This window comes from Berghia stephanieae, chromosome 13 (assembly GCF_034508935.2).
Source record: "Berghia stephanieae isolate SIO BIC M18660-M18661 chromosome 13, UCSD_Bste_1.3, whole genome shotgun sequence".
Classification (NCBI taxonomy): Eukaryota; Metazoa; Mollusca; class Gastropoda; order Nudibranchia; family Aeolidiidae; genus Berghia; species Berghia stephanieae.
In genome coordinates, this window is record NC_088372.1 from 4,009,838 (window position 1) to 4,067,337 (window position 57,500).

General features: G+C 38.6%; 1 protein-coding gene and 1 long non-coding RNA gene across 5 annotated transcripts; both read right to left on the reverse strand.

Moving 5' to 3' along the window:
• Window positions 1-12,812: 12,812 nt before the first annotated feature.
• Window positions 12,813-24,574, reverse strand: LOC144958542 (uncharacterized). 4 transcript variants are annotated; one of them, XR_013642455.1, is made up of 5 exons: window positions 21,532-24,574; window positions 20,366-20,483; window positions 18,498-18,629; window positions 18,063-18,151; window positions 12,813-16,992 (listed from the first exon to the last, which is right to left on the reverse strand). It is a non-coding gene; the product is annotated as an uncharacterized LOC144958542 (long non-coding RNA). The 4 variants fall into 4 exon arrangements; XR_013642454.1 differs by lacking the exon at window positions 20,366-20,483; XR_013642457.1 differs by lacking the exons at window positions 18,063-18,151; window positions 20,366-20,483 and having other exon boundaries at window positions 21,532-24,569.
• Window positions 24,575-24,607: 33 nt separating this feature from the next.
• On the reverse strand, window positions 24,608-52,309 carry LOC144958961 (putative amine oxidase [copper-containing]). The gene is made up of 14 exons (XM_078891260.1): window positions 51,786-52,309; window positions 50,472-50,790; window positions 49,446-49,584; window positions 48,456-48,612; window positions 46,063-46,126; window positions 44,671-44,885; window positions 40,813-40,963; window positions 38,744-38,893; window positions 37,083-37,184; window positions 35,784-36,030; window positions 34,563-34,741; window positions 32,714-32,868; window positions 31,182-31,389; window positions 24,608-26,823 (listed from the first exon to the last, which is right to left on the reverse strand). The coding sequence occupies exons 2-14, from the start codon at window positions 50,748-50,750 to the stop codon at window positions 26,506-26,508; spliced, it is 2,364 nt and encodes a 787-aa protein (XP_078747386.1). The 5' UTR covers window positions 50,751-50,790; window positions 51,786-52,309; the 3' UTR covers window positions 24,608-26,505.
• Between the last annotated feature and the right edge of the window lie 5,191 nt (window positions 52,310-57,500).

Genomic DNA, 57,500 nt, shown 5'->3' on the forward strand with positions numbered 1-57,500 from the left:
GGCTGATTTAAATTATTTGGGGGGGGGGGGGAATAGTATTTTAATTTTTTTAAAGCCCTGTTATTGTTATTTTTCACAAAATAAAGTAATAAAGTTAAGTAATTCGCGGTAGCGACAAATGTGTCGTCAGCTGATGCACAATCAACAAACACACAACCCCAAAGCATGTTTAGTTATAAAAATAAGAAATGAATTAAAATGTGCATTTCGTATGCTTACCTTGTAAACTGAGTATTCTGTGACTTGAAAAGAGTGAAGAATTACCAAAGTCCGTCAAAATCAACTTGTAATAATAGTTTCAAGTTTCAAGTTTCAAGTTTATTCAATATTAGGCTTTCGCCAATTTTCGCTTTCTGTAATAATAGTAATAATAATAATGTGATTGTGATAAGATGAAGTGTTCACTTTTTGACTTCCAGATAATTCATTGTATATTGCAGTTCTATCCGTATAAAATGTTATATTTTTAGTAATTACGCAAATTCTATTTTTAGTAAGAGTACAAATAAGCTCTGGCGTTATTTGCAGTGGTAGTACAAATAAGCGTAGCCTTCCAATTTTCTTCCTTTTTACTTGCTCCGAAATGAGCGAAATATGTCGCAAACGCAGTAAAACCCTTACAGACAATCAATACTTTTGTCTTACTTTTTCTTGTGCTTTCAGTTGTAAATATAGTTTTTTTGACTACCCCATGTATCTACCTCTTTACTGGTGCCGTTTGCAACTTTTTGTCTTTGGAATGAGATGAATTCCTCTTTATGGGGACCTGTGCTTGTGTTTGGATGAGACATAATACTCATGTGATCTCAAACTAACTACATTGATGATAGTGTGCTCTTGGAATCTCGATTTGTTCCGTTTTGAACCATTCCCTTGTCTTGCTTTTTCTTCCTCTTTACTGGCCCCGAAATGACAAACGTTTTGCAAACGCCGTACCACCCTTACAAAATCATACATTGCGATGGTCAATCGCCTGTGCCTCTTTAACTCGTTGCCTGACACTTCCTTAAAAACTTAAAATGACCTGGTATTACACGATTATCATAAGAGAGTTGTTAGTCGTGCTCAAGGAAACGAAACTTTGCCGTGAACCATGTGTGAGTTACTTGTGAGAGTCTGTTTCTGGGCCCGTTTTCATGAGCGTGGACTTGATTTATTTACTTACAAGTCTAGAAAATGACTAGCTAATATTAAGCCTAAGCGAAGCAAGTGACCAACAAAATCTGATTTCATGAACGCTTTCTAGTCTCGGACTAGCTAGTCTCTTGCCTAGAACTAGAAGTGGGCTTTGTCAGGACGGTGACCAATTCCGCGATTTTGTGCGGGTAACATCCGCTCTCCAGTACACGACGGCAGGTAATATACCCGTCTTCATACTTTCAACGCAAAAGATTTCCAAAGAGGAATTAGCAACACATCCGGTATAGATTGTATGCGCTTGGCTAAGAAGCTCACAACATTGCCATCCGGAAGAATAAGGGACCGACACACAGAACTATGTGTAACCATGAACATTTATAGTCTGGTTCATACACTTTAGTGAGAAGTACTCATAAACGTGGATGGCAAAAACAATAACAAAGACCTGAGTGACGTCAACTTCGTTCTATCGATAGATAATATTTATTTCATTATTTTCATATTTTAACTTACCTTTGTCAGATGAATCAAATCACGCGATATTGACATTCGACAGCTGGACTAAAATGATGGTTCCGATGAATCACATTATTTCAGTCAGTTACAATGCCAGCAGAATAACTTTTGTCTCCACTATACTTTCTAATCATTTATTTGGTTGTTCTTTGTCGCAAATCATTCGATTACGAATCTCCTGTCACTCACGACTCACTTAGCCGATTAGATTCATTTTTTTTTTTGGGGGGGGGGGTTAGTTTTTACTCACAAAAATGTCTACTTTCAACGATCTGCACTATTTTATAGTTTTTAAAGCTAGTGTGAATAGCAACAGGACACTTTTTGCCTCTGTCATTCGTAACCCATGTATTTTCCTTCCGAATCGAGGCTCTCTCATTTAAAAATAGCTGCTATCTTGTTGACGCTATGCCGTATCCTAGTTACACGTCTCAATCTACTGAGCTTGTGAAGTCCTGCCTCAACAAATGACTAAAACTTGACCAAGCATAGTCCGAAGGTGCTGTGACGAACGATTTTCTTTCTCTTATGCTTTCTTTATCATTCGTCAGCGTCTAATTCAAAACCACTTCAAATTTTAGTAGACAACAATATTTGCGAAGGGAAATTACACCTTGAGTTAAAACACTGAACATGGACAGTTTTATTATACAGTTAAGCTAATGTAAACATACACTCGTCAAAGCCATTGTATAACGGGACGCTATCTTACCACTCACTTCCAGCTTTTTGTGCTTATTCACCCGTTCAATAGCCTGTCGATTGACTGCATATCTCCTGCTAATAGTCCTTTCCAAACAAGACTTCAGGTGTGTTTATGCCCTCAGGTTCGCGTCTCGTTCAAGAGTAGCTAAAATTGCAATTAATATTCTAGCTCTCCGTTTTCTCCCTACCCAGTTGTTAATCAAAAGCATCTAAACGTCATTGGTTATCTAAATAGGAACATTCTTTCTGATTGGCTAGCCCCATAATTGTTGGCGTGGCCTTACTTTACAAAACCAAATTTATCTCAGAAGTGAGACACACACACCAATAATCCCAAGGAAGAAGAACCAATTCTTAAACTTCAAACTTGTAAAAAGTTCAACTATCTCTCGGTTGAAGGTAAATTATTATTGGTTAACTTATTCAAAGTGGAACGAGATATTACTGTGAATTCAATGCTTAACCTACCATTACTATTATAATTTGTGTATATTTTATTCTATGGATGTTCGTAAGTTGAAATACTTGTACAAAACTATATCTATAAGTAAATTATACTATAGTTAACATTTGTTTATGACCTATGCTATTATTTCATTTATATTCAATATATATATATGGCATGATGTCTGTACTCTACCGCCAATCCACGGCCACACATCATAATCACAATTATAAGTTAGAAACCATAAAATACAAGGGACATAACCCTGTTAAATTCTCATCATGTAAGATAGCTCAACTAGTCCGTTCCCTTAATGGAAAAATTGTGCAAATCGTGTAACCAGCATGAAATTTTCACACAAAATGCAGACTTTTATGAGGATTTCGAAAATAGGTGGCTCCAAGCTGAAAAATAGCTGGAACCAAGAGTTATTGCCCTTTAAAGGTGACAAAATGCATTTAAAAAAAAAAAAAATTTTCCTCAAAAATTTACAGTTTTATAAATATTTTATAACAATGTGGATATTTTGTTATTCTGTTGCGTACTCTGGACTCACAAATTATTTTTCCATTTGTATTTTATTGAAATATATAAGAAAATACGAAATTCAAATGGGATTTTTCAGGAAAGTAAAAAAAATATATATCTCCTTCCTAGAAACTGTTTAAATAGTTTAGAATCTGACATATATTTGAAATGCCACGCATTTCAAAAACATTTTTAATCTTCACATCCTCTAAAACAAGCAATATTAATTTGATTAAAAAAACAAACAATAATAGACAATTCAACTGCCTATGCAAGTACCCCTTCTCCTCCCGACACACACGTACAATCACTCTCAAACATAAGAGTTATATGTATTTCTATCATATAGCAAATAACCCGTTTAAATTTATATATATTGTACAATACATATTTATTCAATGAAGAATTGAACCATTTAAAACATTTTTTCTGTGTACATATTTAACAGCAGCATTATTATAGATTTACATCCCTTTTTAATTACATAGTTTGTTGAAAACATACAATTGAAAAACGTGTTTAAAGTCAATCATTGTCTCTAGAACATTGACCATTGCAGGCACATAACAGATTACATGGAAGAGATGCCTTAACACAATTGCATCTTTTGGAGCATCCTTTTGATGAACAGTTACATTTAATCAGATTTTGTGAGGCATGTGTAAGGTCAGTCAAAGTGGACCACTTTGGCATCCCATCTTCTTTCCAACCAAAATCTGATTTGGAAGGAAGACTAGGGTCTTTAGCAAGAGAGCGTTTCCATACATAACCAGCTTGGTAAACTGCTCGATTTAAATGCTGTTTGAGAGCTTCACAAGTTGGTGGCATATTGTCTGGAAGGCGTGACTTTTTTGTAAAAAGTTCACGCCGGCATTCATTGACAGCAGATAAGTTGGTTGCTCTGTCAAACAACAGACAAATCTCTGGATGATGTTGAAATGGCTGGCTATATGTTCCTTAGAGGGTTGATTAGCAAGAGCTTTAAATGAGTCTGTAACATCATCAAATGCGGCCCAAACTGAACATGCTATTTTCTTTCCTTTCCCTGCAAATGAGCTGACACTGTCACACCCCGTAAAGGCATGGAAGAAGGATATAGCCAGAGATTTTTCAGGACCCAGGGGTTCAACAATTGAGTGGATAGGTATCAGACTTCTATGTTTTCCTGTACCATAGTTGACAAACAACTTTTCCATTCCCAATGCAGCAAACTGTGATATCAGAATGATAACCACATCTGTTCGTGTAACCCCAGAATTGAAGTGACACTCGCTTCCATTTCTAAAAAATGCCATTCACAATTTTCACTAATTTGTGTGGTACACTATTGACAATGCTATCATGATCTATATTGAGGGGTGATATGAATGTATGATTTCTTATTTCAGCTCTTATAATATCAACTGCTTTTTTGTATTGCAAGATCATCATTTGAATCTAAATCGGCAATAGCTGCTTGTGAAATAATATTCCCCTCTTTGAAAGTAAGCAAGACTTCCCGCCCATCCCTGTATTCCATTAAAGAAGGAACTCTCGATAGTAAATTTTCTTTGAATTTAGTTTTATGTACATATACATCCGACAAATTTATGGCATTTAATTTTGACAAAAGTAAATTGTAGAGATCATTCAGCTTAAACACAACATTTGTGTCTGTGCGAGCTTGTTGTTGATCAATAAAATTGACAATATCCTGTGTGCATTTCACAGGTTGGTTAATATTGAATTTCAATGCTATTGGCAATCTACCTGAGTCATGAAACAGTTTGATATCCTCAGAAATTGCAACATAAGTGTCTTCAATACAATCTAACTTGGTTGCTTTTTAGGGTTTGTGAGAAGAGAATTTTCAATGGTTTCTTGACAAAACAGGCACTTCGACCAGTAAATTTCAGGGGAAGCTTGATCGAGTCTTGGAACTTTGTTCAGATTTTTACAGTCGACAATGGATGTCTGCCGCTTCTTTCCTCCTGCCATATCAGGGCATTCTAGGAAGGAAAGAAAAATAAAACAAAACCCCATGACATACTCAAGAGACGATATTTATAGTTATTTCCTACAAAGTGTGAATTACGTAGTTTATCAAGTTACAGAAAATGTTACCATCTTAAGGCGATATAGGGTAGCTTGAGAGCTGACAGAATGAACAAGTTTGTGTGCGTGCGAGTGTGTGTGTGTGTGTATGCGTGTGAGTGTGTATTTGTGTGTGTGTTTGCTTGAGAAAGGTTAAACACATATTAGTTGACGGGGCTTGGATATCTCAGTGGTAAGATTCTCTGCAAAACAAAAAATAACAAAACAACAACAACAACAACAACACACACACAACGAACACATACTTGTTAGAATGGAACTTTAGTCCTTGCAATCTTGACTATTCAACAAATCAAACTAGCATTCCAATTTGACGAGGTCCCCAGGCATGATGCTTATTAATTTGAAGGAAACAAAGGACTGTGAGGCTGGCAAGTAGAAATATAACAAACAAGTCAATACACTATTTTAAAAAAAGCATGAATAAGCAAAAGGTAAAACAATGTGTGTGAATATTAGCGTGTATTTGCAGAATTATGTGTGGAGATGTTCTTTTTTTGATCAACTGAGTTAATAATAAATTATTTATCTTTTTTTTCTCGGGCAGCAGTATTGATAAACATCGTTATTCTATCATCAATCATCGACAGGCTAATCTATATCGAATCGAATCTAAAAGGGTCTAAATTTAGTACTGACATAACGCATGCAACTTATATTATATTAAGATAGAAAAATATGTTCAGATCCAAGCATGGGCCATAATCTTCCTCTATCTATTGCATTATTGTGTGTGTAGAATGATATTACTGTGACTCAGCTTTGATCTGACCCAATTCTTTTTTCACAACTCAATTCTTTTGTCATACATTGCGCGATACTTATCGCACTAGCATGCGCATAAAGTAAAATAACATCACGATGATATAAGACATTTATAATAGTTGAAAAAGATTGTTCCTTGCCTTTTCCACGAATATCGATTGCACAAAATAAAATTGTAGTTTGTTGACATCGTTCAAAAGACAAAACTCATTCTCTCAGTTATTTTTTAGACAACACATGATGCCATTGTCGGTAGATGGAGCTGTCGTTATCTCGAAGGGAGAGGCGGTGACAGATGACAATACCGCATTTCGATTTAGCATTATTGTACTGTACACACTGGTTGAAAGAAACCTCTTTAACTGCTTAAATTATTTTTTTTTTAGTCATTTGTTGTTGTTTTTTTTTTCGTTTACAGGCGCTAAGACATCCTAGTACATACTTAGTAAAGGATAGGTGTCCTAATGACTCATCCTTTTGTTGCACGGGCAAAAAAGGACAATTTTTATTGGGGTTTTTGTCTGCGGTCAGAAGACAAAAAATTGTTTTAAAATAATTAAAAGCTAGATTTTTGGTAAATAATAATGGAAAACATTGAAACAAAAATATTTCCACGATAAAAAACTAATCAAGATGTTCTTAATGGGTGAGAATGTTTGTTTTTTATACTTTTGTAATCGAGCGCCAAAACGTCACTAGACGTTTTCACTAGACTTTACGACGAATTTTAAGGTCTTTTCATTAAAAATGGTATTTGGAGCCACCTATTTTTCGAATCTTCGTTATTTTCTGCACCAATTTGTATACTTAGTTTCCTGGTTACAAAAAGTGCACAAAACGCACGGAACTTGCCGCTAAGAAAACGGACTAAACTGTCAGTTGATGTTTGATACAAATGCAATAACTAACCATTACCATGGAGTTACTGCTTCGCCTTGCCTTGGTCGGCAAATAAAAGCTATTATGATGTGTCGCTCAAGGACGACCCGGTGGCGAAAGATAAACAAGATTTGACTCTAAGACCTTTTTGTTTAAACTCTTAATTGGAGGTCCTTGCCCAGTCCGTGCATAATCCCTGTCTAGCATCCCTACCTCTCAGTCCTTGCTTAGCACCCAATCCCTGCCTCCCAGCCATTGCTTAGCACCCAATCCCTGATGTCAGTCATCGCCGACACAAGAATCTTACTGTCAGCCATTAGCCACAACACACTGTTGTGAAGTCAAGAAAACCCTGGAACCAGGAGCCAACCTTTATTTGGATTTATTCTTATACGAGAAGAAGAAGAATTAAGCCGTCACGGTCGTAAGGAAAGAAAACTTCCGCTGAGAGTAGTCAATAATCTTTTCAATCGAAGAAAATCTTTATTTCGCATTTATTACTCCCGTTGACTTTTAACGGGATACAAAGAAAGCGTAGGAACGGAGATTGTCAACCGGGAAAATATGTGTGTGTATGTGTGTGTGTGTGTGTGTGTGTGTGTGTGTGTGTGTGTGTGTCGGTAGCAAAATAGAGAGACTCGACCCGGTCCGACAAACGCTGTGTGTTGAGTTGATTACTGACTACGCGTGTGTTCGACGACTCAAGACGCGACAAGACCTGTGGCGATTCAGTGAGGAATCGGCAACTGACAGTACGCGTGGGCAGCATATTAGGCAGTAGGCAGTGAATACGTGTGGGCCCTTAACTGTGAAGTGCTGACATTAAATAAAAATATTTGTGTTAGTGCATGACATAATCAGTTGGGAGGTGAAAAGTTTGGATTTGTATTTTTTTTTTTTTTTCATTTTCAGAAAGAACATGCTCCCCATAACATTTTAATCTTTATTTGAAGTAAATCGGGTGATTTTTCTTGAAGTTATGGTCAGATGTATGGGAAAGGTGTGACGAACGATTTTCTTTCACTGCGTACTTTCTTTATCATTCGTCAGCGTCTCTTTCAAAACCACTTCAAATCCTAGTAGACAACAATCTTTGCAAAACAGAAGCGTAATACCTAGGCGGTCGACCAACTAGAGAGCCTGTGAATGATCGAAGACGCTTTACTCACAATTCTACACGAATAGATGGTGGCGGTAGATTAACCCTCTAGTGTTCAGATTATTTTTGGATGAGGAGAGGAGTTCCCTACATGGCCATGTCAATCATGTAGACATCCTTTGATGATATAAACATCTACCCTTTGATGTATGCAGTCGCATTTTCGTTTTCTACGGTCACTCATGGCAGCAGCCTCTTATGGTTTTCACACTACTATGTTATGACGATCGACCCAATCAGCAAAGTCCGGTCCGCATTCGTGCACCGTCGCAAACCCGCCGGGTAGCATCGTCACAACACACCGTTCGACTAGATGCTCTGCCGTCTCAGGTTCTTGCCCACAGCGGGTGCATGTTGGACAGGTAGAAAGACCCCACCGATGAAGCGCACTTGCCGTTAGGCAGCTCCTCGACCGAAGCCGATTCGCAGCCACCCAGTGTCTCCTCTTACTGGTATCAAATCCTGGCAACTTCTCACCAAGCTTAGAGTTAGAGGAGTGTACGTCCCCGCCCCCACGAGGGATTGAATTCGTCCAAACCGACTTCCATCTCGTATGTGCAGCTCTGTCCGTAGTCAGGGATTCTGCGTACAAGGGTTGCCGGGACTTATTTCGGCTCGAAACGGGGGCGCCGTCCATTATGCGCTTCAGAGGGGTATCCCCATTCCCTCTCTCCTTGATCTTACTCAGCCCGTTTCCCGTAATCGTCTCCCTCCGGACATCGGGGGGGGGGGGGGGGGGGGCTGGATCGCTGCCATTATCGGGCCCCATTCTCTAGGAGTTGTTGCCAGCGTTCCTGACACTATGTGCATCGACTTGCGAAGTTTTACATCCACCTTCTCAACGTCTCTGCTTCTACCCCACATTGGAGCGCAATACTCCGCGGTGGAATAGCATAGTGCCGGGGCGGACGTTCTCAGGAGCGCTTGGCTAGCGCCCCAGGTCGATCCCGCCAGCTTCCTCAGAAGACTGTTCCGCTTCTCTCTCTTCCGGGCAACCCCTTCGAGATGCACCCGATAGGTAAGGCTGCGATCCAACGTCACCCCTAAATATTTTGGATGCGGCTCATATGGGAGTGGCTGGTCCCCGACAAGGACATTCAGTTTGCGGGTGTGCCAAGCACTGCATAGGTGGAATGCAGTGGCCGCGGTTTTTGAAGTGTACCACTTGTCGAAGTAGGATTTGAGTCTGGTGACGTACTCGCTGAGTACGCTCTCGAGACGGGTCCACACTTTACTCTGAGTAACGAGTGCCCAGTCGTCCGCGTATCCCAGCCTCAGGGAGGAAGTGTTAGGCATATCGTTAATGTAAACGTTAAACAGCATTGGCGCAAGTACCGACCCCTGAGGGACCCCATTCTTCAATTTTGCACCTTATGATTTTTGCAAGTTTGAGTTTGAGCATCAACCCTTCGCACCAGACCGTATAGTACGCATCTGATAGGTCTATAAAGACAGTATCTGTTTGCTGTTTTCTCTCGAACCCATGCTCAATATGCTCTTTAAGGGCAATGACCTGCTCCGTGGTGCACCTCCCTTCCCTGAAGCTCGCTTGCTCGGGTGGCAGGACAGCGTCCAAGACCGGCCCCCATCAGTTTAATAGAACACGCTCCAACAATTTGTAAAGACAAATCAGCAGAGATACGGGTCTGTAACTGTCGGCCTCCTTCGCCGGTTTCCCGGGCTTCAGGATGGCAACTATCTTCGAATGCTTCCACACTTGTGGGAGCTTTCCTTTTGCAAGGACGTCGGACATTGCCTCTGCAAGCCAGGCCCGTGCTCTGGGGCCCAGATGCGTCACCATATCGGGACATACACCATCTATCCCTGCTGCTTTGCCGTTCTTTACATCGCTAATGGCTGCACCCACTTCTCGGGGACTGAACGGGGCCGTCGAGTCTGACTCCTCCCTAGGCAGCGAGTCCAAAATCGTACGGTACGCCTTACGGACACCGCGCTCAAAAGCCTGATCAGGGACCCGTTTGCTACGGTTCTTAATGCTCTTGGCAATTGTGTCTGCCTCACACTCCGGTGCAGCCTTCGCGTAATTCCGGTCCGGGTCCAATTTCTTTACCAGATGCCAAGCGTGGCGGCTGGAGTGTGTAGAGTCGAGACTTTCCACCGTTTCCTGCCACCGTTGCTTCCTTCCCTCTGCCAGAGACTGAAGTAGTCTATCGGCTACGTCCTGGGACTGGGTCTGCTGGTACTTTTTGTACAGCTTTTCCGACTCTGCTGTCCAGCAAGGGGTGTAGAATTTCCGTTTGCCCCGTGGAATAGAACGTTGAGCGCTCTTAACCAGTAGCCTGCTAAATCTGGTTATATTCTTGGACTTGGGAGGAATGGCAGGGCCAACCTGCTCGATATAGGAACTTAATTCCTCCCAGTCAGCCTTCCTGAAGTTCCATCTGCAAAGTGGGAGAGACTGCACCCTCGGTATTGTCACCCCCGCTGTGACAAGAACCGGCCTGTGCTGGCTATGCGGAAAGTCCCCGAGGACTGTTCGCTTCACCTGCAGCGGTTCACCGTTCGCAACGAGGGTGAGGTCTGGAGTATACTCCTTCTTATGGCGGGTACCCCTGAAGGTACCCTTGGCTGTAGGATCGTACACTAGGTGTAGATCGTTACAGTCCATCCATGAGCGGAGTTGTCTTCCTGCCTCGTTGCAGTCTCGGTAGCCCCATTCGTGATGGTGGCTATTAAAGTCTCCCAGACAGATGGAAGGATGGCTGACCACCGTTATCTGTGGTGTAGTCCAAGTCGCTCTAGGTGGTTTGTAAATATTATGCAAACACACTCCACCTACTTCCACGGAGATTCGGTTCACCCCATTGCCGTCCGTTACGCTCTCTACTCTCTATGACACTTACCTTCGTTGGCTCTTTAGCGTAAACGCTAACCCGTCCTTTGAGCCTCGAAGTGTCCTCGCGTTGGACCACCGTATAGCCTGGGATCTGGAAGATTGCGCGCCTGAATAAAGGTGGATCTCCTGTAACAGGAGAATGTCTACGCTATGAGCGGCCAGTAGCTTTGACAAAAGCTCATTTTTTTGTCATACTCTTGACTCTCGATGTTCAAGGACAATATATTATGCGTCAGGTCGCTATCCCCGACCGAAGGTGTGGAGGGACGCTTGCTGTCTTTTCGAACGTACCGACGACCCTGGCGACACGAACGCGGTATTATTTGGCTAGGCGGCAGACCGCTTCGCCATTGACTGTGCTGTATTGGAAACATCATATCAAGTAGTGTGGCGCTCGGGATAGCGGCTGCTATTCGGGCACCGGGTTGGATCAAATTTAGTCGCATACCGGGGCGAGCAGCTCAAGTGGCTCGATACCCGGGATGGTCTCGTGACGATCAACAGGGATTTACACCTTTGCCCCCGTGTGGCTCAAGCCCCCTCACCATCTGCAAGGTAAAGATCCACGAGGGGGGTCACTCATGGCTAAACTCCGCCCAGAAACGATTTCATAGGTCCGACCATAACCATGTTTCAAACTGTTGTTATCGTGAGTTTTCTGATCGAAGAACGATTGGCTATTGAGCATTTCATGCCAGGGCTGTTTTTGTTTTTAAGGGTTTTGCGGCGCTTGCAACACATTAAGGTCATATCAGCGCCAGTAAAAAGGAAGAAAATGGGATAGTAAAAAGATCTAGAATTACAATTAAACCACTCAAGAAAAGATAAGACAAAGGGGAATTGGTTCAAATAGGAAACATGTAATTTCCAAGAGCACAATATCAAAGTACTTAGTTTAAGATCACCTAAAGGTCTCACCCAGACACCAGCACATGATCCCACTAATGTTGTTTTTAAACGTTTTACGGCGCTACTTGCAACACATTAAGGTCATATCAGCGCCAGTAAAAATGAAGGAAATGGGATAGTAAAAAGTTGTAGAATTTCAATTAAATCACCCAAGAAAAGGTAAGACGAAGGGGAATTGGTTCAAATAGGAAACAGGTGTAGATTCCAAGAGCACAGTATCAAAGTACTTAGTTTGAGATCACCTAAAAGTCTCATCCAGACACAAGCACAGGTCCCCACTAAGAGGAATACACTCAAATGTTTACCAAATATATATAATATATGTAAACAAAACATAATACAGTGCATAACAGAGAATTGATTTACAAGGGGAAAAAATATAATCTTCCAAAACTAACTATACAGCCAGGGCCAGGACAAAAACAAGTTATCTCATTCCAAGACAAAGACAGAAAGCAAGTTGGAAAACAGATATAGGGGGATAGAAAACGCAGTAAGTAAATATGTATCTCCCTGCCCACTATGGGAGGTCAGGAACCCCGCCCAGGATGCCAGGACTAACTGAAGACTTAATGTCAATCCAGATCAAGGAAAGACTAGAGCAACATGGAAAGTGAAAACAGGCATGGAGAAGAGAAGACACAGCAAGTGACCTCTCTATCCACCATGGGAGGTCAGAAGACTTTAGCACCACAAAATGGAAGAGGGAAGGAAAGGATGGGTTTATTTCAGTTCAAAGAAACATAAAAAAGGATCCAGTCAAATGGATGCAAAAAAAAAATCAATATAAATAAATACATGCACAACACACAAGCAAAAGTTCAAATGTATTTTATTCATCAAATATTGTACATTAAAAAGTGAAACATGAAAAAAGAAGGTTGAACAAGCAAAAGGACATACAACAGCTTCTCACGAACTATTTTTTGTTTGTTTTTAAGGTCATATCAGCGCAGGTGAAAAGAAAGAGAATGTAAGAGTAAAAAGTTCTAAAATTACAATTAAAGCACCCGAGAAAAGGTAAGACAAGTGGGAATTGGTTCAAATAGAAAACAGATGTAGATTCCAAGAGCACATTATCAAAGTACTAAGTTTGAGATCACCAAAAAGTCTCATCCAGACACAAACACAGGTCCCCAATATTAGGAATGCACTCAAATGTTTACAAATTATAAATTATACGTAAATAAAACATAATACAGTGTATAACAGAGAGATGGGTTACAAGACAAAAGACATATCATCTCCCAAAACTAACTATACATTTGACTGTTTCCCTCCCAGCCAGGATCAGAACAACACCAATTAAGCTCATCCAAAGACGAAAAGCATGCTGGAAAACAGATATAGGGGGATAGAGGACACAGTAAGTACCTCCCTGCCCAATATGGATACTTGGCAGGTAGGCTAAAATTAGAAATGTAAAATTCCAAATTAAACACCATTGTTTGTTTTTGTTTTTGTTTTTAAGGGTTTTACGGCGCTTGCAACAAATTAAGGTCATATCAGCACCAGTAAAAAAGAAAGAAAATGAGATAGTAAAAAGTTATAGAATTACAATAAAGCATCCCAGAAAAGGGAAGAAAAAGGGGAATTGGTTAAAAAAAGAAACCGGTGTAGATTCCAAAAGCACACTATCAAAGTACTTAGTTTGAGATCAGTAAAAGTCTCATCCAGACACAAGCACAGGTCCCAACTAAGAGGAATACACTCAAATGTTTACCAATCATATAATATAATGTGTAAACTAAACATAATACACAGCATAACAACAGAGAGATGATTTACAAGGAAAAAAATATCATCTCCCAAAACTATAACTATACATTCGACTGTTTCCCTCTCAGCCAAGGACTCTGACCAAGGTCAGGACAAAACCAAACAATCTCATTCCAAGAATAAGACAGAAAGCAATTGGAAAACAGATAAGAGGGGATAAAAGACACAGCAAGTACCTCCCTGTCCGCTATGGGAGGTAGGAACCCCACCCAGAAACACCATTGGTAGTAATGCTGTATAAATTAGTAACACGGTACAACCACGAATGTACATCTACAAACTAAACCATGAAAGATCATTACTAAGAAAAGGGTTGCTGAATCGACTCACATGCGCCTCTCAATAAAAAACAATTTATATTTCTAATTGAACACAAACATTTTCAATAATTTTGTCAGGCACTCCCAACATCGACAATTTTCTCAGTAATCTTTGACAGCTCTAAGTCTATAGTATTTTCAATTTCACATTCATGTTTGTCCAAAATTATACTACACATTTATGAATAGCTGTGTGAAGAATAATATGGGATTGTCAAAGAATTCTAGATTTGAAATTGAAAGCACACGAGATAAAGTCAGACAATTTTGCTGTTAAGGGTTTTATGTCACTTTCAACACATTTAGCATGGGTCAAAGTTAGGTCATTTCAGCGCCAGTATAAATGAAGAAAATGGGAGAGCAAAAAAAGTTCTAGAATGACAATTAAAGTACCCAGGAGAAGGTAAGACAAAGGAGATTGGTTCAAATAGGAAACAGATGTATATTCCAAGAGCACATTATCAAAGTACTTAGTTTGAGATGACCTAATAGTCTCATCCAGACACCAGCACAGGTTCCCACTCTAATAGGAATACACTCAAAATGTTTTACAAATCATATATATAATATAAAGACAACATAATACAGTTATAACAGAGAGATGATTTACAATGAAAAAAAAAACCATCTCCTAAAACTAACTATACATTTGACTGTTTCCCCTCTCAGCCAGGGCACCCGGCCAGGACGAGGACAAAACCAAGAAATCTCATTCCAAGACAAAGACAGAAAGCAAGTTGGAAAACAGACACAGGGGGATAGAATTTATTTTTTAAATGAGCTTTTATATAGAGCAATATCCACTAATGTGCTAAAAGCACTTTACAAGAAGACACAGTAAGACCTCCCTGCCCACTATGAGTAGTTTAGTGTTGTATACAATGGAGATCCAAAAGATTTTTTAAAAATGCGTACAAAGTTGCAAAATCGAAAATAGAGCACTAAATTTGATAATAGGCAAATAGACCATACCAGTGTTGTATTAATAGATAATTTAAATTTACTCGTTATAGACAATATAAATAGTATCCACTTTTAAATCTAATATAACCCACCTAGATAATACTATACTGAACTCCCGATATGAACGTCCAGGTCAACAAACTGATTAAGTGTTTAAGAACACTATCAAAAATAAATGCGTAAATGCCAGAGCAAAAATGCATAAGACTACACATCTTTTCCTTTTTACTGGCGCTGAAATAACCTTGACTTGGAACCATGCTAAATGTGTCGCAAGTGACGTAAAATCCTTAAAAGGTAATTATCACTAAATTGTAAAAAATGTCAAAGAATAATTATAACATATACAGCCCAAGTCAATAATTGGAACGCCATATTTTCAGAAGTCGCTTAATTCCAGGTTATCAAATATATACCGAGCCCTATTGACACGAGCAAAAATGGAATTTTCTCATAACTTCACCAAGCGAAAGAAAGTACATTAACTAACAATGACATTTGAGTCTCTCACCGCCCATTACCTGTTATATAGTTAATGAAAGTTCATGTAATGACACAATTGTTTCTGTTGAAGAGGAATTTTTATGTTTTCAAGGGTTTACGGCGCTTGAAAAGCATATTTAGGTCATATCAGCGCCAGTAAAAAGGATGAACATTGGATAATAAAAACATTCTAGATGTACAATTCAAAGGACTTAAGGAAAAAGTATGACAAAGGGGAAGGGTTCAAATAGGGAACAGATGTAGATTCCAAGAGCACACTATCACAGTACTTTGAGATTCTAAATGTTTCACTGCACACCAGCATAAGATGGCACTAAGAGGAATACACTCAAATGTGTGCAAACCATATGTTTAAATTAAAACTAAATAATCTCATTCCAAGACAAAGACAGAATGCAATTGGAAAACAGGGGCATAGAGGACACAGCAAATACCTCCCTGCCCACTATGGGAGGTCAGGAACCCCACCCAGACGATGAGGAATACAGCACTGATTAAAATGTGTTGTAATTTATTGTACAGGATTCATGCGTCTTTAAATCACCAGGCAGTACATCAACATGCCATATAAATTTGTGGTCATACTCACTCTCCCCCATTTTCCATCCCTACCAAAAACACAATGTCAAATGTCGAAAAAACAAATGAAAGACAAAATACATTAAAGATGCTATGAATTACAATATACACAGCTACTGTAATATAAACGGTGTGTAGTTGTTGACATGTTCCAATTATGGAGGCCACTCACTGAGGGGGTTAATGCTTTTCCAATTAAGCTGCTAGCACTGTCCTCCCATCTTTACAAATCCTGACCGCCTGCTGAGAACAAATGTTTTACAATTAAACTTGTTGAATTTCCAAAAGTTCCCAACTCCCGATGAAAACATCAAATCCAACAGAGTAACAAGGAGTTCCATTGTCTTTAAAAATAGCCAACGTCTAAATAAAAAACCCAAGTTTTAAATCATTGTACTGTTCTACTGAGTTACAACAACACATGCTTTTAAAATCTCTTCTCTCCTTTCAGAATCAAGTCCTCAAAGCTTTTTATTGTGAAATGCTGATGAACAAGGAACTGACACAGGACTATGCTGGTGTTAGGTAACAACTCCTTGAGTCAACTTTGCACAATTCCATGTCCAAGATGATGGTTTTAACTTTGTACACAACATATAACGTTTTGATTGAATCACAAACTTCATCTACAGTACAGAACGAATCATCTCCTGTTAGTGTTGAAATTCAAATGAGTAAGCAGTGTTGAAAAACCTCTGATAACCCATGAGGCTCCTTTTTCCTTCCATCAAAGATGGTTGTCCACTCATGACCACACTATATGTGGCATTCTTGTGATCTATATTTTTCTGAGCAGGAACAGCTCGCTGTTCATCAGTAAAATGTCTGGTACTAGGATAGGGACAAGCATCTGAGGGAAAAAAATGGCAATAGGTTAATAACGAAAGTAATCTAGAGAAATCAGCATTTATTCATGAATAATCAAGAGGTGACGATGTACAAATGGTGATGTAAACAAGGCTTGGAAATATGGAGCCAAAGATCCCCCTAGACTGATAAGTGCTAAATAAATGAGCATATTATTAATCTATTGAGATTAATCCTGACTACTTTAGATTGGGACCACCAATCCATCATTCGAATTCTAGAAAAATACACCCATGACAAAAACAGATTAACTCAAATTTCAATCATTCTGCCAAAGTGGAATAAAAAAGGCTTTACAGCTGAGATACCCTTGTTGAAACCCAAGCAGAGGAACACAAGATTACTTTGAAAATCTTCTGTTAGGCTATCAATCCAAATCGAACACTGAATCATTGATCAATGCGTCAAAGAAATTTGATGAAAAACTCAAGCACCATGTGTAATAAAGCCCGGAATTTTTTGTTTTGTTTCAGTGCTGGTGGTGACAAACAGTGAAAAAGTAGGAAAATGTTGAACGATTGCCCCATTTCTACTGCACTAAACCCCACTTTTAGAGCAATTGAGATGATAGACTATCACTGATACTCTAGCTAACTTCTGGAGAGTGGGAAACTGCACCTGTGTGTTCCACCACACATCACCTCTCACATTGTTTCGAGAAATTGTAATTTTAAAAAGGAGGAAATTCCTCCTCTAAACTACAAAACCGCGGATTTCCGCAGATCCGAGGAAAACCATCGGCACTCTTGTTTATAAATAGAAAATCGTCATACACATGCAGATGACACAACTTTTGGGACATTATTTCCAAGATGACTAAAGCACTCCTCAATAACAACGAAAACTATGGACTGCACTAGCACAACGCAAGTCCAGATATGATCTGTGAAGATGCACAGTCAGAAGTGCAGAAAATCACCTTTGTGCTTTATTATTTAAGTACATCAACAAACAATTAATTAAACAATATCTCTGCCATATGCCATTGGAATGAAACATACATCCATACACTATTTTATTTTAGCAGGCATTAGATGTCGCTCTATTAGTTACCTGCTAGGCAGCGCTCAGAAATTATTCGTCCCGACTGCATCGACTTTCCCAAGTTTAGTGTTGTGACCATTTATTCATTGCTCATTTGCCTGAGAGTAACAATAATATAAAAATAAAAATGAGGATTTGTCAACTTTGAGAACCAATTATTGTAAAAAAAATAAAAAAAAAATAAATAAAAATACTAACAGATGAAACCATTGAGAGGAGTGTAATAGTAATATTCTTTAATACCTGCAACTTCGAACTCAGTCCCAGTGCATGCACCTCAAGCTCGTGCAACAGCAATAGAAAATTAAAAACTTTAATAATAAATGCAAGATTTCAATGATCTTATAATATCAACTTCCGAAGCGTCACCCCGAAATAATACTGCTTCATTGAGACTGGTCACATTTTTTGGGGTCAGGTTATGTTAATGGGATTTCTACTCACTCAAATATCATGTCCAGGAAATGATTTTATAGTTAAAGCTGAATCATGGCCATGACCCTTTAACCTTTGAGTTGCCCATCTTTGGTGCTGCCAGGCTGAACACGAACACCACTACAGATACTGGAATGCCATCTGAAATTTAGATTAATCAACATTAATAGTAATGTACAAAACTGAATGTTATAACATCTACAATATATATGCAGGATGCCTACATAAAATGTAAAAAGAGCAAAACACTAAACAAGGGACATTCGAGTTCAAAACCCTCCTTTACCTGGATACCTCTGTATAAAGCTTTTAGACTTGGTGTAGTCTCCTTCGCTCCTCCTCATCTATTATTAATGATTGGACCAATTTTTATAATTGAACTTGTTTCCTAGGGTGTTGCTTATCTCCAACACTGCTTTGAATTTATTCAAATTTTTTGCTGATACTGTGGTTTCTTGCAGTTTATTCCAGTTATTTACAATTCTAGATGAAAAAAAGTTCCTTCTTTCATTTGTTTTAAAACGTTCTTTTTTCAGTTTCTTGCTGTTTCCTCGTGTCTGAATGTTCTTGTTTGGTTTAAGGAATCCTGCCTCTACCCTGTCTATTCCCTTTACTATTTTATATGTTTGGACCATATCTCCCCTTCTTCTCCTGTAATCTAAGGTCGGGAGATTTAATTCTTTCAATCTCTCACAGTAGGTTTTGTCTTTCAGGTGTGTGATAAGTTTTGTTGCTCTCCTTTGCACTATTTCCAAACAGTCTTTGTCTCCCTCAAACTTCGGATACCATATGCAGCTTTGATCTAACCATAGTCTTGTAGATGGTAGTCATGTGTTTTGTTTTCAGATTCTTGAAATTTCTTTTCACTATTCCGAGTGTTTTACTAGCCTTAGATTGAACATCTTGAATTTGCTTCTTGAAGTTTAGCTTCCTATCAATAATACTCCTAGGTCTTTTTCCCCATTGGATTTCTGCAGGGGTTTTTCTTTCATTATATAGTTTGCTTCTCTGTTGATTTTTCCTCGGTGAAGAACTGCACATTTATCTACATTGAACTCCATCTGCCATATTTCGGACCATTCTTCAAGCTTTTTCAAATCTTGTTGTAAGGTGTTTCTTTCTTCTTCTGTATTAGCTACTCCATAGAGCTTAGTATCATCGGCAAAGATTTTACATTTAGATGATAGATTGTCTGGCAAGTCATTGATATAAATCAGGAAGAGAACTGGTCCCAGTACACTTCCTTGTGAAACTCCACTTGTTACCAGTCTCTCCGTTGATGCTGTTCCATTCACTATCACTTTTTGTCTTCTATCTTTGAGGAAATCTCGGACCCATTTGACTGTCTGATCATTAATTTGATACTGTTCCAATTTCCTGATTAGGCGCCAGTGTGGAACTTTGTCAAATGCCTTTCTGAAGTCGAGGTATATGACATCTAAATTGTTGCCTAATTCCAGGTCTCTCGTCCAGTCATCCATTGTTTCAAGTAGGTTTGTTACTGTAGACCTTCCCGCCATGAAACCATGTTGACCTTTGCTGAATAGTTTGTTCTTGGTCATATGATCAACCAACTTTAGCCAATAACAGACAGTTAAAACATGAATACATGACGTAAAATCCAGTTAGACCACCAAAACAAAGATAAATAGCACAGTGCCAGAATACAAAATCACTAAATAAAAAACGCATTCCAGTCAAAACCCATCATTCAAATTGTCATGCCTGCCCAATGTGTAGGTCACACATATAAAAGCAGGGTTCAAATTTGTTTCTGTACAGCCCATATTTTTGTCAACGAGCACAGAATTACTGGCCAATCTAAAAATTTATAAAACTATTTTTACAGATTCATATAATAATAGTAACTTGCAAACCTTCCTTAAATTAAGGGTAATTCAATCACCCCTTGAATCAAGTGATTTGAACCCGGGACCTTCCAGTTCAGGGTCAAACAACTTCACCACTACTCACTACACTACAGATCCATCTGACCTGTGGAGATATCCAATACAAATTGTTATTAAGAAGAAATAGAAAAAAAAGAATCCACAAAAAGAACTGAATGTCACTTGTATTTTGTTGTTATTGTAAATGTCATTTGCAAATTAGCAGAAAAAAACATGCAAAACTAATAATAATAATATTAGGTTTAGGTCGAGATCGGATTTTTTTTCTATTAGGATTAGTTTTAGTAAAGGTGCTTGGGTGTTTGTTTTTCCTAGTATTAGGGTTAGTTAAAGGTACTAGGTTATAGTTATATTTATTCTTAGGCTTAATCGAGAGAATATTTGAGTTGTTTCCCTTGGCACGAGGAGCTTTCTGAAGGACTCCCCTTCTTAGTTTTCATTCTTTTGTTCTTCAATTTTCTCTTAATTTCAAAAATTCGCTTACATTTTCATTCACCTTTCTGGAGGAGGGGGAGGGGCAGGGTGGTATTATTATTGCCATTGCTAAGCCAGTTTTTAAAAAAAAAAGAAAGAATATGAATTTGAACTTGAATCGCAGCAAAACCAAACAAGTAATAAATAGAATTTAAAAAAAAATCAAACTCGCCTCTTCAACATAAAGAGAAACAGTTCCATAAACGAAAATACGGTTTTACATTGTCATTAGGTTAGGAAGCCAAAATTGGCCAGGGACCAAGATTTTGATCTCCTTCCGCCTCCTAGTCTCCTCTCCTACTTCCTACTCAACTCCAAGCCTCTCTCTCTATGAAACTTTAGTTATCTAATATTTATTGGTGGACATCATATGAAAGTCTATAGCCATAACCGCTAATAAGATCTCCCTTTTCATGTGTAGATTTAGTTGCAGTACAAGTACAAGTGGAGAAGAGAGTCAGAGTGATGATGTGCTAAGATAGACGCGGTTTTCTTTTTGTTTTGTTTGTTTTTTACGCTAACATCCTCAAACTCCAATAATAGGAAAAAGGAAAAAAAGCATCGTTCCTAGGGGTGGAGGTGACAGATTTGAATACGCTAAGACTAAGGAGGATGAAAAGTCCTCCGACTTAATTATTTTACCGTCAGCTTAAACTTACTCTTCATCTTGATGCCATTGACCATGTTCCTTTCACGTTTGTTTTGCTTTACCTACTCTAGCTACCTATTATCGAGGCAACTCCACTCCTTTTTCTTGTTTAGTTTTGGCGGATATAGAGCAGTAAAGTTAGGTGCCCCAAACGTAAACAATAACAAGTTGCTAGTGATTTCCGTTAGGGACCGGAATAATTTACGCACAATATAGGTCTCCCAATTTTGTAGTTTGAGTTGTAAGCAATACACTTTCAATATTGAAAATATGTTTACATAAAATCTAACAGTTGCAGAAATAATAATATAAGGCTAAATTATTATGAAAATCAGGCTCCGAATATTTCTCGTTTTGTTCACACCAGCGCAATAATTTGCTCTGGTCTAAAAATAGATATACTGTAACTTTTGATAAATTTTAGAAAATTTTACCTTTTGTTCCATAAAATATCCATATCTAGACATTATATGATGCATGATCGAGTATTTATGAATATGTGTTTCTTTTGCCACCTAACAGCCAAATTTTAAAGGTTATTTTTTTTCTATTATTTACATTGGAACGTGAGCTGTCAAGACAGGAACATGTGGTTTGCCACGTGCTTCTCGACCTTTGTTTACGTTTGGGGCACCTAACTTTACTGCTCTATATTTAAATATTTACAGCGATGGTTCACCCATGGAGGACACATAGGTACTGCCATACTCTAAATTTATTAAATCCTTTATTTCTTCCATTTTAACTCCAAATATAGATGTCAAATATTCTTAAAAAGCCATTTTATCTAGTTTAACCCAATGTCAATACTATTTTGGTATCGATAAAAAGCATCACGTGACCACGTCGCCATTTTAGCCACGGATTTGGCGAGCACTCCGTCCCTCAGGCGAGCCATTGCCACAGACCGGTAGCGCCATCTGGTGGATCGGGACAAATTGTCTCACAGGCGAGCTATAGCCTGAGGGACAAGCCTGCTGGTCTGTACCCGCCATAGATAACACAGGACTAGATACAACAACACGTAGGAAAACGTCATCAAAAGACGCTTGTGAGAGGTCGAGCGCCGCCATTTTCTTTTTTTATGCAACCAGGGACGCTGTGCGATTTTATCTCTATATGAATGACTCAGACTGAGCTCGATTAACCTTGATTTGTGGACCAAAAATAGAAAACAAGGCCATGTTTATGATGATAAACCAAATTAGACATCTTAAACTACACTTTTACTTGTACATTTTAGACTTGGCCCCACTGATCGGGTTTATATTAATAACAATGGTAGCAATAGAAATCTAACATACATCGACAAATAGACAAAAGAGGGGGACTTGTTTGCATGAATAATTTATAACTCCCTAATTTTTGGGACGATTTTGTCATTCGTGGTATCAATTTTATTGTCATAAAGAGACAAGAACTTCAGAGTTACTTTTTTTGATGCGTCACTTCGAGTTTGTCAGTCTGTTTCTGTTATCCAGTTAGTAGTTTGCCTCCATCATAGAATTAAACGAATGAGAATACGTACGAAGCCTAAAAAGTGTCCACCAATGAAAGCATTCGGCGCCATTTTGTTGTTGGCTGAGAATGTAGTAATTACCATTCATTCGGTATCTATGTCAACATAACGACACAAGAAAAACAACAAACAATATCAAAATCCACAATAAAATGTTTCAGAACTGTTGCGTATATTTATGGCACAACGAAGCTGTCAAAAAATGAAGTTAGAGAATGTGTGTAATCATGTATTACAATAACCTTTAAAGTGTTTTCCAACCACCACATCATCTACTACTACAACCACCACCACAATATCATCACTAACACTACTACTACAACCACCAGCCCCACATCATTATCACTACCACTACTACTACACCACCACCAGCACATCATCATCACTACCACTACTACAATCACCACAACCACATCGTCATCACTACCACTACTACTGCAACCACCACCACCATATCATCATCATTACCACTACTACCACAACCACCACCACCACTACTACTACAACCACCACCACAATAGCATCACTACCACTACTACTACAACCACCACAACCACATCGTCATCACGACCACTACTACTACAACCACCACCATATCATTACCATTACCACTACTACTACAACCACCACTACCACCATATCATTACCATTACCACTACTACTGCAACCACCACTACCACCATATCATCACCATTACAACTACTACTACAACCACCACAACCACATCATCATCACTACCACTACTACTACAACCACCACCACATCATCATCACTACCACTACTACTACAACTACAACCACCACCACATTATCATCACTACCACTACTACTACTACAACCACCACCACCATATCATCATCATTTAATTTTTTTTTTAATTGAGCTTTATATAGTGCAATATCTACTAAATGTGCTCAAAGCGCTTTACAAGGGGTCCCTGGTCAACATTTAACATGTAGGACGGGACATGACGCCTGTTAGGCGATATTACAATTTTTCGGACAAAGACAACTCTGTTAACGGCAAGGTACTCATTTTACACCTGAGTACGGTGAGAGAATGTGAGTAAAGAGCCTTTTCCAAGGACTCAACTATGCGCCGAGCGCGAGGCTCGAACCCAGGACCTTCCGATCCGGAAGCGAGTGTCATACTACTAGACCACATAGCCGCATCATTACCACTACTACTACAAACACCACCACCACATCATCATCACGACCACTACTACTACAACCACCACCACCACCACCATATCATTACCATTACCACTACTACTACAACCACCACCACATCATCATCACTACCACTACTACTACAACTACAATCATCACCACCACCACATCATCATCACTATTACTACTACAACTACAACCACCACCAACACCACATCACCTCACTAACACTCAGTACTACAATCACTACCATTAGGTTTTGGAGCTTTACTTCATTTGAAATAAGGAAACTTCGGAATTGTATTTGGCATTGTGTTTATATATCATAATATAATTCTAATCAGTTATCTATTTAGAACTAGATACTATACAATATGTATGCCAATACCACCCAATTCCCCTTTCTTGTGTGCGGGGAATTCCTCTTTCGGCATTGAAATTGAGTGTGAGAGAGTCATCACTACACACATAAACAACAGAAACAATTTGAAAACAAGACTATGACACGCAACCACTCACACACGAGGCTATACCATTTATCCTTTTCTCTATATAGAATAGGACAAGACAAACAATAGCTTGACTCTCGCTACACTTCGCATTGATGTTTGTCGTCTCACGAGTTCAACTCTCGGTCGACCTGTCAATATTCCTTTTTGCCTCGGACGTAATCATTAATAGAATGTTGTGTGGTTTTGACCGTGAAGAAAACCTTAAGAAGTCACATTTATATCATTTTAGAGAGATCGTTTTGAATAATTTTGAGTTAAACGAGCGAGCCGCAACTTGTTTTCATGAACGGCCGGTCAGCGCTTGTTTACTATAGTAACGCGATTCCCAGCCAACAGCAAAATGGCGGATGTTTTTCTCATCGAGGCCGCTGGTTGGTTAGCCAATAAGAGCACCGTACGGTTTCCATTGGGTAAATTCCTTGGCCTCCATAAATCTCTGTTTAGTGCAAGTGTTCTTAGCTTTAGAATGTCATCATATGTGTTGAGGTGCTAAGGCTGTTGGATGTTTCCTTGTGTTGTTGAAATCAGTTATTCGGTTGTTGTTTTTAGATGATGAAGCTTTTATCTTCATTTTTGTTTATTACTTTTTTTTTCCACTCAACTATGCGCCGAGCGAGGCTCGAACCCAGGACCTTCCGATCGCGAGTGTCATACCACTAGACCACATAGCCTTTCATCAGCAAGCACTTGTCTCAACATATTCTAGAATATTCGGGGTTGTTCTCAAATTCTTCTTCCAATTGGATTCAATAGTCTGATGTCACGTCCGTCCAGCAACCAGCAGCTTGGTTCTATACAAAGAAAATATGTAATTTTTATTCTTCATGCTTACTAGAACTTTATTCACAAGTCATGTGATCAGAGTGTATAAAAGTCAAAATATGATCAGATTTATAATGTTTTTCTCCTCTGGATACAATTTTATGCTCGTTGGAGATTTCATAAGGGCGTCCGACATTATTGTTCCGATAGTTTAGAACCAGTTACTAAGTTACTATGTGTCATTACGAGGGAAGTGACGTCAAGACTGTTTAAGTCCATTCAGACATAAGAACAACATACTGATCAGAGAAAAGGCGCTTTTCAGTCTGTTCATTCTAATGCCAGGGACCTGAACTCAGTTGGTACAGAACTTGTCTTACAATCAGAAGGACCGATGTTAATTCCCTGGTGCAGTAGATTATTTAGAGTTTCTGCCCCTCAAAGAGTGATGGATTCGGCGGCTTTCTCTATAAGGTATGACAGAAAATTATTTGAAATAGACAAGCGTCCTATCCAATAGATAGAATTCAATTGTCATTACCTGGCTAACGCCGCATGAATCGGAATAAAGTTCTTCCAAGGATTTTGATAAATCTAAAGAATTTATATTGAAATAGGCTTCAACATTTGTGACGTCACTTTCCTCGTAATGACGCATAGTGACTTAGTAACTGGTTCTAAACTATCGGACCAATGGCGGACGCCCTTATGAAATACTTCTCCGACAGCTTGTCGGATAAAAGTGGATCCAGAGGAGAAAAACAATATAAATCTTTGACTTTTTGTTTTGACTTTTATACATTCTGATCACATGACATGTGAAAAAGTTCTAGCCAGGTTGACGAATAAAAAGTAAAGATTTTCTTTGTTTAGAACCAAACTGCTGGTTGCTTGGCAGACGTGACATCAGACTATTTGAATCCTATTATAGCAATAATAGACTAGCAATTTATCATTTGGGTAGCAATTGATTGCTTTTCCTTGTATTCCACGCATCTGTCAGAATCACACACACTTGGACTAAAAGATAGGACTGATATATTTGGACTCTAGAAAACCATCCGGATCGTTCTCAGCTTCTTCTTCCAATCCAGACCTAGGGACAACGCACTGGTCAGATGGCTGTCCGTGCCGGTCTACTCTAACGCCGTTTTCTGGTTTTTGGGCATCCTTGTGCGTCATTCGAATGGCGTCCGTTGATCTTATGGACGGGCATTCTGGGAAGTAGTTGAAGGGCATTAGTAGAAACGTCTGATGGTTTCCAATTGTAGTTGTTACTGGAAAATCTTCTGAACGAGGCAGATGGTACATGCCCAAGGATATCCACGCAACAAGGTCCTGTTGGAACAGATATAAAAAACGAGAAAGTTGATTGAACATAGAATAGTGATAGAAGATGATATAAGAATAGTACGCTATGTTGTCTTGTGGAATGACACTCACTTTCGGGTCGGAAGGTCCTGGACTCGAGCCTCGCGCTCGGCGCATAGTTGAATCCTTGGAAAAGGCTCTTTACTCACATCATCTCACCGTACTCGGGTGTAAAATGAGTACCTTGCTGTTTACAGCGTTGTCTCTGTCCGAAAAAAAACCTGGCATATCGCCTAACAGGCGTCATGTCACGTCCTACATGTTAAGTGTTGATGTTGGATGTATATTTTAAAAAAATTGAGAACGATTTTCTGGGTTTAATATGTGATCAAAACAATTATGATTAAAAAGATGAACTAAGGTTTAGTTTTATAAGATGATCATCTCATTGATCTAAAAGGTGAATAACTTTCTCGTGTTCACCCTCATTGAAAATAAAACAAATTTTATGAACTCGAGAGAGATAAGGATGAAAAGTGTTTTTTAAAACCATTAATGCCCAAGATTGAGAAAAATATTCATTTTGACATTTGTGATGGAAAATGCAGCCGAAATAAATAATCTAAAATCATTTTTGTCAATTAACAAAAATTTTTTTTTTTTTTTCAACTTTCTCAATGTGTCCTTTAACAAGGACGCTGGGAACAAATGGGTAGAAATTACTTGTGTTGACATCATTCAAAAATCCAACATTAATTGATAATTCAGCATTCATATTAATGGAAATAACAATGCAAATGTCAATTATAGTGGTAGATTATGCATAAATCTTCAAAATGCATGTGTTAAGAAATAGTAATTTTATTACGCCACCGCCCCAAACCCCAAAAAGACAACCAGAATCCTTCCCCGCCTCACAAACTCCAATCTACGAATGAAATAGAAGTGTACATTTTTGGTGTAGAGGGACATCACATGCTAGGCAAATTAAATTTGCCTTCTTTCCACATTGCCTGCATCGCCTCTGCTTTGGCATGGACAGTAGATGATGACCAATACCACTGTTGCGGACATCATCAGACACTTTTTGGCGCTTTGTTGGAGTAGCACCAAGAAGTCTGGACAAAGTCTGTTTTGCTTTTAAAACCTTCGAATATGTCATTGCAATGCTTCTATTGAATGCAAGATGGTCCATTCGATCATTCTCATAGGCTGGTGACTTTCTGTACATTAGCCAGGCATTGTTGACAGATGCATCAGGCAAGAAGGCGAAAATGGGCTACCACCACTTTTTTGCCCGGATGCTGATCCTATACAACCCCACATTTTGATCCAGACGATCAACTCCACCCATAAACACATTGTACTTCTGAACAATAGCCGGTTGGTCAATGAGCACTTTTGCTTTATCCTGTGCCGACAACCTACTTTCCTTTGCCAAAGGATATACGCCTTCCTTGTTTGAAGCCAATGTTACCACGGAATTGTCGTTCCAAGTACAAACAAGGATGTCATCTTGCCTATCGTGCCTAAAATTCAAAAGTTCCCCTCATTGCTTTCAAACCAATTGGACACTTTTCCATTCAATTACTTCTGACAGTTCTGTCCCCCCCCCCCCCAAATTCCTCTTTCTCTAAGCCCCTTTAGTAACCCAAATCCAGTGAAAAAATTGTCAAAAAACAAGTGAAAAGGTACATCCTTTGGCAAATGATCCACTAATCCCATCACCACACCATGACCAAGGCCCATCTGACGATCATACCCCCCTGCACCTTGGTACAGTTCCAAATGGGCAGCATAACACAGAGGTGTAGCTAGCACCCATTGCTTGTAACCAAACCTAATAGGCTTGCCTCTGATGCATAGTTTGCATGAATGTTTGCCATTGTAGGGTATCATCGACTCATCGATGGACAGGTTTTCCTCTAAAGGAAAAAACTTCATGAACCTCTCATTTAACAAATTTTACAGGGGACGCACTTTGGCAAATTTATCACCAGGCTGCAATCGATCATTGTCAGCAAGATGAAGATACTTCATGATGGTCTCAAACCTATTTCTACTCATTCAATACATCTTCCTTTTGTTGCCAATACAGCTTTCTTCTGGGAAGAACATTATAGCCTGAAATAAAAAGTATGCCCAAAAACGCACTCATTTCTGCCATATCAATGTCAAAGGTATGATCCCCTTTGGTGCCCGCATATCTCTTCGTTTCTTTGATCATGTGTTCGATTACTTTATCATCAAAGTATTGCTCGAAGCACTTGGTTGGCGATAGATTTTTCTCGAGAAATGCTGGCCAAGTTTTAGTCCATGGTGCCTCGTTTGAATGATCCTCTTTCCTCCATAGACGTGACGGTTTGGACACTTTTCCTTTCCCTTTGCCTTTTCGACTCGGTCCTGACTCGTCAGGCGCAGATGAATCCTCTGAGTCACTACTTCTGGAGTTCCCATCATCAGAATCCTGTGAAGAAAAACATGTAACCCGGCATTGAATGAGGATCGATAAAATAGCCATATAATGTTATCATAATCTACATTCTTTTGAACATTAGCATTAGAAATGATTAGATGAATTATAATTATACATGTATTCAATTTTCTATACAGCATGCAGGCTAAACATTAACGAGTGATCTCACCATCAAATATCAAACTAACTTTTCTTGGTGAAACACGCATGAAGTAATTACTCTTATTATTACATGGAACGAATACCCTTTACATCAGGCGCTAGTTTTCGTACACCCTTAAGTCCCTCTTTTCATAGTCATTAGCTTAGCTTTCATGTAAAACTTACTTATTGTTGAAATTGTCCCATCAGTACGAGTCGCATGTGCATGCGCCCTGCTTCTCAACTGCCGTCCTGACAAATTGCTTGCAGAAATGCTTTCTTGAATATCTTCATTCACGTCGTCCTCGTCTGAATTGCTGCCATCACCAGGTTGGGAAATGAAGACGTCGACATTTGCCAATGTCTCTGCGTCATCTGCCAGTTGACTCAGGACTTCATTCAAAGTGAACATCATTTGTCTGGATGGAATAAAAGGCAAAATCATTTACAAATGTGTAACATATTATTCAGAATAAACATAACAACATATTACATGTATTCAATTGACAGGGAAGGAAAGAGGCTAAATGTAGAAATTTGATTCAGATTATATCTAGATCTAGATCTAATTTTAGATCTAGATCTACAGCTATCATCATAAAATGGTAAGTAGATTACATGAAAAGCTAGACAATCATTGATAATAGATACTTTAAAATATACAATGGGACAAAATGTTTCCCTATGTTCCCAGTGTCCTCTAAAAAAGACACATCCAAATACAAAACAAAGGGGGCATTCGGTCCCAGTGTCCTTTTAAAGGACACGTGCAAAAATAAAGGTTTCCAGCAAGTTTCAACTTATTCAAATATATGAATGTTGTAAAACTAAATTTAAAAATATACCATGAAGCTCAATTCAATTTTAGGAGTTAAATCAAGTATTAAATACATTTTAGAACCTTACCTTTTGCTTGAAGTGCATTCTCCCTCCATTTTGGCAAAAGTGAAAGTTAGCATCACTGTGCTAATTAAAAAGTTGGATCAGAAACAAAATCTTACTTTAGTGAAAAGTTGGATCAAGCCAAAGCATAATGACTGAAAATGGAACAAATTAAAAGGTATCTCATAATAAATATGATGGATTTACTAACTGTCCTTAAAAAAGGACGCTGGGAATGAATGATGATTTCAATGATCTGGAAGGTGTATAAGGATGAAACAGGGTTTTTAACTGGTGATCTCAGTGATCTAAAAGATGTATAAGGATGCAACCGTGTTTTCAACTGGTGATCTCAGTGATCTTGAATGCGTATAAGGATGAAACAGGGGTTTTAACTTGTGATGTCAGTGATCTTGAATGCGTATAAGGATGAAACAGTGGTTTTAAATGGTGATATCAGTGATCTAGAAGGTGTATAAAGATGTAAGAGGGTTTTTAACTGGTGATGTCAGTGTTCTTGAATGCGTATAAGGATGAAACAGGGCTTTTAACAGGTGATGTCAGTGATCTGAAAAGTGTATAAGATGAAACAGTGTTTTAACTGGTGGTCTCAGTGATCTAGATGGTGTATAAGGATGTAACAGGGTTTTTATCTGGTGATGTAGGTAATCTAAAAGGTGTATAAGATGAAACAGCGCTTTTAACAGGGTATCTCAGTGATCTATAAGGTGTATCTGGATGTAAACTAGTTTTTAACTTTCTTCTTTCCAGAAATTGTCAGAATACTTCTCCAAACTCCACACCCACCCAACACAAAAATATATTTTTCTAACTCAAACAGAAAACTTCCGAGAGATTACAGAAGCCTGGCCTTATATCAACTCACTTGGTCTGTGATGTTATCGTTGTCTGTATAAAAGGTACTAAAATCAACCACAGGGTCAGCGCTGTCCCACATGGCGTAGGATGAGGATGACCAGAACTCGTGGTCCTTATGTTTGGTCATCACCATCTGGTTACGTGCCCATGGGATGGTCACTTCGTTGTGCAATCGTTTGTGACGCAACTGTTTGGACATTCCTTGAATATCAATCCTAAATAAATGAATGGATAAAAGAGCAGATCAATTGCATTCTACAAAAATAATAGCTTTTCAATGAGCTTTATATAGCGCAATATCCACTAAAGCTGCTCAAAGCGCTTTACAAGGGGTCCCTGGTTAACAGCGACGTTTAACATGTACGACGGGACATGCCGCCTGTTACGCATATTACAATTTTTCGGACAAAGATAACACTGTTAACGGCCAGGTACTTAGTTTACATCTGAGTACAGTGAGAGAATGTGAGTAAAGAGCATTTTCTAAGGACTCAACTATCAGCCGAGCGCGAGGCTCGAACCCATGACCCTCCGAGCCGAAAGCGAGTGTCATACCACAAGACCACATAACCGCTTTTCAAAATGTGATAAAAATAAATAAAAATAAATACATTAAAAAAAAAAAAAAGATAAAATAAAATTCTCTTTATTCATCTCATTGGGGAAATATGTGACCCATCGTCTCAAAAAGGTATTATGCCGGAACGAACCAGATGCTTAAAAGCCGAATTTAATGTCAAACTGGTCAAAAATATAAATTGTTGGCATTAGCACCGTAAAATATGGTATCCATTCTCCTCAATAAAACATACAAACTCAACACAAGTCTGATATTTCTGGCTATAAATTCCATTTTCAACATCTTAATCATTCCGACTTAATACCGTTTTGAGGCGAAGGGTCACATTTGTATCTAGGGTTCAAGGGAAGACTGGAATAACCCAGACGTCAGCCGCAATGCAGCTCTGCAAATTGAGCTTGGGTGAGGTGACTTGTTCAAGGCCACAGAGCGCAGGGACCGGTGATTGAACTCAGTACTTTTCGGGAACTAAGCAAAGACCGTACCGCCGAACCACGCTGTCTCCAGTGTCCATGGCCAAGATTTGGAACTGACTTGCAATGCTAGCAAACTAACGGGTTTGACACCTTTATTCATACGTTCATATCTTTACATTTTAAGTGCTGCTGTTGACATGGGACACTCATTAACCCTCTCCTTACCAACTACAGGAAAATCGTCACATTCGTTACAACGCAACCAGTAATTTTATCAATATGATTTCATTTGTATAACACACGATTTTTTGTTATAGCTATAAAAACTCGACACTGTGTTGTAGAGTTAATTTTGCTGAACAACACTATGTATAGAATGATCTTATTGCTTGTCTGTTCCAGTAAGCAAAATGTATTTTTGTATTGGGTAGGTGTGAAGTTTTGGGGAATATTCTGAAATTGGCTGGTAAGAAGAGAGTTAACCGCTTTGGCCCTGTTTTATGGATATTACGCTGTATTTCTGCCGCTCAATTTATATTTTACCTGTATGCTTTGGCCTCTCCCACATGGTTTTTGACATCGTTATTGTGTAGTAAGTGGATTTTGGGGTTGTCGAAATCGTACTGGTACACGGACTCCAGCTCTGTTCTCCTCAGATTTCTTTTGAATCTTGTCGTCTGGAACCTCACAGATGGTTCCTGAAAATGTAAATATTGCTTCTTGAAGCTATATAATACAAATTGTCACTCACATTATATGGCCGAGACGTTCGTTTCTGTGGGCTTATTACACGTCCTCAGTAGTCGCAATCCTTAATAATGTCCGAAGAAAACATTCTTACTCCATCCGTGAGTGACAATTTGTATTCTTTATTAGCTCTAACCATTATTATCGAGCACTTTCGTACCTACGAGTACCCACCAACACTCATATATATATATATATATATATATATATATATATATATATATATATATATATATAAAGCGTGCGCAATTAATTAAGTCAAAAGAGGGGAAAGGGGGAGGAACTGTGAAATGCAGTATAGAAAGTGAAATATTAACGTGTAGACTATTGTTGGAAAATAAATACAATGGAATTGGAAATAAATACAAAACAGGGATGTAGACATTAGTGGCAGTTGCATCAGCAGAAGCAACAGTAAGTAGCAGTAGTAGTAGTAGTAGTAGTAGTAGTAGTAGTAGTAGTAGTAGTAGTAGTAGTAGTAGTAGTAGTAGTAGTAGTAGTAGTAGTAGTAGTAGTTAGTAGTAGTAGTAGTAGTAGTAGTAGTATAGTAGTAGTAGTAGTAGTAGTAGTAGTAGTAAGTAGTAGTAGTATAGTAGTAGTAGTAGTGGAGTAGTAGTAGTAAGTAGTAAGTAGTAGTAGTAGTAAGTAGTAGTAGTAGTAGTAGTAGTATGTAGTAGTAGTAGTAGTATAGTAGTAGTAGTAGTAGTAGTAGTAGTAAGTTTAGTAGTAGTAGTAGTAGTATAGTAGTAGTAGTAGTAGATATAGTAGTAGTAGTATTAGTAGTAGTATAGTAGTAGTAGTAGTAGTAGTAGTAGTATGTAGTGGTAGTAGTAGTAGTAGTAGTAGTAGTAGTAGTAGTAGTAGTAGTAGTAGTAGTAGTAGTAGTAGTGCTCTATCAACTGAGCTTTCGTGACCTCCTAACAATCTTAAGGCGAGTGTCACACCGAATCATAATCATCGACCAGAAATCCGCACGTTTATAGCCATTCGTCATCATCATTGCCTTTTTCACCTGGGTCAGGGTATAGGCCACAGTCAAACTGTTTCCATCCTTCTCTATCCTCATCATCATCATTGCCTTTTTCACCCTGGGTCAGGGTATAGGCCACAGTCAAACTGTTTCCATCCTTCTCTATCCTGAGATACTTTTTAAACTAGTTCCATGTTGTATCACTTCTCGTATAAGAGCTTCTTTAATTCTTCTCCATGTCTCTTGTCCTTCATAATTTTTTTAGATTTTGCACACTTTATTATAAGATAATAATAATTTGAGCTTTGATATAGCGTGCTCAATGCGCTTTACAAGGGTTCATGAACGACATGACATCAGACTATTGAATCCACTTTCGTGAAAACTACTAATACAAATGGCTGGCTAAGAATAATGACAAACAGGTAAGTGATGAGAATTTCATTTCTTCAAAACAACGCATTTGATATAGATAGTATGCGCTTGGCTAAAAAGCTCACAACATTGCCACCTGGGAATATAACTGACCAACACACAAAACTATGTTTTGTCTTGAAAGCTTATAGTCCGGTTTATACAATTTAGTGAGAATTAGTCATAAACGCGGATGGCACAAAACAATAACAGAGACCCAAGTGACGTGAACTTCGTTCCATCTATACCTGTACCACTTACCCTTAAATTGACATCTTGTGGGACAATGTCAAGTGTCTCGTACCTGTTGGAGGTCCCAGACACGTCCAGGTCTACTTTAAAGTGAGCCAAATGGTGATGGAGCGGCGCCCCTCTATACCCAGGCATGCGGAATGTATAGTCTTTTTCTGTGTCGCTATAGAACGATGTCATCACATGACCTGATGCAGACAAAAATGTAAACATGAATATGAAGACTTATATAGCGCATTTTGACACGAAATGGGAGATGAGAGAGTGGGAAACCCGGGGGGGGGGGGAGGGAGCTCCCTGAAGATGATTGCCACGGACAGAAGAATATGGTGTTCTTTTTTAGCTGCCCTACATGGCAGCAGGCATAATGGACAGTAAGCAAAGTAAGTAAGTAGTGGTGTCCATTCAAAGCAATTAGGCCCATGGATCCGGAATTTATCCCGGCTTCTCCTGCGTGAAACGGACGCAAGTGCTTGACATCGAAAGGTGCTTTCCGCCACATCCGCCTCATCGTTATCACAAAGGAGGAGGGAAAACAACAGAACAAAATGGCCTACACTGGACACCAGAATGAAAGAAAAGAAAAGGAATGTCCCGGGAAACTCGGAGGAGGAGAACAGTGGAGTGGGAGAGAGAGAGAGAGAGAGAGAGGGAGAGAGAGAGAGAGAGAGAGAGAAAGAGAGGTTTGGAGCTCCCTGAAGATACTGGCCACGGACAGAAAGATGGATGTCTATTTTCGCTGCACTATACGCCATCAGGCATAATGAGCAGTAAGTAAGGCAGTAAGTAAGTAAATAGGTAAGTAAGTAGTGGAAGCCAGCCATAGCAATTTGGCCCATAGATCTGGAGTTTATCCCGCCTTCTTTCTGGTGAAACGGACACAGTTGCTTGACATCGCGAAGTACTTTCCGCCTCATCGTCATGAGAAAGGAGGAGGGAACCAACAGAAAAAATGGCCTACACTGGACACCAGAAGAAATTGAAAGAAGATGAAGGTCCCGGGCAACTCAGAGGAGGAGAAGAGTGGAGTGGGAGATGAGAGAGAGAGAGAGAGAGAGTGAGAGAGAGAGAGAGAGAGAGAGAGAGAGAGAGGGGGGGGGGCAGGAATTAAATCCTGACTTCACTCGGAAGCGAGTGCTCTACCAACTGAGCTATTTTTTGGGGACCTCAATGGTTTTATGGCAATAAGTCACAATTTAATTAATTGCATGGTAAAAGAAGAAACATCACCTGAGCTCATCCATCTTGTCTCCAAAACTCCATTCTGGTGGAAAACGTAATCCAAAATATAATCGTAGTTGCCAATGGTCATGGCCGTTCTCAGAGTCAATGCCGAATCCAGCATGCCCGTGTACACGCTGGTAAGGAACTTGCTGTAGGTCAGATGTCGCCTTAGAGGAAATCCTTGATTGTTCTCGAATAAGCACATTGCCCGTTTGAATTCAGCTACGTCACTTGATGTTTGGGCCATGAATTTCTGGACGTAATTAAAACCGTAATTAAAAGAAATTAAATTTGTTTAAAGTATACCTTCCACTCGTCATCGTGATATGCCTTCATGCATTACGTACATGAAGGAATTTAGACAATCCATAAAACAAACTTCTAATGCCATCAGGAAACAACCATATCTCAGCGGAAGGGCATAATATTTAAAAGATTACCATGAAGCAGAGATTTGCGATACAATTAAAAGATTCATAAACTAAACTGATGAGCATTGTTCTATAATCTACTAATTTGATTTGGAATATCATTTCTTTTTTAAAACAACGTTTCAGTTAACGTTTCAGTTGTTGTTTTTCAGTATTCTTTTGTTTCTATAAAGTGACGAAATTGGTAAATTGTTTGATACAACGTTAATGTTTTTAAAACAATTATCTGCTTATTTATTTATTTATTTATTTGTTTGTTTGTTTTAAAATATTTTTATGCCAATTTCTTTGCTTTGTGTGACATGAGATACTATGTTAATTTTCCTCTTTTTTGTCATCATTATTACATAGATATTCCTTGCAACCTCTGATAGACAAGACAAAATCAAAATTATCAAGAACTTTTCTATATCACAGTATAATTAGTAATCTTGTTACAAATAGCGCAGCGAAGCACATTCGTTGTTGAAGACAAAAATACTAATCAAGTAAATAAAAAATTGTGGACAGAGTACTAATTTTTGGTAAGAGGAACGACGAGATATTTTTGTTTTGTTTCGTTTGTTTGTTTTGTTGGTCTTCTAAGAGTACATCTTTTTTGCATTTACTTTTCTTTCTTTTGAATATAATCTTTTGTCCATGCTAAATTCAAATGGTTTGTAATTATTACTCAACACCAGTAGATAGTATGCATATCGATACATAATCGAACTCAAAACAAGACCATTCAATACATCATCGTACTCAAAATATTGATTAACAGGTAAGAAAAAACAATCACATCTCCATCCATCATCCATTTTTTGAAGTGAGATCTTGCCGAGAACGACCGTATATACTATTACGATGTCGAGAATCTATCCAATGACTGTACCTGATTGATGAAGGTGGCCGTGTCAGGACAATCACTTCCTGCAACCAAAGCTTTTGAGTTCGTACCCAGCAGGGCTCCAGTGTCTATGTAGTTCGTAGTTTGCTGTCATAGTGAATAAATAAATTAATTAATTAATCAAATATAGACCTTAATTTTGGGCAGGTTACTTTCAGTAATAACACATTGGCCATTGTACTGATGTTATGAGTTTATCCAAAAAGCTTCTACCAATCCGCCAGTCGGAAATGACGTAATGTCACACAAAACGATGTGTAACCTTGAACGTTTATAGTCTGATTGATAGAATCTAGTGAGAGCTACTCATAAAAATGGCTGGCTAAATACACTCACAAACACCATAGTGACGTCAGCAGACAGGGTTCAACAGTCGTGACTTCCCTCGTAATGACGCATAGTAACTGGTTCTAAACTATCAGAACAATGGCGGACGCCTTTATCTCCATCACTGCCCATCACTTATAAAATACTTCTCTGACGAGCATAAACGCATCCAGAGGAGAAAAACATTATAAATCTGATCATGTTTTGGTGTTTATACATTCTGATCACATGACATGTGAAAAAGTTCTGGCCATCTTGAGTACCGATTTTCTTTAGAAACAAATTGCTCGTTGCTGGGCGGACGTGACATCAGACTATTAAATCCTATCACAACACCTGACAAAACCTATGCATTTTAATAAAATCGTCTGTGTAAACATTATAAATGACGCTCAGGATCCTTGGGTTGTTTGCTTCGACGAGAAGCTTGATTCTAAACAAAGAAAATCGGTACTTTGGATTTCCATGCTGGCTAGAACTTATTTCATATGTCATGTGATCAGATTGTATAAAAGTCAAAACATGATCAGATTTTCAATGTTTTTCTCCTCTAGATACACGTTGTTTTTCTTCGTCGGAGAAGTATTCATAAGGGCTGTGATGAAGATAATGGCGTTCGTCATGTTGCTATAGTTTAGAACCAGTTACTAGACGTCATTACGCGGGAAGTGACGTCACGACTGTTGAACCCTATCCTATGATCATATACATTTCTTGACATGCGGTTTTATGGTCTAATGATTTGATACCTCCCATCGGACCCTGAAGGGCATACCTAGTTTGTGCAACGATGAGTCCTTGGAAAAGAATCTTTACTCACATTCTCGCTCCGCACTTAGGTGTAAAATGAGTACCAAGTGCGGCGATGTGGTATAGTGGTATGACTTTCGCTTTGAGATCGGAAGGTCCTGGGTTCTGGCCTCCCTCGCCGCACCGTGAAGTCCTTGGAAAAGAGTCTTTACTCATATTCTTTCACCGCACTTAGGTGTAAAATGAGTACCAAGTCGTTAGGTAACTGTCTTGTCTCCGTCTGAAAAAAATTAAATGAAATCAACTTTCAAGTATTTTATATTATATCGTCCTATAGTCCTTTGTTAAGTGTTGCTGTTGACTTGCGACGTCTTGTAAAATACTTTGAGTAGATATAGTCAACATCGCACTATACAAAAGCCCAGGGATAGTTCTTGTTTTGTTTTCGATATTTTGTTTCTTTGTTTGTTTATTTTTGTTGTTTTTGGGGTTTTTTTTGTTTGTTTGTTTGTTTGGTTGTTTTTTGTTTTTGTTTTTTTTTTTGTATTCAAAATTTGTGCGAGACTTACAATCAAGGGAGAAAACCCCGAATATAACACGACCATCTCCTGCAATCCCATGTCATACACGATTCTTTCCCCTTTGAATCGAACATCGTTGAGCGCGGCACCTGTAAATGGCGACAGTCGGAAGTGAAAGGACCAATCCATGTATTCAACCTGTAAGGGTTAAGGAATGAATTGAATTGAAGTTAGATTGGAAGTTAATGGTAAACGAGTGATAATGATAATATTATAATAAATTAAATAGATAATGGATAAAACAGTAATGATGATGATGATGATGACGATGAAGATGATGATGCTGATGATGATGATGATGATGATGATGATGATGATGATGATGATGATGCTGATGATGATGATGATGACGATGATGATGACGATGATGATGATGATGATGATGATGATGATGATGATGATGATGACGATGATGATGATGATGACGATGATGACGACGACGATGATGATGATGATGATGATGATGATGAAAATGTTGATGATGGTAATTATTATTAATATCATTATAGTAATCAAAATATAGCGATCTTTTTTCTCTCTTCTCATTATCCAGTTAAGGCAGGATTTTGAATTCAAAGGAGAGGCTAATGTTAACGAAACGTCGTTTGTTTTGTGTTGTTCCCTTACTTATTATGAGTCACATTTACTCTCTGTATCTTCTCTCCATTTTATTGACTCATTTAGGCATCCCTAGTGTTTGGTTTTACCCCCCCCCCCCTCCTTATCAGTCACAGATGAAACCAATCACAGATTTAACTCACTCGACCCTAACACCGACTATATCCGTACTTAACCGGGTTACTTTTACCCCATGCCTATTTATTACACTTTTCTGAGACAAAATGTAGGCGTAGTATCACATATAATGTTTTTAGATTTTAAATATTAACGGTAGTTGAATAAAATTATATATGTACATGCTCATTTTTAATACCTTTTTTTCCTAATTTTGAAAGGTAGCAAAAATCTCTAGGATTGAGTGAGTTCAGACAAATTTTATCATTTTTTGAAATTCGTTTTTATATAGAGAATCATCCCCCAAATGTGCTCAAAAGCGGTTTACAAAGGGTCCATGACAAACAGCAACACGTATCATGTAGAGCCAGACATAACGCCTGTTAGGCGATATTACAATTTTTTTTCCGAAAGAGACAACGCTGTTGACGGCCAGGTGCTCATTTTACACCTGAGTACATTGAGAGAATGTGAGTAAAGAGTCTTTTCCAAGAACTCATCAATGCGCCGAGAGAGGCTCGAACCCAGGATCTTCCGATCCGAAAGCGAGTGTCATACCACAAGACCACATTGCCGCTCATAGCTATAAATGCTTGACACTGTGTTATAACAGAGGTCATTTTGCTGAACAATATTTAGTTTTTATTTTTTTTTTAAAAATTAATCTAACAATAAAAAAAAATAAAAAATAATAATAATAATAAATATAATATATATATATATATATATATATATATATATATATATATATATATATATATATATATATATATATATATATATATATATATTGTGTTGGTGGGTGTACAGGATGTAAAACTTAGTTTTTTCGGTCATATATGCCGAAACCATAATGGAAGATGCGATACGGGGGAAAATGGAGGGCAAACGCAGAAGGGGAAGACCTAGGCCTAGTTACAAAAAACAAAAACAAACAGCCTAGAATGGACAGAGATGAATGGAAGAGAGTTATTATAATTAAAAATTCATCCTGTATTGTTGATGAAGGGTAAACCCGATATGTCGACACATTACATGTTCCTGTTGGTCAGGGACCTTTTGAAAAGCGCTTTGAGTACGTTAAGTGGATATTGCACTATATTAAAGCTCAATTTTTTTTTTGGAGGGTGATGGGGGGTTACCATAAAAAAAAAATTAAAACAAGAAAACAAAACAAAAACACAAAAGAAACAAAGAATAATACCCAACATAAACATTGAAAACAACAATAAATAGATAGGAAAATAACAAAGTAAAAATCTTACAAGTAGTTTAAACTCGAAAGTAACATCGATTTGACGCAGGTGTATTTGACCGCTTACCTTTCGCTCTTTGACCTTGTACCTTTTGCCGTCGGGTTCAACGAGCTGAGGAGGCCTTTTCGGGGGATCTGGCCAGGGGTTACCTTTGAGGGTCTGACGGGTGAATAGATCTGGACCAACCGATGGTTTGGTCGCATTTGCCTTTGGAATGCTGGGATGGTGCAGAGATGAGAAGAAAAAAAAGTTTTCTGGGGAACTAGTTTTATGTTTTTACAAACAACAAATGGATTCATTAGTCTGATGTCACGTCGCCCAGCACTGGCAAGCATCGTGGTTCTAAACAAATAAAATTGGTCCTTTTATTCTTCATGCTGGCTAGAAATGTTCATATCTCATGTGATCAGAATGTATAAAAGTGAAAACATGATCATAATATTTATAATATTTTTGTCCTCTGGATACACTTTCACGCTCGTTGGAGAAATATTTTATAAGGGCGTCCGCCATTGTTCCGATAGTCACTATGCGTCATTACGAGGGAAGTGACGTCATGACAGTTGAAGCCAATTAAAAATCGTCTTAGGAATGAAGGGTCCCGATAGCTCAGTAGGTAGAACACTCACTTCACACGCAGAGAGATTGAGATCGAGATTTTTTCCCCCGACCTCTTTATCCAGCCAGCAGTGATTGAGTAGCTGGGTCTATTAGATTAGGCGGAAAGTCGTTTACGATCTATCCAACGTGTAGATGACAACTACTTTTATTATTTGTTTCACAGTTTAGAAACCGGGATAAACTCCTGCTCTATGAGCCAAATTCTATGAAAGACTACTTAGGAATAAACTTCTTATAAACCCAACAAATCTGTAAAGAAAGTGCAAAGAAAGGCTTACAAATTGTAAGTTGGTACGATTCATCTGGCGGGCAGAAGAGGCGCGTAATTTACCCAAAATGCATAGAATCTGTTTAAAATCAGAATTAGCAAACGCATACTCGTTCTTTCTCTCCCCTCCAAACTTCTGTTCGATCAAGGAATAAAATCACACAATAGTAGGAGTTGTAGAACAGCATGGAGTGGAGAGTTTTCAAAAACTGGTAAAATGAAAATGGATGAATGATTGTGGACATGTGTGGAACAGTTCGTTAAGTTGAATCTGCCATTTCTTTATCAGAGGGGGCTTAAAGTTTAAAGGAAGAAGGAGGAGGAGGAAGGGAGGAGGAGGACGGAAGAAGGAGGAGGAGGAGGGGGGAGGAGGGGATGAGGAGGAGGAGGAGAAGAAGAAGAAGAAGAAGAAGAAGAAGAAGAAGAAGAAGAAGAAGAGAAGAAGAAGAAGAAGAGAAGAAGAAGAAGAAGAGAGAAGAAGAAGAAAGAGAAGAAGAAGAAGAAGAAGAAGAAGAAAGAAGAAGAAGAAGAAGAAGAAGAAGAAGAAGAAGAAGAAGAAGAAGAAGAAGAAGAAGAAGAAGAAGAAGAAGAAGAAAGAAGAAGAAGAAGAAGAAGAAGAAGAAGAAGAAAGAAGAAGAACGAAGAGAACAAGAAGAAGAAGAAGAACAAGAAGAAGAAAAGAAGAAAAGAAGAAAAAGAAAGAAAGAGACAGAAGAAAGAAAAGAAGAACAAGAAGAAGAAAAGAAGACAAGAACAAAGTACAAGAACAAGAAGAACAAGAACAAGAAACCAAAAGAGGTTGAAAGGACAGAAATCATGAACTGTGGAGTAATCCTTGAAAGTTATCAAGAATGATAAATCTTTTGTACATATCTTCAAATGTCCATAGAACAGAAAAAAGGTAACACGGAAATGATATGGATTTTAACGTTTACCCTAAATCATTTTTATGTATTATAACTAATAAGTTATAACAATATAATAATAATAATAATAATAAACTTAATAATCATTAATAAACTAAAAATAATTTAATAATAAAATGATATATCTCATACTTACAATATATAATAATAATTATGATAATAATAATATAATAATAATAATAATAATAATAATAATAATAATAATAATAATAATAATAATAATAATAATAATAATAATATATAATAATAATAATAATAATAATAATAATAATAATAATAATAATAATAATAATAATAATAATAATAATAATAATAATAATAATAATAATAATAATAATAAATAATAATAATAATAAATAAATAAATAAATAAATAAATAAAAAAATAAACAAGTTGTTTTTTTGGGGCAAGTTTTTCACTTTAAAAAAATGTTAAGTGAGCATTTATACAACGCAATATCCAATAAATTTACTCAAAGGGGTCCATAGCCAATATCAACAATTAACGTGTGGGAGGAGACATGACGCCTGTTAGGCGATAATACCATTTTTTACTGCTCCAGTAAGTACGGAGCTGTCATCTACAGCCTCCCGAGCCAACAGCAACAACACTTAACACGTAGGACGAGACATAGCGATAATACCATATTTTACTGCTCCAGTAAGTACGGAGTTGTCAACTACATCCTCCCTAGCCAAGAACAACAACAACACTTAACACGTAGGACGCGACATAGCGATAATACCATATTTTACTGCTCCAGTAAGTACGGAGTTGTCAACTACATCCTCCCTAGCCAAGAACAACAACAACACTTAACACGTAGGACGCGACATAGCGATAATACCATTTTTTTTTACTTCTCCAGTAAGTACGGATGTCAACTACATCCTCCCTTGCCAACAGCCACAACACACTTAACACGTAGGACGAGACATGGCTATAGATAGTTCTTAGTTGACGTCACTCTTTGTTATTGTTTTTGCCATCTGCGTTTTTGAGTAATGCTCACTAAACTGTATTAACCTGACTATAAACGTTCATGGATACACACAATTTTGTGTGTTGGTACGTTATACTCTCGGATGGCAATGTTATGAGCTTCTAAGCCAAGCGCATACTATCAATATTACCATCTTTTACTGCTCCAGTAAGTACGGAGATGTCAACTACATCCTCCCTTGCCAACAGCAACAACACTTAACACGTGGGACGAGACATGGCTATATTACGATATTTTTTTTCTCACAGAGACAACGCTATTAACGGCCAATTACTCATTTTACACCTGATTACACACACACACACACACACAAACACAAACACACACACAGAGAGAGAGAGAGAGAGAGATAGAGAGAGAGAGAGAAAGAGAGAGATAAAGATATATAAATATATATATATATATATATATATATATATATATATATATATATATATATATATATATATAATATATATAAAGAGAGAGGGAGAAAGAGAGAGAGAGAGAGACGGAGAGAGAGAGAGAAAGAGAAAGAGAGAAAGAAAGAGAGAGAGAGAGAGAGAGAGAGAGAGAGAGAGAGAGAGAGAGAGAGAGATTGAGAATGTGGGTAAATAGCATTTTCCAAGAATTGAACAATGCACTGCTCTGAGCGGGACTCGGACCCGAACTCAGGACCTTCTATCCGAAGGCGAGTGTCATGCCACTGGACATACCACATAGTCGCACATAAGAATACCTTTAAATAGTATGCGATTAGCTAATAACTTCACAACATTGCCATCCGGAAGTAGAACGGACTTACACACAAAACTATGTGTAACCATGAACTTTTATAGTCCGGATAATACTGTTTAGTGAGAATTACTCATAAACGTAGATGGCAAAAAAAGACCTGAGTGACGTCAACTTCGATCTATCTATAGATAGTTCGAAATTGGCGTCACTCAGGTCTTTGTTATTGCTTGTTTGCCATCCACGTTCATGAGTAATTCTCAGTAAACTGCATTATCCCGACTATAAACGTTCATGGTTACAAAGAGTAATGTGTGATGGTCCGTTATACTTCCGGATGGCAATGTTATGAACTTCTTAGCGAAGCGCATACTGTTTATATACCAGCTTACACGTCCTCGCTGTCCAAATTTAGAAGCATTCCAAAATTCAACGCATGGGACACACGATGCTCCAGTAAGTACGTCGCTGACAACCACATCCGTCTTCTGTCAATGTCCCCATATAGGCCTGTTCCCATAGGAGACGGAATGAATCTCAGACAAAGACCGTTCTCATCGCATTCAGTAAATGTCGTTCCATAACTCTCCAATAAAATGTATCCTATCTGTGGAAATAATGCAAATTATATTAAAGTTTGTACTTGCTTTTTGCCCCCTACACACCTAAGGTTCTGCCGGCCAGAATAATTTATTTTTTAAAATTGAGCTTTTATATAGTGCAATAAACACTAAACGTACTCAAAGCGCTTTACAAGGGGTCCCTGGTCAATAGCAACATTTAACATGTAGGACGGGACATGACGCCTGGTAGCGATAATACCATTTTAAAAAAGTATTGTCTCTTAACGGCCAGGTACTCATTTTAAACCTGAGTACGGTGAGAGAATGAGTAAAGAGCCTTTTCCAAGGATTCAACTATGCGCCGAGCGGGAGGCTCGAACTTAGGACCTTCCGATCTGAAAGCGAGTGTCATACCCCAAGACCACATAGCCGCACTTTATGCCCCCTTCATACACAACGTTCTAGCGGCCGGAATATTTTTAAGATTTCAATTGAGCTTTTATCAAGCTGAATATCCACTAAACGTACTCAAATCGCTTTACAAGGGGTACCTGGTCAACACAAATTAACATTTCGGCCGGGATTTTAACAGATGGATAGTTTATTCATTGATTTCTTCACAGTCTGAGTGACCTGGGGACGTTCATCAATAGATAGTTCGAAGATGACGTCACTCAGGCCTTTGTTATTGTTTTTGCCATCCGCGTTTGTGAGTTGTTCTCACTAAACTGTATTATCCTGACTATAAATGTTCATGGTTACACAGAGTTTGTGTGTTGGTCCGTTATACTTCCGGATGGCAATGTTGTGAACTCCTTGGCCAAGCGCATTCTATCTATAGCAATAAATCTTTATTGTACATGACATGAAAAACCTTTAGTGGTTTACAGTGCTCGAACAAATGTAATAAACATAAAATATAAATGATGTGTGGATCTTATAATGATATGATCCTCATAACAAATTTATTTCACAATACACACAGACATCTTTACAATTTAATACAACAGGGAACATAATGTTTTAATGCATTGAAATGTATCCACTGTTACTAAGTTAATCACCCAAACCACTAAAAAAACTAAAAGGAGAGTGATATAAAGATACAGACATATGCGAAGAGAGAGAGAGAGGTTTAGAGAGAGAGAGAGAAAGAGAGAGAGTGAAAGGGAGAGAGAGAGAGCGAGAGAGAGAGATAGGGGGGGGGGGTAATGCACATACCTCTTTATCTACTTGAGTCAGTAGTGTCCGTATAATACTGCCAAACTCCATGTCGCTGAAAGGCCTGGGGTAACCAGAAGATCGATAATATAATATGTGACCCATCATCTCAAAACGGTATTATGTCGGAACGAACCAGATGTTTAAAAGCTGAATTAAATGTTAAACTGGTCACAGATATAAAGTGTTGGCATTAGCACCCTAAATATGGTATCCATTCTCCTAAATAAAACATACAAACTCAACACAAGTCTGATATTTCTGGCTATAAATTCAATTTTCACCATCTTAACCAACCCGAAATAATACCGTTTGAGGCGAAGGGTCACATATTTGAAATGCGATTGACCGAAGCCATCGTACACATATAGCCTGACACTAACCAAAATATGACGTCAAAAGACAAGTCTTTGGCCACAAAAGAAAACAAATCGTGAGTTGTTTTCAATGAAATGCCGCGCTTCCTTGAGCTCTACTAACAAAAACTCTGTAGATGCTTCACAAACCTAAAATATGACGTCAAACTATACGTTCTAGAGGGTTCTAGTGTCAGGCTATATTATGTTAACGATGGCTACGGATGGACACCCCAAGGAAAGAGGAAGCGAGGCCGCCCCAAACGAGACTTGGAGACGTGCGAACCGCAGATGAGAGGGACCTAAAGCAGAGAGGTATGTCTGTCCCTCGAGATAGCCCCAAGAATAGCTGCTGAGACAGGATCGGGTGGAGACCACTTGGTTCGCCTCAAGTGCCAGCAACCCCAGAGAGGATTAAATAAATGAGTGAGTGAGTGAGTGTGTATGATCGTAGCCTTCGTTATCTTATAACCTGACACTGAAATCCAAAAGGACTGGCAGCCTGACGTCATTATTTGGTTTTTGCACCGCCTAGTGAGTTGTCGTTAGTAGAGCTCATGAAAACAAATTATTTCATTGGTTGAACTATTGAATACAACTCACGATTTGTTTTCTTTTGTGGCAAAAGACTGGCATTTTGATGTCATTTTTTGGTCAGTGCCAGGCCATAACTTTACGAAGGCCACGGTATGATACAGTACCAGACAATAGGAGAGAGAAAATACAAGATTATATCATCCATCCAGGCTGATTTCTGTTTCTTGTATTTACCTCTGCTTCAACATTGCGGCTATGTGGTCTTGTGGTATGACGCTCGCCATCGGATCGGAAGGTCCTGGGTTCGAGCCTCTACTCGGCGCATAGTTGAGTCCTTTGAAAAAAAGGCTCTTTACTCACATTATCTCACCGTACTCAGTTATAAAAAGAGTAGTACCTGGTCGTTAACAGCTTCGTTGTCTCTGTCGGAAAAATGGTCATATCGACTAACAGGCGTCGTGTATCGTTCTATAATATGGTACATGTTGCTGTTGGTCAGGGACCAATACGTCCCTAGATTGCTATGTCAGGGATCCATTGTAAACAACAAGAGATGAAGTGAGTAGGAATGTGCCGAAGACAATAGAGAATAACATTATTTCGCGGCGGTGATGGGGGTTTGAACCTGCGACCTTACTGGTACGACACCTCGCCTGACCGATGAGAGCGTGACTCAACCTTATGAGCTATCCACGATCCCAAAAAAGATCGCCTCTAACAGGTCATTATTAGAGCTCTCTCCCACCGACTACTTGATATCGCTGGTCCAACCCACACAACCTCCGCGAAGTTAGTTGGCCAGCAGTTAAGCTTAATAGCCAATATTCATTCTAAAGCGCTTTTCAAGCACAAAACTGGGCCCGGATATAGAGGACCTCCAAAAAACCAGATCAGATGGAAGAGTACTGTTGCCGCCCAGTGGTGACAAGAAATCAAGAGTGTTAATTCAAGTAACATGGATAATTATTTTTATAAAGTAAGCTTTTATATAGCTCAATATCCACTAAACGTGCTCAAAGCTCTTTACAAAGGGTCCCTAGCCAACAGCAACATTTAACATCTAGGACGGGACATGACGTCTGTTAGGGGATATTACAATTTTTTTTCCGAACAGAAATACCGCTGTTAACGGCTAGGAAATAGTTTTGCACTCATTTGGAGTACAGTGAGAGAATGTGAGTAAAGAGCCTTTTCCAAGGACTCAACTATGCGCCGAGCTAGGCACGAACCCAGGACCTTCCGATCCTAAAACGAGTGTCATCCTACAAGACCACATGGCCGCACAATAGATAGATAACATAGATAATCCATCAAACGAACGTTTTATATCAACTTCATCACCCATTTATGTCCAGGGTGAATAAACTGGGAGCAATATAATTAATAATCCCAAGGAGAAAAGTGTCTAAAGATGGGGCTCGAACTCGAGACATTCTGGGTCACAGTGCAAAGCCTAAACCACTCAACCATAATATCACCCCATAAAAGTTGTTTACCTACCTGAGAGAGAATTGGACGGGGTTTCTTCTACCTTTCAAGTTCATCATCTGACACCGAGTCACGCTGGGCAGAGGCCCGCAGATGTATTCCTCTATGGCAGGAGGTGAAAGGTCACCACGGAGTAACATGACCCGTGCTTGTCTAGGGGGTTTGGGACCTGGGGAGAGTAGAATGGATGGAATTTGTACAATGATTTAGATCACGTGGGGTTTTGGGAGAGTTCTGGGAGACTAGCAAGGTATGCTCTCCCTCTCTCTCTCTATCTCTCTCTTCTCTCTTCTCTCTCCCACCCCCTCTCCCTCTCTCTCTCACTCTCTCTCTCTCTCTCTCTCTCTCTCTTTCTCCCTAACCACCCCGTCTCCTTCTACCCCCCCCCCCGCTCACACACACATCTCTCTCTCTCTCTCTCTCTCCCTCTCTCCATTCTCAACTACCACCCTCTCTCCTCTCTCTCCCATTCGCTCTCCCACTCTCCTCCACTCCCTCTCAATTCAGCAACTGTGTATGCGATAACTTTTGCTTTACGATATAATAAAAAAATACACCGACTTGGATTATTAATCTCTCTTTCTCTCTCTCCCTCTCTCTCTCTCTCTCTCTCTCTCTCTCTCCCTCTCTCTCTCTCTCTCTCTTTCTCTCTCTCTCTCTCTCTGGCTCTCAAATGAGCTAAATGCGTCATAAGCATCGTTAAAACCTAAAATAACAAACAGAACAAAAAAGAACAAAGAAAAAAAAGAGCAATAATAAATTATCTTCACTGACGACCAGAATGATTTATTTAGACAAGAAAAAAACGATGCAATCACTCTGAAACCAGAAGATCTATTACACAAGTCCTTCGGAAGAGGATTTTACACTTCCGATGAATTAGAAACCAGTTGTTTTTTTTTTTTTTTTTGGTTTTTTTTTTTTTTGACAGCACACTTATCTTCCCAATCCATTGCGTTGGGTTATCAGACCTTTCGATATATGCACGTCGTCCCTGCTTACCTTTTCCATCCATATATTTTATGACATCGGCCTTTGGAGCCAGAAACAGATCTGCCCCAAAGATAGAACTACTTCCCAGCGTAGCGGCCTCCGCTTTGGTTGCCTTTGTATGTGTATCGCCCTCCAAAAACACTCGAAGCTGGAATAGAATACTCGTTTTTATTTTTTAAAACACCAAAAAAAAAAAACTAGAGTTTTATATAGCGCAATTTCCACTTAACGTGCTCAAAGCGCTTTTACAAAGGGTCCCTGGCCAACAGCAACACCAGAGTTTTATATAGCGCAATATCCACTTAATGTGCTTAAAGCGCGTTTACAAAGGGTCCCTGACCAACAGGAACAACAGAGTTTTATATCGAGCAACATCCATTAAACATGCTTTAAGTGCTTTACAAACGGTCCCTGACCAATAGGAACACCTAACGTGTAGAACGAGACATGAAGGCTGTTAGGCGATAATAGATTTATTTTTTTACCGACAGAGGCAACGCTATTAACGTCCAGGTACTCATTTTACACCTGAGTACCGTGAGATAATATGAGGAAAAATCCTTTAGCAAGGACTCAACTATGTGCCGAGCGAAGCTCGAACGCAGGACTTTCCGATTCGAAAGCGGGTGTCCTACTACAAGACCATTAAGCTTCGCAAAACCTCACCCTAACAATAATATAATGGTCTGAAAACTCCGGCCTAGGACCGTGACCAATGGAAACAACAACATGGATGGAGAGGGGGAGCAGCTATACTTATCGACCATGACTGATTCACACAATTCTCAGCAAGCTTCATTCGGACTGCGAGGCTTACTACTACTACTACTACTACAACTACTACTACTACTACTACTACTACTACTACTACTACTACTACTACTACTACTACTACTACTACTACTAGTACTACTACTACTACTACTACTACTACTACTACTACTACTACTACTACTACTACTACTACTACTACTACTGCTACTAACAATATAATAAGAATTTAAAACAGATAACAAAGGTAATTCTTATTCTCACCTGAGCTAGTTCCTTTGAGGTCAAATCGTGGAAGGGGCCCGGATCCAATGGTTCCGATAAATCCACATCGTCGTCATTATCGTTAGCATTATCATTATCACGCCTCCCTCCAACCCTGGCACCACAAGTCCTTATAACATTATCATCGCCGTCATCTATATATGTGATGTAAACAAAGACCAGACCGATGAGTAGGGCGATGGAGATGATGATGAAGACGATAGCAAGGCATTGCCAAAGCCGGACACTGTATCGGCAACTACTGTACGATGACATCATTAATAATCTATTTATATGTGTAGATGTTTGTAGTCTCTATCTGTAAGAAGAGAAAAAATAGAGATGAGTTCATTATTGAAAACAGATAAACAGCCAAAATAGAATCCAAACAAACAAACATAAGAAAGTAGAAAATAAAGAATGAAAAAAAAAACTATTTCTATCAAATGATCACATATATAATGAAAATGTTGCTGCTTGAAGATCGAATAAGAAAATAACGACAAGTATTGAACTGTAAGCTTCAATTTATTAGACGAAGACAGAGACAGCCGCTCAAAAGCCTCACCCTAACAATAATATAATAGCCTCAAAACTCTGGCCCAGGACCGTGATCAATGGAAACAATTAACAACATGGATAGAGAGAGAGAGAGCAGCTATACTTATCGACCATGACTGAATCACACAATTCTCAGCAAGCAAGTTTCGGACGTTCCCCTTTATCAACAAAACAGGATGAAACATCACAACAGAAGACTGAGATTATGTGATAGTTGCGTTGTTAGTTGACTAAAAATAAAAATAGAACGAAGTTGATGTCAGTCGAGTCTCTGCTCTGTTCTTGCTTTTTTGCCATTCATGTTTATGAGTAATTCTCACTAAACTTAGCCAAGCACATACTATCTATTAGAGAGAGAGGGGGGGGATAGAGAAGGAGAGAGAGCGAGAGAGAGAGAGAGAGAGAGAGAGAGAGAGGAGAGATAGAGAGAAGGAGAGAGAGGGGGACAGAGAGAGAAAGAGGTAGAGAAAGACATATAGATATTATGCGCTTGGCTAAGAAGCTCTTAACATTGCCATCCGGAAGTATAACGGACCAATACACAAAACTGTGTGTAACCATGAACGTTTATAGTCAGGTTAATTTTGTTTAGTGAGTATTACTCACAAACGCGGATGGCCAAAAACAATAACAAAGACCAGAGTGACGTCATCTTCGATCTATCCATAGCGAGCGATTGACAGAGAGAGAGAGAGAGAGAGAGAGAGAGAGAGAGAGAGAGAGAGAGAGAGAGACTTTGTTCTATTTTTTGACCTTTGTTGTCATATTTTGTAGTTATCTCTCTTTGTTTATTCGTCCTAAATAAGAAGAAAACTCAGGATGGCGCTTGCCGGTTGATTTTTGAAAGAAGAACTTTTAACCTTTGTACTTTAAAAAAATCACATTCCCTTTTAATCATGTAGGCAATTGTTACATATCGAACAAAACTTTTTGGCCAAAACGCAAGAATAAGGTTTGTCATTGGTCCCTTATTGGCTGGCAATACAATAAAATTAATGTTGGGTAAGCAACTAAAATAACTTGGATGCAAAAAACTTTAGTCACTGGATTGGCTGGCAAAACAATAAAAATTACTGTAAACAACTCACAAACCGGAATAATTAAACATTTACTACTTTAATTAAGTTTGTTTTAGAGTCACAAATCACTCCGGCTGGCAAAAATAAACCCATAGCAATAAACAAATAAGAATACGACGTCAAATGCACACTGTGTTATCCTTTTTGTTAGATAAATCAACACCCAAGCACTTTTGTTATCCCACATCTGTCAAAGAAAAGGAAAACACACACGCATGTGGAAAGGTTATAAATCAATCCTCAGCTAAAATCTTATAGGATAATTCTTTTTCTACTCACACTTCATAGCAATCTATAGAGAAAGCATTGATGACCCGCTCACTCACACGCACGCACGCGAATGTTACCTGTATTTTACAACCGTAGTTTGGCCGGAGAAAAAAATTAAATTATTTAAAAATTGGCCAGAAAATTTTCACTTCAAATTTCGATACCCTTTTTCCTCATAACAGGACTCACAATATTGATAGCCAAATTTAACACTTCAAAGATGGTTCGATTCGCGCTAGAGATAATTTTTGATCAGTTAAGGATCATCCCTACTGGTCTAATTTAAGAGCATAAGTCTTCTTCTGGCCAACGAGTTTTCTGGCCAAATTTTAAAATATGCTTTTCTTTTTTTTTTTTCAAGAGTACGGTAGCTTCATCATCGCCTCGTATTATTACCCATAGTACTCACGGAGAGATCATTGGCACGTGTCATACCCCCCTCCCCCCAAACCTCCAACCCCAACACAGGCACAATGTATTATACAAGTAAAAAACGGTAGGGCTGCCTGAAGCCGGTGATCGTAAAATACTAACGAAAGAGTAAAAATGGAGAGGCTTCGTATGGGAACAAAACAAACAATGGACGTTTCGGGTACAACCCTTCGTCAGCCGAACAATAACAAATAAACATGGAAAACAAATAAAATATAATGCAAAAAATCTTTTGTCGTCTGTATGAATGAAATAGTTCGAAGATGACGTCACTCAGGTCTTTGTTATTGTTTTTTGCCATCCGCGTTTATGAGTAATGCTCACCGAACTGTATTAACCGGACTATAAACGTTCATGGATACACACAGTTCTGTGTGTTGGTCCGTTATACTTGGCAATGTTATGAGCTTCTTAGCCAAGCGCATATTATCTTTTGCCAATCATAAATCGAGAACTTCGGATAGAAGGGAAAACAGTCCCGAATTGTGGAATTCTAAAATTACGCGATTTTCGAGTTTTAAAAAAAATGATATTATGCATTTTGGGGCGAGGTAGATGCTAAATATTGAGTTACAGTCAAAATGTATGTGTAACTTTAAACGCTAATAGTCTGTAATCACATTCTCTCACCGTACTCAGGTGTAAAATGAGTACCTGGTCGTTAACAGCAGCGTTGTTTCTGTCCGAAAAAAATGTAATATTGCCTAATAGGAGTCAAGACTAGTTCTGAATGTTAAGTGTTGCTGTTGGTCAGGGACCCTTTGTAAAGCGGTTTGAGCACTCTCAGTGGATATTGCGCTATATAAAAAAGTCTCATTTTATATATATATATATATATATATATATATATAATATATATATATATTATATAGTGTGTGTGTGTGTGTATGTGTGTATTTGTATGATAGAGAGACAGCGAGGGAGAGAGAGAGAGAGAGACGGAGAGAGAAAGAAAGAGAAAGAGAGAGAGAGAGAGAGAGAGAAAGAGAGAGAGAGATGAAGAGAGAAAAGAAAAGAAAGAGAATCTATCATCTCTTTTCATTTGGATTAACAAGAGAAAAAGAGGAAATCAATTGTGAAAAAATACTAGGCGTGCGCCTAATGGGGACAAGACGATTGTAAAAATTCCATCCATTTAAACGGAACATCATTTTCTATGAATCAGTACGTAATGAGGACAACCGGGTTGTAAAAATTCCATTCATTTAACTCACTCAACCTTAACACCGACTATATCCGTAGTATGCCCGACGTTACTTTTACCCCATGCCTATTTATTTCATTTTTCTGAGACAAATTATAGGCGTAGTATCAAAGCTAATGTTTTTAGTTTTTACATGTTAATCATCATCATATCTTGTCGCACCAGTGAGTCAGCCAGTCCCGGGCAGTCTGGTTGCATTCCCTCAGGTCAGCATTGGTGCAGTGAGGTCCCAGCGAGCATTCGGACAGGATGTGGTACATGGTCTGTCTGGGGTGACCGCATGGGCATTCAGTGCACGGTGAGATTTTCCATTTAAAGAGGTTGGTGGCGGTGTTTCCCACCTTTGCTCTAGCTCTGTTCAACGCCACCCAGTCTTTTCTCTTGAGGTCTGTGCCTGCTGGGAGCTTTTCTGTTGGGGGCTGGAGGGCATCGTTTGCTGTCTTGTCCCATTCTACCCATTTGTCCAGGCGGAAGAGTGCTGAGTGGTCTGGGTGAAGGCTCTCTACTGTGAGGAAGCTTTTCCTTGATTTGGGCCTGCTTTTGGGGCAATTGTGGTCATGAAGGGGGTGTCTCTGGTCCATTTCCTGTTTGTATTTTTGTATTTGGGCATGAGTTTCCCTCCGGATGTGTGATGGGACTATTCCTGCTGCACGGTAGACCAGTGGTAATGGTGTTGCTCTCAGCTGGCCCATTACGATCCGGCAGGCGTTGTTGAGCTCGGGTCTAGCTTGGAGGCATGGCATGATCGGGCCCATACAGCTGAGCAGTACTCCGCAGTTGAGTAGCTGAGGGCCAATGCTGTGGTTCTTAGAGTTTTAGGGTCAATTCCCCAGTTCATGTTTGCCAGCTTTCCAAGGAGGGCATTACGCGTGGACATTTTTGCCTTGGTCTTCCTCACGTGTTCTCTGAAGGACAGAGTCCGATCAAGCGTCACTCCGAGGTACACTGGGTGGTAGTTGTACTCTAATGTCTGGCCATTCCACTTGAAGTTAAGTTTTTTGTGGGCTTGGTGGTTGTTGAGGTGAAATGCACACACTTGTGTTTTCCCTGGATTGGCGTTCAGCGAGTTTTTAGTGTAGTACTTTGTGAGGGTGTCTAGGGCATTTGTCAGTCTGCTGACATGTTAATGATAGTTGAATAAAAATATATGTCTATGCACATGCTCATTTTTAATACATTTTTTTCCAATTTCTAAAAGTAGCAAAAATCCCTAGGATTTCGTGAGTTCAATGTGCCATCATTTTCTATGAATTATAACGTAATTCTGTAAATCAGAGATACCTATTAGAAATTTCAAAAATTCGTAATTTCCAGAGGAAAAAAATGAACAAATCACTTTAAATACCTTTTGAAATAATCAATTTGCCTTTAGCCTGACCCAAATATGCTCCAAAGTCCTGAATATAGATAGTATGCGCTTGGATAAGGAGCTCACAACATTGCCATCCGGAAGTACAACGGACCAACACAGACATAAAACCCTGTGTAACCTTGAACGTTTATACTTTAGTTAATACAGTTTAGTGAGGATTACTCATAAACGCGAATGGAGAATAAAAGCAATAACAAAGACCAGAGTGACGTCAACTTCATTCTATCTATAGAAACTAATATTTCCTTTCCAACAAGCCTTTCCTTTCCAATAAGATTTATTGAGTCAAAGAAGCGAATGCAGCTAAAATTTCGTATTTCAACGATTTTTTCGTCGTACTAGGCAGCTCGTGGAAAAACAACGTAAAGTGTTTTGAACTGATAGTGTAGTAGTGGGAGGTAAAAAACATAAGCGATTAAGAGCAGATAAGCTGGGACAGTGCCAGGAAAAAAATAAACTTGGCAGGGTATCGGCTCGGCTTGCTTAAAAATTGCACATTGTGTTAAATGCTCTGAGATGTTTGTTTTCATGGAAAGCTCTCTTCTTTCTCTCTTTCTTCTTTCTTCTTCTTCTTCTCTCTTCTTCTTCTTTCTTCTTCTTCTTCTTCTTCTTCCTTCTTCTTCTTCTTCTTCTTCTTCTTCTTCTTCTTTCTTCTTCTTCTTCTCTTCTTTTTCTTCTTCTTCTTCTTCTTCTTTTCTTCTTCTTCTTCTTCTTCTTCTTCTTCTTCTTCTTCTTCTTCTTCTTCTTCTTCTTTTCTTCTTCTTCTTCTTCTTCTTTTCTTCTTCTTCTTTTCTTCTTCTTCTTCTTCTTCTTCTTCTCTTCTTCTTCTCTTCTTCTCTTCTTCTTCTTCTTTCTTCTTCTTCTTCTTTCTTCTTCTTCTTCTTCTTCTTCTTCTTTTCTTCTTCTTCTTCTTCTTCTTCTTCTTCTTCTTCTTCTTCTTCTTCTTCTTTTCTTCTTCTTCTTCTTCTTCTTCTTCTTCTCTCTTCTCTTCTTCTTCTTCTTTCTTCTTCTTCTTCTTCTTCTTCTTCTTTCTTCTTCTTCTTATTATTATTATTATTATTATTATTATTATTATTATTATTATTATTATTATTATTATTATTAATTATTATTATTATTATTATTATTATTATTATTATTATTATTATTATTATTATTATTATTATTATTATTATTATTATCATTATCATTATCATTATTATTATTATTATTATTATTATTATTATTATTATTATTATTATTATTATTATCATTATTATTATTATTATTATTATTATTATTATTATCATTATTATTATTATTATTATTATTATTATTATTATTATTATTATTAGTCGCTTATACTTAGAGATGGCAATGTTGTGAGCTTCTTAGCCAAGTGCACGCTTACTATCTATAATTTTGGATACAATCTCATCTATCGATGCCCTCCATCCCTCCCCCCCCCCCCCCCCCCCCAACACACTTTTCTTGCACATTTGCCAATTTCCCAAATACGAGGTTTTTTTATGTCATCACACTGTGACTATCAACCAATTTGATTCTTATCTCCCGTGTCTGCCAAGACATGATAATGTATACCTTCGTGTATCAGGGAGAAATTGATGTGGAATGTGACGCGATACTTTGTATAATTTCTTTTCTCTGCCCCGCTTTTCTTATTTAATGATAAATAACTGAACAGTAGTAGTAGTAGTAGTAGTAGTAGTAGTAGTAGTAGTAGTAGTAGTAGTAGTAGTAGTAGTAGTAGTAGTAGTAGTAGTAGTAGTAGTAGTAGTAGTAGTAGTAGTAGTAGTAGTAGTAGTAAGCCTCGCAGTACGAATGACGCTTGCTGAGAATTGTGTGATTCAGTCATGGTCGATAAGTATAGCTGCTCTCTCCATCCATAATAATTAGGGCAGATTCTTGGCCGACGTCAATTCGCTGCCACCCAGTGTCTTCTCTTGCTCCTATAGAAGCCTTGCAACTTCTCTCCCAGTTTCGAGGAGTCTATATGCTCGCCCGTCGAGTGATTGAATTCGTCCAAACCGACTTCCATCTCTTATGCGTAGCCCTATCCGAAGTCGGGGAAGCTAAGTACGTACAGGGGAAGCCAGGACTTAATTTTGCAC

What these genes read in the sequence shown, in the direction of transcription:
- LOC144958961 (XM_078891260.1), bottom strand. Translation starts at nt 50,750, where the DNA reads ATGATGTCATCGTACAGTAGTTGCCGATACAGTGTCCGGCTTTGGCAA. An exon ending in CCTCAAAGGAACTAGCTCAG is followed by an intron (nt 49,585 to 50,471) that starts GTGAGAATAAGA and finishes ATTCTATTCCAG; the next exon opens with CTTCGAGTGTTTTTGGAGGG. An exon ending in CGGGGTTTTCTCCCTTGATT is followed by an intron (nt 37,185 to 38,743) that starts GTAAGTCTCGCA and finishes TCACTATGACAG; the next exon opens with CAAACTACGAACTACATAGA.